This window comes from Silene latifolia, chromosome 4, assembly GCF_048544455.1.
Source record: "Silene latifolia isolate original U9 population chromosome 4, ASM4854445v1, whole genome shotgun sequence".
Lineage (NCBI taxonomy): Eukaryota > Viridiplantae > Streptophyta > Magnoliopsida > Caryophyllales > Caryophyllaceae > Silene > Silene latifolia.
Genome location: NC_133529.1, coordinates 19,618,428 through 19,690,516, shown reverse-complemented (window position 1 = coordinate 19,690,516; position 72,089 = coordinate 19,618,428). Strand labels below are relative to the sequence as shown.

General features: G+C 40.8%; 1 protein-coding gene and 2 non-coding genes across 3 annotated transcripts; 2 read left to right on the top strand and 1 right to left on the bottom strand.

Annotated features, from left to right (window-relative positions):
* Positions 1 to 36,664: 36,664 nt before the first annotated feature.
* On the bottom strand, positions 36,665 to 40,789 carry LOC141651193 (uncharacterized). The gene is made up of 3 exons (XM_074458914.1): positions 40,140 to 40,789; positions 37,950 to 38,087; positions 36,665 to 37,301 (listed from the first exon to the last, which is right to left on the bottom strand). The coding sequence occupies exons 1-3, from the start codon at positions 40,787 to 40,789 to the stop codon at positions 36,665 to 36,667; spliced, it is 1,425 nt and encodes a 474-aa protein (XP_074315015.1).
* Positions 40,790 to 41,663: 874 nt separating this feature from the next.
* Positions 41,664 to 41,770, top strand: LOC141654458 (small nucleolar RNA R71). The gene has a single exon (XR_012548017.1). It is a non-coding gene; the product is annotated as a small nucleolar RNA R71 (small nucleolar RNA).
* A 13,451-nt stretch (positions 41,771 to 55,221) lies between these two features.
* LOC141654457 (small nucleolar RNA R71) lies at positions 55,222 to 55,328 on the top strand. The gene has a single exon (XR_012548016.1). It is a non-coding gene; the product is annotated as a small nucleolar RNA R71 (small nucleolar RNA).
* The last annotated feature ends 16,761 nt before the right edge of the window (positions 55,329 to 72,089 follow it).

The window sequence follows — 72,089 nt, the reverse complement described above, 5'->3', positions numbered from 1 at the left end:
AGGTAGAGTTTTACATATCCAATGTTGTACTGTAGTTTGCTTAGAGTTATACTCCAAAACGAAAACATTATCTCTTATTTCAATTATTTATCTATTACTTATTTAATAATTAAAGTGGTTTGTAAGTATTGGACTCTCTGTAATCGCTCGAAAAAAGCTTCCTTTATTAATATAGATAGATAGATAGATATATATTGATTGATGATTGATGATTGATTGATTGATTACTCCATTCATCTCAATCATATATATTGACGGAGATAGTATATCAATAATTTAATACAATACGAGTTATGAGAAATAGGAAACAAAGGTCAATCATGGCGGCGGACATGAGAGAAGATCGACTGAGTTCCCTCCCCGACACCATTCTTATCGAAATCATCTCCCTCCTTCCTCTCAAATCCGCCATTATAACCGACGCTTTATCGCGAAGATGGCGTCATCTCTGGACCCACTCAATCTCCATCTACGTGGACAATCTCACCGTTGGTTTGTTAACCACTTTTGATGAAATCATGGACAAATTTGACTCACCATTCATTCATACTTTCACTCTTCAAGTTCGGGGATGTTTTAATGCTTCACTACTCGATCGCTTGTTTCGCCAAATTTGTGAACGAAACATTCGTCACCTTAATTTAGAGTTTCCCAATTGTTTTAATCCCCCTACAAACAGTACGGTGGCTTGTATTTTTCAAACGACTTCGTTGGTGTCGATCAAATTGAGGGATGAGTTTTATATTGTTGGAGATCGTATTGAGCTTCCAAATTTGAAGAAGTTGGACATATATATAGTTCCATCGCAATGCGAATGGTTTAGTAAATTGATTAAGGTTTGTCCATTGCTCGAGGAATTATCTTTCATGGTTAGGTTTGCTAAGTATGAAACCGTTTTTGTTAATTGTTGGAGCCCTAATTTGAAACGATTGTCGGTGGATTTAGCTTCATCTAATAATCCTAGTAATAAAGTAGTTATTGATGCCCCGAGGTTAGAGTACTTGTTTGCTCGTGCTCCAAAGTCATCCACATTTTCCTTTTGTGGTAAACCGGTTAGCTTACAAGAAGCCAATATTGAATTTCAGGATCCTTTCAAAGCGTACATCGGAAACTAGGTTGGGACGTGTTAAGAGGATTGAGATAGACGCAAGCCACTACCTCTATTGCCTTGACGATGATTTCCAAGGAAATGGACAAGATTTCCAAAAAAAAAAATGCAGGAATTTAGAAAAACTTGCGGAATTTAGGACCGATTTCGGCTCGATTTAGAAAACTAATTAAGTTTTTATGTTTGCATCTGACTATCCTTCATACATATTCTGCGTTTTATCCTTAACATTATTTTTTTTTATTTAATTCTGGATTTCTAGTTATGGTGTTTTTTTTACTTATTTCAGAACATTGCCCACTGTGGTTTGTTGGTTGGTTGAAGAAAGTAATTATTTCAGAACACTGCCCACGGTTAGCCTTGTTTGGTACGGTATACAAGGTAGTATAACAAATAGTCTGCTGAATCCTATATCTAAATATTCTTACGAGTCTTATACGCAACTGAAATTGTATGTTGAGCTCTACACAAAACTGAAATTGTCTAGCGAGTTCTATATGCTTCGACGTTGTCTCTAGCGGAGGCGAGAAGGGTGATAAGATCACAACCAAATCGTGATTTTCTATCTTTTTTTTTTGATTGGCAGTATATTCATCTTGTGTATCCCGTTGTTAGTCAGCTTAATTAGGCTCTAACCCTTGTGTAAATAATTGAAAATGTTGATGTGGTAATAGTATATACTAGTGTAACTCCCGTGCTATAGCACAGTTTTTCTAGATGGAAATGTGAGAAAAATTAATAATTAAACTATTGGTATTTTTCTATTTTTAATTATACAACATATATTTATTGTGTACAAAATCAGAATATCATTAAAATGAATTAGGGGAGTAGTTAATTAGAGAAATATACTAAGTACTGTAAGTAGTAGTTAGCAATGTATGCGGAAAAAATTTGAGATTTGTTATTTTTTTTTAGTAAAAAGGGGATGTCAAATGATTCTCTAAAATAATAATTATTACATTATTGAAAAATTTAACAACTTTTAATTTATAATTTAATACTAACTTTATTTAATTTTAATGAAAAAAATAATAATTATGAATTTAATAAAAAGATTAGAGTTATAATTATTAAAACATATTTATTGAAAAGATAATTTTATGATACTTATTTCCTAATTTAGGTAGATGCTTTTTGGAGGGAAAACTAAGAGAATTTTTATTCTCTTAGGGTGTGTTTGGATAGCAAAAGTGGATGGAAAAGGAGGGGAGGGGGAAGGAGGGAAGGGAAAGGGAGAGAAGGGAAGGGGAGGGGGAATGGAGTGTGGTTGTTTGGATACATTTTCCCTCCAAATCTTGCCTATTGTGAAAAGATTTTGATTAGGCTTGTAGAAGGGATAATGGATCCCTCCAAATCTCTCCACCTCCATTTCCCTCCAATCTTATTTACTATCCAAACAAAGGATTTTAAATTCCCTACCCTCCCTCCTTTTCTTTTCCCTCCAAATCACTCAATCCAAACACACCCTTAGTAGTAGGGGGGATGGTTAGTCAGTAGTCACTAGTTGACTTTCAAATAGGCCGGGTCGTGTTTCGGCCTAAATTAACCGATTAATTAAATCTCTGGCTAAGATTAAGGAGTTTTGACCTTGGAAAAATGGGTCGGGTTTACAAATCAGGTCAAGTTATGATGCGTCTAACCGAAATAATTAATGCCAAGGACACGACGCCTTAATTGCTGCAGATTTTAGTGTATTATGTACCATATAATAATGTGATTATTAGACCTCACAAAATAAACTCGAATTAGAAAACCAACCGAAATATATGAATAGCAGAATAAATAACCGATCGAACACCCACTATGAGTAACCTAAATAGTACTTGAAACCCGACTTAGTCTGAATCGAACCGAATGCAATAATAACGGATGATACCGAACCTAAATATAATTAAGAACTGAACCGAGCAACCTGAATTGAAGATATTTCTTTTCTCTTAAAAACAAACATATTTTAGGTGTTTTTTGTCATTAATTCTTTTCTTATCAATGATATTATGAATTACTTCCTCCTATTCTCAATAACTCTCCCTATTCATGGAGGGCACGAGATTAAGGGAGGGAGTATTATATGGTAAAGTATTGTAGTGTGGGTAGAAGATTGGAGAAAGAGAAGATATTGTGTGATTAAAATAAAGTATTGTTGAGGGTAAAGTGATTAAAATAAGTATTGTTGTTGGGGGTAAGGTCATTAAGATAAGATAAAGTGGTAATTTAGCCCTATTACTTTGGCTAATCGTGAGATCAAACCCCTTAAGTTTAGATTGTAATAATTAGGCCCCATAAGTTATGCCAAAGGTGAAATTAAACCCCTTACTCAAAATCTCATGAGAAAATTCAATTTCTCATACCACAAAAACTCAATTAGATTATATTTTGTTCAAAGAAAAGTGCAATTTTTTTTTTTAAAATGTAAACAAAGACAATTAATTTAAAATTCTGGAAAAATAAAAACTTTTGTTTTATTTTACTTTTTCGAGAAATCGTCATTTTTATTAAAAATATATCTCTATTACCAAAAACAATTATGCACGTATATCTTTTGTATTTCTCATATTTTCGAAAAACAAATTCTAAAAAAAATATTAAATATATATATTTTATTTCGTAAATAATTGTTAACAAATTTAAGAAAAATATTTAGTTGTTTAATAAAACATAAATATTTTTATTTATATGAAATAATTTAAAATCTTCTCAAATTGATGCTAATACATTTTAAATTTTAATATCATTGTTAAGTTTTATTTTGTTTGTATATATTGTAAAAAAGTGTAATCAATTTCACTTATGGAATATGATATATTGAATTTATCTTGAGATTTTGGGCAAGGGGATTAATTTCACCTTTTGCATAACTTATGAGGCCTAATTGCTACATTCTAAACTTAAGGAGTTTGATCTCACGATTAGTCAAAGTAAAGGGGCTAAATTGCCACTTTCGCGTTAAAATAAGTATAAAAGTTTGCCAAATAAGGAATAAGAAGAGTATTGTGAATAGACGAAGAAGGAAATAGGAAGAGTTATTGAGAATATGAGGAGGAAAAATTCTTGCGTCCACCGGGAGGACCGTGCTCCTTCACTTATTCCCTTTATAATATTACTAGTTTAGCTCTCGTGCCATGTATGCACGGTATATATAGAGTTTTACTTTTTTTAGTGTATTATATTTATGAAATTTAAATTAACTAATCTTTTTTTTTACATTTCTCATCGTTATATTTTGATTTGAAAAGTCAAAGTAAAAATCGTATTAATCATGAAATGAGTATTTCAATGAAAGTTTTTCATATTGCTGAGAGAGATTAATCGTGTTATTTTATAAAATTTTACTGATAATATTTTTTTAGACGTAAATTTTTATCACACAAAATCAATGAATTTTTTTCATATGATTCTTTAAACAAAAAAAGAATTCTTTTTTATATCATAAAAAGATTGGAGATAATTTTGTATAGAATGTAAAATACTAAATGACATAAATATATAAATCTGAAAGATTATGTGTATTATAGGCTTATAGCCCCCATACTTATAGAATATGCTAAAAATAACTAAATTTATTTTAGGAAATATGTTTAGGCGGGAAAAATTGGAGGGTCGCCTATTCATTTAGTAAATAGGGGATGTTGGGTAGACTCAATTTAGTTGAAGGAGTACAGTCCTCCCGGAGGACCCAGAAATCTTTCATATGAGGAGTACTACATTCAAATTAAAAGGTAGAATTTAGATTTAATCTAATTTTTTTAACTTTAGCCCAAGAAAATTACGAGCCAAATCTCAAGATATTGACCCCATCCTAACTGAAACAGTACCCGACCCAAAATAGCAGAAACCGATTAAAATGGCACACCGAAATGAACTTGATCGAAATAGAACTGAAACCGAAACTAACGTCACCCAATTAAATTAAATTGATTTAATCTACTCCAAAATCGAACCGAATGACTCATTCCCGGGTCTAGACCGATCATTATCTTTGGAAAATAACAATAGAATATAGTTTTATACGGAGTACAAGATATTAGGAAAGGAATATCTATCTATACTAAATAATAAAACAAAAACCTCTAATACATTTTTTTCCCGCTCATTTCCTCATCTACCTATTATGGCCCACCTAAAACATTATTATAATTGTTCCCTAACTAGTGTAGCTACCCGTGCAAATGCACGGTATTTTAGCTACAGATATTAGAGACTTTGATAATCGATCAAACTAATGCATAGTTTACCTCTATTTTGAAAAGGGTGGAAAATTTGCGTATATAATTCAAATGAGATATTTTATTAGCCTTATTTATATAAGTTAAATAATGATTGATCTTATACAGTTAAATAGGAGATAAATATTATTCAGTAGTAGTAAATATAGATAGTCAACACTAATTAATTAGGAAACAAATATTGTCTATTAGAATATCACTTAGGCGGGAAATTTAAGCGGGAAAATTTGGAGATGTGTTAATTTATATATATATATATATATATATATATATATATATATATAGATTCGGGATCCTATGAGAACCGCTAATATAATGAGAACCTTGAGAACTAGTCAATGAACTGAAGGGCTGAGATTAAGTCAACAAAACTTACCCCTTAAACCTTGTTACCCCGTCATTTTACAAATTTCCCAATCTCACTCCTCTTTTTTCTCACACCGACATCATTCTCTTTCTCTCCTTTCGATCTTCACATTCCCGACGCTTCTGAATGTCCGATTGAACTCCTTCATCAAAATTCGACAGCCAACAATTTCGCTCCTCATAATCGCTTCAATCGCCATAACCGAGTCTTATTCCTGCAAATTCAGGTAATATTCTTATCAAATTAATAACAATTATAGTCCATTTTCCCTCTAATTTGTCCATGGTTGTAATTATTTCGGATATATTGTGCGCTTAACCCTAATTTGTAATAGTTTTTTTAATTTAAGATAATTGATTGTTAAATCCAGTATGTGGAGGGTTTTACTGATTCCTTGTTATGTTGTTGTGTATGTGCCAAAGAATCAAGACAGACTTCGTTTTTGAGTATAACTACCTTGAAGATGAGTTGATTGTATAAATGTACGGTCACGTCATTTAATACTGATTTTAGACTTAATGTCAAAATATGTTGTCGTAATAACTTTGTCTGGTACCGTCTCAAATCCCATTGCTGTAGACTTCAGAACCTTGAATATTTGATCACAAAATGTTTTTTCTGCTTATATTTAATAGCAGCAGCAGCAATGTTTTTGATAACCAGGTACAAAATGCTATGGAAGTACTTAATGTATGTTTGCTTTAGTTTGTTCAGTCAAAAGAATTGAACTCTCTTATTTGTTCTTAAGCTGTATCAATTGGGATATGATCCTGTTTTGATCAGGTCAATTCCGAATATTCAATCATGTTCGACTGTTTGTTAAGCTTATTAGTGACAACTATTTCAATGCTGTAGGGACTGAAGCATTATTTGCTGATGTTAGACACTTTTCTGTAAGGTCTATCCAAATAAGTATGTCCTCAGTCGTATACCCTGCGCTTATGCTAACTTACTCCGGACAAATGTTTTTCCTCTGGTTGCACCAATATGACGTCGCCAATACTTTTTACAAGGCTATACCAGGTTGATACTAGCTAGATACTGTTGTCCTGTTTTCTATCTGCTCAAAATGCATTTTTGTGGTTTACTCCATGCTCAATCGACTCTTGTTTCTACAGGTCCATTATACCGGCTGATGTTTGTGATAGTAGTTCTCGCAGCAATTATAGCGAGCCAAGCTATGATTTCTGGTACTTTCTCCATCATTCAACAGTCACTGGCACTCGGATGCTTCCCTCGGGTCAGTATCGTCCACACTTCAGTCAATTTTGAAGGCCAGGTTTATATCCCGGAAGTGAACTAAGTCATCATCATTGCTAGTGTTCTCGTCAGTCTGCCTTTTAGAACTACAGAATAGATGGTAAAAGCATACTCTAAGCTCCTTGATTCCACTTCACAAGCAGGATCTTTTCAGCCATAAAAAAGGCCCAGCTGCAATTTCAATGCAACCGATTTTGAATCCTGGTCACGGGTCAGTATGTTCTTCCAAATCAATTTGATGAATCAATTTGATAGGATTGCTAGTTTATAGGATTAGGGGACACGGGCCACCTAGTCCAACCCCGAACCCTTTCCCGTCCTAAAAGAATGGCAAAAAGTTTGGGTGCAATAGCCTTATCAGTGCATGAAGTAGCCTTGTAGATGCATGAAAAAGCAATATACGTGCATTAAATAACCTTGTACATGCATGAAATAAGGATGAAATATGCAATATATGTTCATTTACAACTTTGGCTTTATTTAATCACAATTATCTCCAAATTTACAATTAACCGGATTCCCCCTTGTATGATCCATTCCCTTTGGAAAAGGTTGCACTATGCCCCTCTAGGGTGACTTTTGGTCTTGAGGCGTTCGAATGACTTTTCCGTAAAAGGGTTTAGGGTAGGATTAGGCTAATCCTACCCTAATCCAACCCTAAATCTTTTCCCGTCCTAAAAGAATGGCAAGAATTTTGAGTGCAATAGCCTTATCAATGCATGCATGAAGTAGCCTTGTAGATGCATGAAAAGACAATATATGTGCATTAAACAACCGTGTAAATGCATGAAATAAGGTTCTATGTGCATGAAATAAGTGTTAAATGTGCATAAAATAAGGTTCTATGTGCATGAAATAAGGTTCTATGTGCATTAAAAAGTTCTTCAGTTGCATCAGTTGGTTATATTATGATACTAATTATTGTTGGCTAAGGACACGTTAATTTTATATGTGCATGAAATAAGATTATATGTGCATGAAATAAAGTTCTACGTGCATGAAATAAGGTTCTATGTGCATGAAATAAGGGAAATGATTGCGGAGGAGATTTAATGTATTTACCGATCTTTTTATATAACTAAAAGACATTTTAGTGTATTTATTACGTATCTTACTAATATGAAACATTTCAGTGTACATATATCAGTTATTTCGTACTCCTATTTGTTTAGCATAGTTTAAAGGCTATTAGCTCAATGGTAGAGCAATGTGCAAATTTTGCACAAAGGTATGGGTTCGAGTCCCATATAGCTTATTAAATCGCAATATCTCATGATAGGAACGTGTCATGAACTCATGATGCGAGCAATATAATACAACTATGATTAAGGAAGCCATAATCATATTCGGGCAATGACGTGCAGACCATGATAAGACTCAAGCGAGAAGCACCAAAAAGAATGATGAGCGAGTATAATAGCTTAATTAGCTTCGCAGCGATCCGAAGTTCAAGACAAGCATACAAGCATTTAACAGACTAGCATATGTACCAAAACTATTATCATACATGTCATACTTGAAATAGGATTACCAATTACATACGAGAATGGTGTATTTCATAGCCAATATGGGAGTCGAACCCACATTTTGTGCATAGCACAATGCTCTCCCATTTGAGCTAATTGGCTTTCGAACAAGTAAAATGTATATATTCGTAATGTTTAAACGGTAATGACTATATCAAAGATATTATAAACGGTTATGTAGCTTCTACCCAAAACCATATACCGACAAGTACCACATATTAACTTCATCAATCAGAGCTTGCAATTATAGCAACCATTGATTACAGTGGCTGGTAGTTAAACTACCGCCATCAAGAGTCCAAGATACACTATAGGTCTTGAATAAAAAAAAGGTAGAAATTTAGCACCTGGCATAAGGGTTCACTTCTAGCATTGTGTAAAGAGTCGCACAAGAAAGGTCAAAGCAAAATATATAGCAGGATGCAGGAGATGGAAAAGAGGCATATTTTAGCCGGAAAACGTATAGTTCACACATAAGATGATTCCAGTAATCAAGATGTCCTAAAGAACATGTGCTTCGGCTACTTTCTCCAGAATTTCTTCTAGCCAGTTATTTCTCACTGATACTATATAACCCTTGCCAGTTATTTCTCCAGAAATATAAATGCGCCAATTATTTTGGGATGGATAAAAAAGGAAATGAGGACAAACATGGGATGGAGAGGGAGTATAGCATGACTGTTTAATTGAAGGGTCTTTACACTTACGCTAGTGTAAGATCTATGTACTATTAATATGGTAGAACTAGTTAGCTTTGTGCTTTACTTCTGCCATCTTTGGTTTGTGATTGAAGAATCTTTTAGGTGATTGGCACTGAATTACAACATGTTTCCATGTAGTGGTACAGTTTATGGGAATGATGGGCATGAACAACAATGAAGGAAAATTCTATGACTTCTATCAAAAGCTTGGTGACAATTCCAATATGTCCATTGATAGCTATGCAAGCTTGCAGGCTAGTAATGGCGGGGGTTCTGTTACAATGTCTGTGGATAACAGTAGTGTGGGGTCAAATGATTCACACACTCGAATGTTAGATCACCAAGGATTGAAACGTGTCAATATTAACTATTCGGTTGTTGCGTGTGTTAATCATAATAGGGGCAGAGTCACACATGCTCTAAGTGACGATGCACTTATACAAGCTCTTATGGATCCTAATTTCCCAACTGAAATTTAGCACCTGGCATAAGGGTTCATTATAAAAGAAGAACACCCAACTATCTAATTCATTCACAGAAAACAAAAACATAGCAAAATATTTCTAATACGAGTATCAACAATGAACAAAAAATTGTGCTTAGTCCAATCCATTCTCGTTCTCGTCCTAACTTGGACTCGTCCGAGCTACAGCCGCTCCAGCTCGAGAATCCCAATATAATCTGAATTCCACTATGAATACTGGCTAATTGTACTCTTATTATACATAAAGCAGGTATCTACCAAAGTCCCATCCTTTTGACAAGCACTGATCATCATTTTCGACAACTACATTATATATAAATACTAATTAAAAGATGAATCAATGGAGCGGAAATTATAACTCATGACAAAGAAGATCTTGAAAATCCAGTCATGACAAGCCTAGAAGTTGAATCACAAACCATAGAATCTCCCACAGAATCTTGAGAATCATCCATTGTACAATCTTTACCTTGCTCAATTGAAATGAGTTCTTCTGTCGAAGCCGGTGGATTACTCTGAATCTGATCATTCTTCCCCAAATCAAAAACCCCAGAACCTGAACTACCCAGAATTAGGGTTTCTGTGATTTGGGGAAAATCGTTATTGAACTCCATGCAAGAATGAACCCTAATTTCACTAAAATAAAAATCAATTTTAAGTATTTACCTCGACGAATCCAAGTACAACTTCCATTGATGAAGAAAGCATGACGAAGATTAATCCACAAAATCTGGAATGTGATCGAAGAGAGAAAGGGAAATATTCATAGCTACGCGAAGTCGGAAATTGATGTTCGAGCATAGAATAAAATATGTACTGTTGAGAGAGAAAGAGAGAAGAAATAGTGGGAATGAAAACTGACGGGGTTTGGATTTGTTTGTGGGAATTGGTTGATCTATCGGTTGTAAATTAAGTGGTTCTCATAGTTCTCATTATACTAGTGGTTCTCACCGGATCCGACCCTATATATATATATATATATATATATATATATATATATATATATATATATATATATATATATATATATATATATATATATATATATATATATATATATATATATATATATACAAGAGAGTTTTTTCGAGCGATTTGAGAGCGTCCACATCATCAAAAATCAATTTAGGAAAGTATAATTTTTGATGAAAAAATAAAGTAGAGAATCTTTTAATTATTATAATATGTATATTTCCTAAATTATATTCAAGTGATATTTCTAATTTTTATATCAAACTTTTACATTTCATTTGCCAAAAAAAATATCGTTAAAAAAATTATGAAAATAATATAATTAGCTTTGTGGTAAAAAATGCTATCATTAGAGTATAAATTTCATATTATTTGCACATATTAAAGATGGTGTACTTATTAATATGTAAAATTGTGTACTTTTTAGTATGTTTTGTCCCACATTGGAAAATAAGTAGGTGTGGTGAATATACTACATATAAATAGTAGAATTGTCACACATCGAAAGATTAGTATAAGGTAGCGTGATCCTATGATTATAAATAGGAGATATATTTGGAACTTATGTATCAACCCAAAATTTTTTGAGTCTCATAAATATTGTTTTAAAGAGCTCTCTTAAGATTTTCTATTATTATCTCTATGATATGATATAAAAAATAAAGTGGAGATTGATGATAATTACTCGGGAAAGAGTTAAGAACATGAACAAGAGAAGCAAAAATCACTTAATGTTGGTGTCACATAGGCAACCTATAATGAACAACATTACAACATACACAAAGTTAAAGGCTTAAAGCACAATACAAAACCAAGAGTTTTACTAATGGTTGTCTCCTAACACAGTAAAAAATTAAAGATTTTACTAATGGTTGTCTCCCAGAGCGTTAATGTGTCGTTATATGTACGATATAGAGATCCCTATCTAATGATCGTCGATCCAGACTAAGTGGTTTTACCTTCAAAGAAAAATAATACGTATACAATAATAGTTTTTTTAAGAAGAGATATCTATAAATATTATTAAAAGGCTAGACATTAAACGCCACGTAGACAAATGTGACATGGCAACAATTAATTGTGACGTGGCAAAATATAGTCCACGTGGAATTACTAGCATAGTAGTACCCATGAAAAAAAAAATTATCAATTCCACATTTAAAAGTTACTCTCGTAATTAATGGTAAAAAACTAAATTTAGATAATTTTAATTTCATAGGATAATTTTTAAATCACTCTCATGCAAAGTGGATTTAATAATAATAATAATATATAAATATAGCTAAAAAGTAAGCCAAACTATCAACCATCAACTATATGTCTTATTTTAATTTCATAAGATAATTTATAAACCACTTTCATGCAAACCTTTTACATTACATTTCTCCTTACTCCATATTTATGTATGTAAAATCAATAACTCTATAATCTAAATACAAAATCTATATATCTAACTTAAAAGCATGCTAAATTAACTATCATAATCTACATGTCATATTTATACAATAATATAAAAAGGTTACCTTGAGCATATGTGCACTAACGATTATTTTTATGGTCTTAAGCATGATGCTCCTTTTCTTGCTGACGAGTGGAGTACGGTGGTTCTATTTGAAATCTCTCATGGGCAATTTGATAAGATTAATCCTTTCTTGCCTTTGATCTGTCATACTTATATCTTATCAATTGCTTACATATGCTTGTGTGTTGCTCATGCACAGGTATATGATTTACTTCTAAGGGCATTGACGTGATTTTTAAAGGACGATGGAGGATCCATTAGAAAAAAAAATAGTTTGTTTTTATTTCACTTTTTACGCAATTTCATGTTTTATTAGAATTAGGAATAAATTTTAGACTAATTAGCTATTTTGAGTTGTGACTTTTAGGTGTTTGAAGAGGAGAAGAGGCGTTTTGAAGGATAGCATACTACCCCATGTTGTAACCCCGTTCGGGGTCGTAACATTACGTTTTTTTTCAAAAAAAAAAAAACTTTTGTTTTTAAAAAAAGTCAACGGTCAACGCCGATCGGGGTTGACCACCCCGATTGGGGTCGTGACTTTCTTCCTTATTGCGCGTTTTAATAAAAAACGGGATATGCTAATCTTTTCCATATGTTTCAAAAGCAAATGACGATACTTCTTATCTCTATTTTTTCTTCATTTTTCAATCAAATCACCTCCGAAAACCTCTATTAGTATCAAGGACAAAGTACCCACCGGAATTTTGACCCATTTTTTTGATGAGATGCTAAATGGAGGAATCCCCCAATGTTTATGCTAGCTTGGGGGAGGCTCGTTAGTCTAGTACGTTTTCTTTGTTTTGCACTTTAGTTTATTTCTCGCAACCCATTAAATATGACCTCTTGTCCTTCTTGTTTATGTGTTTTGTGCTATTTTTATGGTTTAGTTGGGTAATTTAATTGTTGGCACATTGAGGACAATGTTGTGTTTAGCTTGGGGGGAGATTGCATTTGCATATTAGTTAGTTTGCATTTAGTTAGTGTAGATTTAGTGAGAATTTTTGAAAAATTTGTGTGAATTTTTGCTTCTAATTCTTTGGTTGTCCTAGTTATGCCCTCTTGTTTGTCCCATTTTTGGCTTGATAGCTCTTGATTCGCTACTTTTGACGGGATATAGCATGCATGAGGATGTCTTGACATAGTAGGTGGAAGATGGAAATTAAACCAAGTAGGCTTGATCTTGACTTTTGGCAAGCTACAAAATTGGTAAGGTAGAACCTCCTTAAAGGCCATTTCATCTTTATTTGGTCTCACTTAGGTGAGTGGTAGGTCTCCTTATGGTGTGTGCTACATCAAAACCCACAAGTATGGTCTTTAATTCATCTCTTTAAGCATTACTTTCATTTTGCTATGCATTTTTGAAACCTTCACTTTGATAAATTAGCCCGTTTCTAGCCTCTTTCACATATTCTTTTTCCCTAGCTACATATAAATAGCGTACCCTTGTAAAGCTAGTAGCTAAGTTCTTTTGGTGATGGGATGCTCAAAATTGGGATGATCTTTAAAATCTATATCATTGTGAAATTGGTTTGCCGGATATGTCATTGTTTTCCGGAGTTATGAAAGAAAGAATTGTAGCAAGAAAAAAAAAAAAGAATCCGAAAAGAATAAAAAGAAGAAAAAAAGAGAAAAAGAAAAAAAATGAAAAAGAATAAAGTGATGTGATTTGGAAGAAAGGAAGAAGAGGTTGTGTTATTAAGAGTTCTTATGTGTTTATCAATATCTTATGGAGAATTTCTCATGATTAGTAATATAAGAAGTCATTTGTCAATTTGATTTCTATTTGGGTTATTTGGGTTGGATTAAGCATCCTATTATGGTTGTTGTTAGCTTAACCTTAGCTCCACATACCATAATTCTTTTGTTCCTCCTTATTTCCCATGTCACAAAAAGCCTTCTTCTTACCCTTTGGCTTCACATTTTGCTTGCATTTGATTATTTTGGCTTATGATTTGATTGTTTACCATATTAGATTGCGGGCACATTCTCATGAGTCGATGATAGTTTGCGTGATTAATCACAAAATGCCCTTTACAAAAAATTGAGTTATGAGTGGATCGTGAGAGTCCGAAAGTCAAAAGATCATGCAAGAGCCGAAAAGTTTACTTGAAGTCATCCATGCTACGCCGCCATGTAAATCTCATCCATGATTTTGCTTATCCTTATGCCCATGTTGTTTCGGGATTTGAATCAATTGCTTGTTAGCTACTTGGGATTTGCAATGTTGGGATGATCTTTCTTGAGGACAAGCAAGGACTTAGCTTGGGGGAGTTTGATAAGTGCATATTTTATACATTTTAACCCCTTATATTAGTTTGATTTTACATATCATTTATCACTTATCAAAGTGTTTTTTAAACTAATATTGTGTTTCTAGTGCAATTGTGTGTTCAAGTGTGTTTTGTAGAAAAATGAGCTAAATGAGCTAAAGTACTATAAAATGTGCCAACACTAGAAGCAAGGCTAAGTATGAGAGCAAGATTGGACTAAGTGTTGAAGTGCATGGATTTTGCATGAAGAAAGTGTTGGATCAAAATGAAAATGCATGCAAAGTCAATATGCAAATCAAGCCCAAATTCAAAGTCCAAATTATGGTGGAAAATATTGGATGCTAAGAAGCTTTGAATGCTAATATCACATTTAACCATGCGTTAAAGAGACATTAAGAATTTGCATGAGATTCCTTTTGGCAATTACTCAAGAATTGAAGGAAAATTAAGAGTGGGCTTAGGATGCCATTTTGGGATTCTTCTACAAAGTTTACTCCCTTATTTCCTATATAAGGGGTGCTAATCTCACACACCATGTACACCATTCACATATATTTTAATTCCAAAAATTCTCTCTAAATATTAGTAGTTTAGTTTAGTTTAGTTTAGCTTGTATTAGTTTGTTACAACATTTCTATTATCAAGTTCAAGATTTATTCCAAGTTATTTCCATTTGTAATTGTTCTTCTATTTTTATTCAAGGCAATTTTATCTTTATTTTAATTATGTTATTTATCATTTCATTTAGCATTAGTTTAGTTTATATTTACGCAATGTTAGAATAATTTACCTTTGTCTAAGGAATAAAGGAAGCCATGCATGATTAAGTAATTTGTAAATGTCAAAATAAGGATAAGTTAATATTGCATAATTGTTTCTATCACATGTTTGCACCATAATGTTTAATCTATGTTTAAAGGCCTTATTCATCGATTAAGTTTGTTCATTCGTTCTAAAGTCGAGAGGCACGGAATTGAATTAGACTAAGCATGTGTAGTAGGACGACCTAGTCATGGACGAGAGTTTCTCTAGGACCCGGTCTATGGTTGATACTAATGCCGTAAGGTGGGTATCTCTAAGCCTAAACATTTACCGCAAAATCAACTTCCTAACTTGACATGAGCAATTACATAATTAGCATGTGTGACCCGACCTCCCTAGACATTTTATTTATTATTGTTTTATCACTTCAACTCAAACCAATTCAAACGTAATCGAACAAGGTAAAATTCAATCCATAACAATTAATTAATAACTCCCGTCTCCTTTGGGTTCGACCTCTAAGTACTACATTAATTTGTTGTCTAAGGTATGAATATTATCTTTGCATAGGTGTGCGATAGCCTATCAGTAACGATCCGCCTTAATATGAGGATTTCTCCCGAAACCATGCTGAAAACTGATGAGTTCAGTGGACTAGATTTCTCCGGAACATGCTAGAAGCTCCTAGAATAATTCGGAATGTTCTAGAAGAATCTAGGTCCTTCAAGAATTTTCTAGGACATCCTAGATAAATCATGTACATACTAGATTAATCTAGAATCATCATGTAAATATAGGAAACTTGTGCATATTCTAGAAGAGTCTAGAATAGTCCCGAGACTTCTAGGACACTTTAAGGTTCTAGATGACTCCTTAGGAGCTCTATAAATAGGAGGGAATGACTTCATTTGCCATCCATCCAAGAACATTCACACAAACTCACTTTGTAAACATTCTTGTAATCTTCAAGCTTTCTTAATAAAAGCAATCTATTTCCAACACCAAGTGTTATTAGCCTTCTTGTTCTAAGTTCCTACTTCACTTGTTAAGTGTCTAAGGCATAGCCTAGCACATCTTGAGGGTCTTGCTTGACTTGGCTTGCAACGGGATCGCAAGTTGAGTAGCACACGAGTTTGATTCAAGGGGTAAAGTAGTCATCTCGTGACACGTGGTATCAGAGCAGGTTCGCCTGCTAGGACCATAAAGGCAAAGATGTCGGGTGATGCAAGTGTTGTTGTAAACGTGCCGGCTGGTGGGAAGCCGACCAACACTCAAGAAGGGAAAAAGGAGTCCACTGCAACACGTCTAGCTCGTTTGGAGCTAGCCATCGGGATTAACAAGACTCTTTGTCGACTTTGGAGGTCAACGTGGGTACCCTCCAAGAACAAGTTAAGGTGTTGGAGCAAGGTGAGGAAGACCTCAAGGGGGAGGTCCAAGTAGCGGTAAACGAGCTTGCAGGCTCGTTGCGCGAGGACTTACTACGCTTGGTTCGTGAGGAAGTGGCCAAGCAGGTCCAGGCATTAAATGATAAGATGGATGAGTTCAAGGCGGAACTTGTCGTATGCCGAGCTGCTGTTGCGGGAGGTGCCATAGCGCGTGAGGCACTCAAGATTAAAGTACCCGAGCCGCCAAAGTTCAATGGCAAGAGGGATGCCAAGGAGCTAGACAACTTCCTATGGAGTGTGGAGCGCTATTTCAGCGCCCTACAAATCCAAGACGACGCAGAAAAGATCACCACCGCCACCATGTATTTATCGGACGATGCCATCCTTTGGTGGAGGAGACGAGAGGCTGATGAGAACAAGGGAACTTTCCATATTAGTACATGGGAGGAATTCAAGGCCGACTTCAAGAAGCAATTCTACCCCGATAATGCCGAGGAGATAGCTTTGAAGAAACTTCGAGCTTTGAAGCATACCGGGTCAATTCATGAGTACATCAAGCAATACTCATCACTCTTGTTGAAAATCGAGGACATGCCCGATAACGTTTCCTTCCTCTAATTTATGGATAGGTTACAAAGATGGGCTGAACAGGAACTTAAGCGACGCAATGTAAAGCCATTGGCTGAAGCAATAGCCGTGGCGGAGTCCTTGTATGAAATAAGGAGCGAGCCAGGGAAGGAGAGACACATAAACAAAGGCGGAAAAAAGGAAAAAGGTGGGGTAGCAACGCCCCAAAGTAGCAACTCGACGGGGAAGTTTAACAGGGACAAAGACAAGGGTAAAACCAAGTCTTTCTCAGAGAGCAAGATGAAGAGTCGTGATTGCTTCTTGTGTGGAGGGCCACACTTTGTTCGGGAATGCCCACAACGACAAAAGTTGAATGCCATGGTGTCGGCATTTGATGAAAAGTCCGGGTCCGATGATGAAGCTAAGTTGGGGTCTCTTCGCCTGCTCAACAAGATCGTTAAGGAGTCTGAGGCCATAGGTAAGCCCACAAAACTCGAAGTTTATCCTCGTTCCAATGGCCTGTTGTTTGTAGAGGCGATCGTTAATGGGAAGTGCACCAAGTCATTGTTCGATTGTGGTGCCACCCCCAACTTCGTGACCAAGGCTGAAGCCACGAGGTTGGGGTTAAAATACCATAAGGAGATAAGGTCAATGAAGGCGGTAAACTCTTCATTGATGCCTATTCATGGAGTGGCCCGAGGCGTTTTCCTTCGTTTAGGTGAATGGGAGGGGAAAGTCGACTTCACGGTGGTGACTATGGATGACTTTGCAATGGTACTTGGTCTTGAATTTATCGACTCGGTAAGGCCCATAGTGTTTGAGGAAGATGGGTCATTAACGATAAAAAGCCAAGGTAATGCCCGAGTGGTACCCGTCACACGGGAGGAGGTTGAAGCAAAGGCGTTGTCCGCACTCCAACTTAAGAAAGGTCTTAAGCATCACGAGGCGACATATCTAGTGGCATTAGTCAGGAAGGAAGCATCAATGCTAACCAGGGTACCAAGGGAGGTGCAAAAAGTCTTGAAGGAGTATCAAGACGTTATGCCACCTGAATTACCTAAGAGACTTCCACCTAGAAGGGAGGTGGATCATGAGATCGAGTTGGAGCCAAGAGCCAAGCCGCCTGCCATGGGTCCTTATCGCATGGCACCACCAGAATTAGAAGAGTTAAGAAGGCAACTCAAAGAACTCTTAGATGCCGGGTTCATTAGGCCGTCAAAGGCCCCTTTTGGTGCTCCGATTTTGTTCCAAAAGAAGCATGATGGGTCACTACGGATGTGTATCGATTATCGAGCTCTTAACAAGGTGACCGTTAAGAATAAATACCCAATCCCATTAGTAGCTGATCTTTTTGATCGTCTGGGAAAGGCAAGGTACTTCTCTAAACTCGATCTTCGTTCGGGGTATTGGCAAGTGAGGATTGCCGATGGGGATGAACCAAAGACTACTTGTGTGACTTGTTATGGGTCATATGAGTTCTTAGTAATGCCCATCGGCCTTATCAATGCCCCAACCACATTTTGTACTTTAATGAACAAGATATTCCACCCGTTCCTCGACAAGTTCGTGGTGGTATATCTAGACGACATTGTGGTGTATAGCGACACCTTGCAGGACCATGTGGATCATCTTCAACAAGTATTCCAAGTCTTGTGAGAGAATGAACTATATGTAAAGCTAGATAAGTGCTCATTTGCTCAAGATGAGGTGTCTTTATTAGGACACCGGGTTCGGGATGGTCCATTATGATGGAGCATGATAAGGTCAAGGCGATCAATGAATGGGAGGTGCCCAAAAATGTGCCTGAACTGCGATCCTTCCTTGGCCTATCAAACTATTACCGGCAATTCATCCAAGGCTATTCGGCCAAGGCGGCGCCCTTGACCGACCTGTTAAAGAAAAAGGTCTCATGGAGATGGGACGGGAAATGCAACCATGCCTTTGAGGAGGTTAAAAAGGCAATAATGAAGGAGCCAGTGTTGGCCTTGCCAAACTATGAGAAGCCTTTTGAAGTCCATTCTGATGCATCCGACTATGCCATTGGCGGAGTGCTCGTTCAAGATGGACACCCTGTGGCATTCGAGTCTCGCAAGCTCAATGATACCGAACGATGATACCCAGTACATGATAAGGAGATGACCGCTATCATTCATTGCTTACGGATATGGAGGCATTACTTGCTCGGGAGTCGATTCGTGATAAAGACTGACAAGGTTGCCACAAGCTACTTCCAAAATCAAAAGAAGCTCACTCCCAAGCAGGCAAGGTGGCAAGACTTTTTGGCCGAATTTGACTACGTCATGGAGTACAAGCCAGGCAAGACCAACACAGTTGCTGATGCATTAAGCCGTAAGGCTGCGCTAGTGAACATTAGTAGAGTTGCTAGCAATCTGATCGGTCGAGTCAAGGAGGGCCTTGATAAAGATCCCTTAGCCACGAACTTGATGACATTGGCTAAGGAGGGAAAGACTCTGAGGTTTTGGGTAGAAGATGATGTTCTCTATACCGTGGGACATCGAGTCTATGTACCAAAATGGGGAAGTTTGCGAAGGGAAGTCATGACTCGATGTGGGCGGATCATCCAGGAATCCAGAGGACTATCGCCCTCATAGAGCAATCATTCCATTGGCCTCAAATGCGGGATGATGTTGAAGCCTATGTAAAGATATGCCTTGTGTGCCAACAAGACAAGATTGAACAACAAGTTCCAGCGGGTCTCTTACAACCCTTACCGATTCCAGACAAGCCATAGGAGAGCATTTCCATGGACTTTATTTCGGCTTTACCCAAGTCTGATGGGTGTGGCTCGATCTTGGTGGTGGTTGATAGATTCTCCAAGTATGGGACGTTCATACCAGCGACAAAGGATTGTACGACCGAGGAAGCAGCAAGGTTGTTATTTAAGAATGTTGTGAAGTATTGGGGACTATCGAAGATCATTGTAAGTGACCGAGATCTCCGCTTCACAGCACGTTTTTGGACTGAGTTGTTCAAACTAATGGGGTCGAGTCTACATTTCTCTACAAGCTTCCATCCTCAAACCGATAGGTAGACCGAGAGAGTCAATGCCTTACTCGAACTTTATCTTAGGCACTTTGTAAGTGCCAATCAAAAGAATTGGGCTAAGTTGATGGATGTTGCTTAATTCTCTTATAATCTTCAAAGGTTGGAGTCTACTGGTCAAAGTCCGTTCGAAATTGTCACAGGACACCAACCTTTGACACCCCAAGCCATAGCGTCTGGATATTCGGGCCAAAGTCCAGCAGCATTCCGCGTGGCAAGGAGATGGAATGAGCAACTCGATATTGCCAAAGCATACTTGGATAAAGCCTCGAAGAAAATGAAGAAATGGGCAGACAAGCGTCATCGAGACTTGGAGTTCCAAGTAGGTGACTTATTCATGGTAAAGCTACTCCCGCAACAATTTAAAGTGTTTAGGCAAGTACACAAGGGATTAGTGTGGAAGTATGAGGGACCATTTCCCGTCATCAAGAAAATAGGAAAGGTCTCATACAAGGTCGAGTTGCCACCTAAGCTGAGGATTCACCCTGTGTTCCATGTTAGCATGTTGAAGCCATACCATGGGGACGCGGAGGATCTAAGTCGTGGGGAGTCATGAAGAGCTCCCACCGCAGTAGTGACTTCCTTTGAAAGGGAAGTTGAACAAGTTCTGGCCGGCCGAGTTATTAGAAAACGAGGAGTCCCAAGGACTAGAGAGTTCTTAATCCGATGGAAGGGGCTACCTGAAAGCGAGGAGTCATGGGAGAGAGAAGAAGATCTTTGGCAATTCAAAGATGTGATAAGACGTTTCGACGAGCAACCGTGACGAGGTCGTCAACGGCTTTGGTGGGGGAGAATGTAACGATCCGCCTTAATATGAGGATTTCTCCCGAAACCATGCTGAAAACTGAGTTCAGTGGACTAGATTTCTTCGGAACATGCTAGAAGCTCCTAGAAGAATCCGGAATGTTCTAGAAGAATCTAGGTCCTTCAAGAATTTTCTAGGACATCCTAGATAAATCATGTACATATTAGATTAATATAGAATCATCATGTAAATATAGGAAACTTGTGCATATTCTAGAAGAGTCTAGAATAGTCCCGAGACTTCTAGGACACTTTAAGGTTCTAGATGACTCCTTAGGAGCTCTATAAATAGGAGGGCATGACTTCATTTGCCATCCATCCAAGAACATTCACACAAACTCACTTTGTAAACATTCTTGTAATCTTCAAGCTTTCTTAATAAAAGCAATCTATTTCCAACACCAAGTGTTATTAGCCTTCTTGTTCTAAGTTCCTACTTCAGTTGTTAAGTGTCTAAGGCATAGCCTAGCACATCTTAAGGATCTTGCTTGACTTGGCTTGCAACGGGATCGCAAGTCGAGTAGCACACGAGTTTGATTCAAGGGGTAAAGTAGTCATCTCGTGACATCGGGGTGGCTTGTTTTAATCCATATAGAGCTTTCTTGAGACGATATACTTTATTTTCATCACCTTCAATTGTGTACCCTTGTGGTTGTTCCACATAAACTTCTTCTTCTAGTTCTCTATTTAGGAATGCAGATTTGACATCGAGTTGAAATACTTGTAATTGAAGTTGAGCAGCGAGAGCTAAAACTAACCTTATTGTCTCCATGCGGGCAACAGGTGCAAATGTCTCATTGAAGTCGATGCCTGGTTGTTGTGAATATCTATTACCAACGAGATGTGCTTTGTATTTTTGGATAGAACCATCTTCTTGTCCTTTATTTTATAGTCCCATTTAAGCCCAATAACTTCTTTGTCATTTGGTTTGTCCACGAGCTCCCATGTTTCATTCTTCTCGATCATCTTAATCTCTTCATTCATTGCTTCAACCCATTTTTCACTTCTTGCTGCTTCTTGGAAACTTGACGGCTCACTTTCTATGAGCGCCATGATAGCTTGGCCACATTGATAGTCTTTTTGCCAGGATGGAGGTCGTCTTTCTCGGTTAGATGTACGAATTGGTGGTACTGGAGTAGGACTTGGTGATCTTTGATGAGTTGATTGTTGGGCTGAATTTTGTGGAGTTAGTTGTTTTGAGTATGTGGAGTTCTTGGTGAGGATGGAGGTGTAATGTTTTCTATAGTTGGTTCATTTGTGGTTTGTGGGATTAGTGGTAGATTGTTTGAATTTTGTGATATTGTTTGTTGAGTGTCTTCTTGCCACTTCCATTCGGCCGTCTCATTGAATATTACATCTCTTGAGATAATAAGTTTCTTGGATTCGGGCTCGTATAGGGGATATCCTTTGGATTCATCACTGTATCCTATGAAGATACATTTTTCACCCTTTTCATCAAATTTTTCCCGATTTTCTTTCGGGATGTGAACATAGGCAATGCTCCCAAATATTTTGAGATGCTCTATAATTGGCTTTCTTTGATGCCAGAGTTCATAGGGCGTCTTACCAAATATGGCTGATGTGGGAGATCTATTTAGTAGATAGATTGTTGTGTGAACAGCTTCCGCCCAGAAAGTTTTAGGCGATTTTTAGCTTTGCATCATGCTCAGGGCCATTTCGCAATTGTTCTATTTTTTCGTTCAGCTACCCCGTTTTGTTGTGGGGTGTGCCTAACTGTTAATTTTCTTTTTATTCCATGATTTTTGCAGAATTGGTGAAATTCACTACTTGTAAACTCTCCCCCACGATCAGTTCTTAAAATTTTTATATTATGTCCACTTTGATTTTCAGTGAGGGCTTAAAATTTTTAAAATAAGAGAACGCTTCTGATTTGCGTCTCAGAAAATATACCCACATCATGCGAGTATAATCATCAACAAATAGGAGAAAATACCTTTTACCGCCAAGAGATCGATTTCTAGTCGGTCCCGGATGTCACTTGAACTATCTCAAAGGGGCTTTAGCTCTCAAGTTTATTTTTGAATGGAAATCTATGCATTTTTCCATATATACAACCCTCACAAATTTTCTTTTCGATGTTGATTTTAGGGAGACCAATTACCATTTCTTTTTGTTTTAATAGTTTAAGACTGTAAAAGTTTAAATGCCCGAATCTCATATGCGACAAGGCCGACTCATCAGTTACTGAACTAAGAGCCATTTTTCGTTGTAATGTCATTTTTAGAGGAAATATTTTATTTTGGGCCATTTGAATAGATGCAATTAGTTGGCCATTTTTATTTTCATAGATGAGACATTTGTTATTTTCAAATTTCAATGTATAACCTCTTTGAATTAAATGACCAACACTTAATAAATTTTGAGCAAGACCAAGGACGTATAGGAAATCATGTATAAATTTAGAAGAGCCGTCTTTTGTTCTAATGGCTATCGTCCATTTGCCTGCGACCTCTTGGCTTCTTCCGTCACCAAGAGTTATTTAGGATTTCACATCCTCGTTAAGACTAACAAAAGATTTTTTATCGCCAGTCATGTGATTAGAACATCCACTGTCTAAATACCAGATATCAGTTGAATCTTGTTGGGCGTTTAAACAAGAATAAAATAATTGATCAGTGGAGTCATTGTTTACAATGAAATTAGCCTCATCCTTTTTTGCGCCAACAATCTTTTTCAAATGAGTGTGTCTCGTGCACCTCTTACATTTATAGTGACAGTCGTTAGTATAATGACCATTTTTTTTACACAAGTTACAATATGGCCCTGCTTGATTATTTATACGGTTCTGATTATTGTAAAAAACTCTCCCTCTACCACGGTTACTCGAATTGTTTTTCCGTTGTTGAAATTTTTTATCATGATGGTTATTGTTATTGTTATTATTGTTGCCGTTAAATTTTAATTTAGCTTGGAAAGCTTGTTCTAGTGGTTCATCGGAGAATCTTTTCATTGTTTCCTCATGAGCTTGGAGAGAGCTCATTAACTCGGATATTGTTAACTGAGTTAAATATTTTGATTCTTCGATTGCGGCCACTATATGTTCAAACTTTCGCGGAAGACTTCTTAATATTTTGGGGATAATTTTTACTTCTTCAATTGTATCTCCATATGAACGAATTTGATTAATTATATTGGAGGCACGATTAAAGAATACTTCAATTGTTTCATCTTCCATCATTTGTAAATTTTCAAAATCTTTCCAAAGAGTTTGATGTTTTATTGTTATTACCTTTCCAGTGCCCTTGTATGAGTTTTGCAAGATCGTCCAAGCCTCCATTGACGATATCGCGGATATTACACGCGGTAGTACAGCTTCGTCGAGTGCTCGATAAATCAAAGAAAGGGCATAGTGATCCCTCTTTTTATTTTCGATATATAAATTTTTCTTGGTGGCGTCCCACGATGCATTTTTGGGTTTTTCATAATACCCAATTTGGACTAAGTCCCATAGTCCTTGTGAGATGAATATTGATTCATTTGGGTACACCAAAGGTCATATTTCTCACCTTTAAATGTAGGTACCCAATTTACTTGTATTGTGTTGGCCATGTTTTAAAAGTGTAACTTTATTTGGGACTAATTTAAATTTGCGAGTGTGTTGTTTTCGGAGTACTTGGCTAGAATGGCTCTGATGCCACTGTTAGATTTTTTATGTGAATTGATTATGTATTTGTTGAAATGTTGTTGTGTTTTACGTGTATTGGTAGAGGAAGATGCAAGTGGATGTTTGTGTTGGATATAATGCTTATTATTGTATTTCTTCAAGTGCATACTTACAAAGCAACTAGCATGCCTATTTATAGGCCTTTAATGTCGGTTTACAAGCATTCCACCGACTTACAAAGATAATTCTAGACTAAACTACATTATGTTTGCTTAATTAACAATATCTAGAATTTTACAAGTTGGCTTCTCCACTATCTAGATTATTCTAAGCCTAGATTTTTCTGATTAATATTATTAACACTTCCCCTTAATCTGAAAAATCTTGAATCCCAAGTTGTAATCTGAATTTGTTGAACTTTTCGCTTGGGAGTGGTTTTGTAAATATGTCTGCTAATTGTTCACGTGTCTTGCAAAATTGTACTTCGATTTCTCGTTTTTCCACAAGCTCTCTGATAAAGTGATGTCGTATCTCAATGTGCTTCGAACGACTATGGAAAACTGGGTTCTTTGTCATCGCTACGGCAGACATGTTGTCACAATAAATAGTTGTCGGGATAATTAAATTTTGTTGTAGGTCGCCTAAGACTCTTCTTAGCCATATCGCTTCGCACGCTTCACTTGTTGCTGCTACGTACTCTGCTTCAGTTGATGACAGAGCAACTGTAGCTTGCTTCTTCGACGACCATGAGATAGCCTTTGATCCAAGTTGGAACATTTTCATTTTACAGTAAATGACCTATACCGTGATCTGGAATATTTGTTATGTGATTCGATCTATAATTGTCGGGCTTCAAGAAAGTGTGAGGTTCTATTTACAGGGAAACGTTTCATAAAGTCTCGAAAGGCCGGTGCCAGGCGTGCCTTCTTTATACGTCACGGTTAGTTTTCTTTGTTATTCAAGGTTCTAACAAATATGGAGTTATCTGTCTGGCCCTATACGCAACCTAAATGATCTAGCGAGTATTACACGCAACTTCAATTTCCTAAGAACCGGTTAAAACATCTTTTACGTCGAGCAATACGTGGAATAACTGGGAATAGGTTTTGCATTAAATGGGAAAGGTGAAAAGAACCCTATTTAGGGAGTGCCAACAGGCACATTATCTCTTTGACTTCCTTGTTATCAATCATAGTATTTTTTTTTTTGACTTGCTTGCTTTAATTTATACAAAGGTCACATTTTATTTACATTGCTTATCTTTATGAGTTTGCAACTTCCTTGTTACTTTTCTAGGAAAATAAATTAAGAATAATGAGATGGCTCACCGGGTGGTACTCAATTTCAGTACCACCCGGGGTATAAATGTAAATTTATTAAGAGCACCCATAATAGAGAGGAGGTTACCTTCCTCTTATTTTTTTCATTCACTCTCTATTTTTATAACACCACAATTTCTTTTTCATTTACCTTATTTTTCATTATATCATCATCTTCCTCTATTTCTTCTAATTTTTTTTATCACAATAGAGAGGATCCTCTTTAGTTAACAATCTTATTTTAAATAATCTCATACTTACTAAACAATTAAATTATTAAACACATATCAAATAATGGTTGGTTAGTGGGCACTAGAGCCAATTTTTATTGTGGACATACTAGTATGCATCCTCTTAGCAAGAGGAAGATAACTCCTTCCTCTAATTTTAGAGGAAAACTAATCTTGGCCCTTGTGCCAACCCACTAGTTAACATGTTACATGTGGATATCATTTTTATTTTTTATCTTTTATAAAATTTGTAAATGACGTTATATGTTTTCATTTTGTATGTTTTATTTTTATCTTTTACTGTATATGTTTCATTTTGTAGACAGTGGTGTACATTGTTGGTGAATTCATTTTGTGCAATATTGTTTAGTTGCACTGTTATTTTGTTAAGAAAATAATTTTGGTGACTTAAATCATCTATTAATGTTAGTGGATTGTTGGTGAGAATTAATGTTCTGTTAAATTAGATATGCATGCAATGTAATCCGTTAAAATGTTGGTGAGTGAAGTTGAGGTAATGTAGAGCAGTTGACTTTTAATTCATTCTACCTTTAATTAATTCTACCCAATATTGTTCATATATTTACGGAACATTAATACCATAGCTAGTATAGCTACATATATTGTTTCAATTGTATAAAAGTGACTTTTAATTCATTCTACCTGTTGGACCTTTAGTCCTAATTAGTTGTTTTGATAATGACAGTAATGATTTGTATGTGGACTTAATATTATAAACATATGCGTGTAATTTGTGCTCAAGTCTTAATATAGAAAGGAACAATTACAATGACGCAAGCTTGAAGTTTAGCCCAAGGAGGTATAACTTCAAAAGAAGCAAGCTTGAAATTTGGACCAAGGAGGTACTGTTTAGGTATTTTTTACCCAAGTCGATTAATTAGGGTTAATGCAGTCTTATTCGTTGGTTGGTTGTATGTTTACTTGTATGTCAATAGTAAATAGAAAAATAAAGAGCGTAATGTAAGTTGACACGTAGGATTTGGTGACGCGGAAAACCCGATGTGGGAACAACCGCGGGAGGGACGGTACCCTGCCAAGTATTTCACTATATGAATAGGAGGATGATTACAATTGCGGCATAAAGTTAATCGTGCTGGCCCTAGGTGTCAGGCCTGCAAGATCTTGGATGAACGTATATTATATGTCGAGATGTGATCTTGAGTGTTGATGTGTGAATACGGGTGTGTTGAATGAATCCCTTCTTGATTTGATCCTTTGGCTATTTATAGGGTAAGAACCCTAGATATGTCCTACCTCAAATATGGAAAGGGAATATAATTTCCATAAGGACTCTTTCCAAACCCGGACTCCCTTCCCAATTCTCCCTGATCTCCCTAACGTCTCCCTGATATCTCTTTCCTTAATCCGGATGCCTTCTACGATGGGCTCCTAATCTTCTTTGAGCCCGTTTCCCCCTCCTCTAACCGCGGGCTTCCTTCCTCCTTATCACTCCGTCCATAGCTTTTATTTTATTAAGTGGGCCTCCTTTGTTGTGCTATTTTTAGCCCAAACAGTTTGCCCCAAATTTCTTGTGAAGTACGCTTTCAAGTATCGAGCAAGGAATTTACGTAACCAAATGCTAAAAACCCTAAGCCGTCTTTTACACTCCTTCCCATGCAATCCATCATTTCAGCCGCCCTATTCCTCTTTTCTCGCACCCAACTCCCTCTCTCCTCTTTATAACTCCAACGTTCATCCTCCACTTTCATTAATCCTAAATCATTTCAAAAAATACTCCTCTCTCTTAAACCCTCAACCTTCCCTTTCCTTCGTTCTTTGTCGGCTTCACTGTTCCTGTTCCTTCGTCTCCTTCATCAGGTAATTCTTCCTCCTTTTCTTCTTTAATTTTCATTTTCTCTCTCCACCATGGGTAAAACTCGACAATCTTCATCAACCTCCACACCCTCCGACCGTAATCTTGACCCAACCTTTCCTTCTCGGGGACTTTTTAAGCATCCTCACGACTGTGACTCTGCTTTAACTCCGGCCGACATTCCCACGATCAAGAATCTGTTTGGTCTTGGTGACGGGGTGGATATCGCCATCCCTGAACCGGGGCAAAAAGCTGACGCCCTCCGTCCAGGGTGGGTTAGTTTTTACCTGTACCCATTTAGATATGGCCTCTGTTTTCCTTTCCCTAAACTCGTTCAAGACTTCATTTTCACCAACAACTTTGCCATGACGCAATTTTCTGCTGCCATTTGGAGAGTTCTTCTCTATTCTCTGGCCGCCGGTCAGAGCACTGGTAAATATGTCACTCTGGGTGATCTAGCCCATATGTACAGCATTAGATACCTGGGCAGGGGTCAGTTCTCATTCCGGGGCCATGGAGAGGCTCCCTTCAAACACGCGTCAAAATCCCGCGATGAGAAATGGTTTGAGGACTTCTTTTACGTGAGGAAGGACTCCATCCAGCCTCCTGCTGATTATATTTTCGAGAAATGGGTTCTGACTCTGAGTAAGTAGCCTTCCTGTCACCTGATTTATTTTATCTTGCTGCTTACTAGCTTACTTCATCGTCTTCGTGCAGGCCCCTGTGACCTTACCCGTATTGGTGCCAAGATCCCTGCCTGTAGCAAACTGTTCAGCATCTCCGAATCTGAGAGGAAGTTTCCAGATCTGCTTCCTGGTTTTTCACCTGCTTCCTCCTCCAATCCTCCTCAATCAGCTCACAGCATGTCTTCTGGTAAGGCTTTTGATGGTATCAAGCTATACCTCGCAAGTGCACGATTTTATCGTTGTACACTATTAAGGGTCGATCCCACAAGGAGTTGAGAAGATTACTAATTGTTCTAATCCTATCGTTTAGCTAAGTCAACAATAAAAGATGATGGTTGTTATACTAATGCTCCCTAAAACAAAATGCAATGCAAACTTAACAAAAGCAAGGAAAAAAAGCAAGAACGAAGGATAAATTGTAATTCAAATGGTTAACGGCCTAAGACTCGGTTCTTCCCAAACAATTCGCAATTCCACATAGTTAAATCTCTAGGCTAATCACAAGGGTAGTTAGGTGAGGAGGTGACGACTCTAATTCGCCTAAGACCCCCCTCTCGGGTTCGAAATAGGACACTAGTGCTACCCACCAACCCCCCTCTCGGGTTCGAAGGTCGGAATCCCTAACTCAATACCCGACTACCCCAAAAACATGCATTATTCCCAAGGTAGTCTAATATTTGCTAAGGTCATTAAGCCCCGTCAATTCCCGGGTCATCCCACTCCCTCTCTCGAGGGTCGATTTCAAACGCTAGATTAGAGGTGTCCTACCCCGGTTCTCCCTTTCGGTCTCAACCAAGGTCAACAATAGGGTCAAATCAAGGGTATCCAAATCACAACCTAACCAACTCTCGTTGGTGGTCAAGGGTCGAAAGTCGACACTACCCAAAAGTCAACCCATAAACCAAGTCAATCCTCTAATCTACCCTCACCAATTTCCCCAAATAATTAGCCTTTATGAAATTCAACTAGTGAAATTACTCATGTTGGGTCAAACCGAGCCCTAGTGGAAGACTACTCACTAATCATGGTCCTAATTGCAAAATAAACAATAAAGATGGAAACTTTGGTCACAAACATGGTGAGAAGATGAAATTCACTACTAAACATGCAACAATCTAGCAATTGGTGTAAGGAAAGATGATTTAATCTAATAATGAGAGTGATTAAACCTAAAGACACAATCTTTAACCAAATCAACTCAAAGATTAAGTCTTTGAGGACAACTACCCAAGGATGAACAAAAGAAAGAAAGACAAAGGAAAGATCAACAATAAAAAGATGAACAATGATGAAATTAACAACAACAAACAAACAACACCAACAATCTTAACATAAACAATCAAACAAACATAAAAGAAGAACAAAATGTAAACAAATGAAAATAGGGAGAGAATTAATACCAACAAAATAGTGAAAGAGGAATTTGGATAGAAATAATAAAGAAGGAAATCCTTCAATCTTCTTACAAACCCAAATTCAATCACTAATTGATTGAAGAACTTCTCTAATTAAGGAAAGATTAACAAAGAGATTAAGAAAGTTTAAAGCTTGAAAGGGTAAAATTCTGGATCTAGGGTTGTGTGTACAAAAGGGTTTAAGAGGGGGTATTTATAGGCTTGTACAAGATTAGGAAGAAAAAGGAAGAAAAGCCCAAATCCCGTCTTTCTTTGTGTTTTTCTTAGGTCCACCGCAGCCAAGTGGTCTTACCGGTAAAACCGTGCAAGATTAAAAAATAGCTGGCATTTGTGTTTTGCCGGTGGGCCGGTTGCCGGCCTGCCGGCAAAACACCTTCTTCAGGACTTCTTCTTTTTCTTCAAGGTGCGTAATGCCGGTTGACCGGCTACCGGTGCTCCTACCGGCAGCGAGGCCAAGCTCGTTTTTCCTTCAATTCTTCTTTTAATTCCACTTGTTGTGCTTTACCGGTGGGCCGGTTGCCGGCCTGCCGGCAAAGCACCTTCTTCAGCTTTTCTTCAAATTTCTTGAGTGATTCTCTGGGGTGTGTTTTGTTTTGCGGCTGGACTAGACTGCCGGTCTCTTGGCAAAAAACACACGATCTTCATTTCTTCACCTCTTCTTCATGTAAAGGCAATGGGGTGCCTTTCTTGCCCCAATTCCTCCATACTTGGGCCGTTTCCTACAAAAGGACACGCAAGGTGACAAGTACGGGTGTTGGGCACAAAATGCAAGGAAAAACACCGAAACCGAGGCTCGTACGAGTCGGTATGCATAAAAGAAAGAGGGAATTGGAAGTAAAATAATCGTATATCAAACCTCCCCACACTTAAACCTTACTCGTCCCCGAGTAAGTCCTTAAACAAAATGTACAAAACATTATTATGATGGATATGGAGAGTGGATGCACAATATAAGCATCACCCAACTAAACTACTACTAAAGCCGATCGAGTATTAGCGCACTCAACGCCCCTTCAACTCACAATTTGACACCCATGAGGGGAGAGTGCCCTATTGCAAGGCAAGTCGGGTCTTGCTACAAAACTTTTGACACATTCATCATGAAAGCACGTAATCAACAAATAGAATGCATCTAACAAAATGACCCACTTTCCTCATCTAAGTGGTCGGATTTTTCAAACAACAAAACATGGTCTCGGTCGGGAGTACCGTCTCAGGAGTGCCAATTGAGGTGCCAACCCCCTAAATGTGACAAAAGCAACCCTTGTGTGACCAATGCTCAAGAAACAAATTCAAGAGCGGGGAAAGGGAAGAAAGGCGAGTCCGCCGAGAATTACAAAACCGACACAAGATTCAACCAAAGGACCCATGACTAAGGAGACCAAGGCAACGACATCCTCACGGTTTTCACTCGTCACTCAATGAAAGAACAAGGTGATTTTTGTGACAAAAAGTAACCAAAATCACTCAACTAACTCGACTAGCGAAAACGTGCCCGCAATCTAATGTGTACCACCGTCCTATGTCCAATGAAATGCAAACAAAGGGAAAAATGCACAAAACATGAAGCAAGGGTTACAATGGGGTTAAGGAGAAGGTTGAAACGGGATTGGTGCAAGCACCGTTTGGACATGTGGGGTTCAAATCAAGAATCGTCGACACATCACATCCCATCTCTTATTGCAACACATGAGACACGTCTATGCCCTAACATAGCATTGATGACCAAAACCATGCAAAAATTGCATAAACCCAACTCAAGTAGGAAAAATTTGATAAAACTCCTTTTATTTCAACAAATGGTAACGTCTACACCGTAACAACGACTCGGTTTCCCAAGTTATGCAAAAATTGTGTAAACCCGACTCATTTTGGAAAAACATCAATTTGCCCCTTTTTATTTAGCAACGGCTTTTTCTACCCCTTTAAATGATGAGTAGGGGTGTTGCTTGCCTTTTTCTTTTTCTTGACAACAAACAAATATATACAACACAACTAACTCATTTTTTTGGATTTTTCATGACTTTTTTTTTCACTTTTCTATTTTGTTTTTCATTCCTTTTTCAAAACCTCTTATTTATATAAAATGCCAAATCATACCAAATTCCGACCCAAACGGAGATGTATACTATCCGCCATTATGACCCAATCACCTCCTAAAACTCTACTACAAAACCGACCAATTCTTGATTAAGGAAGGGTGGTTATGGAATGTAGCTATTTTAGTGGGTTTGCCAATGAAAAGGCTAAGGCTCAAAGGGGTGAATCAAAAGGGAGATAATGTAGGGAATAAAACAAGGCTATTTGGCTATGTGAGGTTCATATAAACTGATTTTTGCTTCAAATCATATGCACAAAAATGTAATGCAATTTCATGATCTAAGGACGATGCGACACACTTGTGCGTAGTGATGTGACACGCCTCGCGAGGAGGCCTACTCTCAAACCTAGATGAGGGCGGGGTATGGATGTACCCACCCTAGGAGGCTCTACCCTTACCTTTGAGTAGCTAAGTCGAGCCAAAGGTCTAGTCTACGCCCCTAGGTCTCACAAGGTTGGTCTAAACTCTTTGGTCAAGCCCTCCTTCCTCGGCTAACTAAGAGGCCACGGGTGCGAGTCACGAGGAGGGGAAAGGCACAATTGGGCACATTAGTTCATCATGGGGGTACTTGGTTCCCTTCCTTTGACCATGTTCTTCCTTAAAAGCTTATTTACAAACTCAATGCAAAAGAAAGAAATGCAACAAGTATTTACATGTGAACAAATGCATGCGGAAATTCAAACAAACATGAAATGAAACGTGCAACAAATTGGCTAAACCTAGCAGCACATCAACACCAAAATTCCAAACGGTCTCCCAAGGAGACACCCAAAGCAACAAAATTCCCATCCTCCTTCAAAATATCAAAGATACCAAAAAGAAAGAATAGTAAAAGGAGCAAGGGATAGGAAGGATTATACCAAGCGGTCTTCTAGCTCCTTTTGCCCCAAGTGGTCAATGTGCCAAGCCAAAAGGTTAGACAAAACATATATATACAATGCAATTTTTTTGAATTTTTCAGAAATTTTTCGATTTTTAGGCATTTTCTCTAATTTATAAACATTTACAAATATAAACAAATATGCACAAGAGTGGATATTTCCCTCCCCACACTTGAGATGTACATTGTCCTCAATGGACAAAAGCATAGGGAGTGAATAAGGAAAAGAAATGAACATATTTTTTGATTTTTGATTTTTCAAAGGGAAAATAACAAATTTTTGTGATTTTTGGTTTTGAATAATTAAAAAGACATATTTTTGGTTTTTTTTTTTTTGATATGAGAACTCCCTCCCCACACTTATTTATTTACATTACTTCCAAATGGAAATAAATGTGTGGAGGGAATTCAAATTAAAAGCATGTTTTTTTTTTTTTTTTTTAAGGCCCTCCCCACACTTATTTATAGACATGGGAGGGCATATTAGTGAAATAAATTAACATGTTTTTGGTTTTTTTTGGTCATTTTTTCAATTTTTAGTTGGTTTTTATTTTGAAAATGCAATGCATGCTCTATTCTATATGCTAAATTGAAATGACAATGCAAATTATGCTAAGTGAATGCAATTACTAAATGTGACAATATAGTACAAAATTGAAATCTAATGCAATCCTATATGATGCAACTAAATGACTTATCAACGAAATGCATGCGAAAAATTTAAACATGAATGAGAAATTTGGATAAAAGGGAGAAATCATACTTGTCATTTGGAGTGATTGGGAGGATAGAAAGCCATCAATTCGGGGACTAAGACCCCATCTCATCATCAAAATCTTCATCATTGATATCATCTCCGGTGTTTAAATCGGAGCCTTGAATCAAATCATCGGGGTTGAAGGTGAAATTACCTCCACTACCGCCGTCACCCGGAAAACCACCCGTGAAATCACCACTCATATTCATCACGCCGCTATCTCCTCCCGTGAAACCACCACCGGATCCCGACGCACCCGCATCACTAGCAAAATAGGGCCGAACTCCCCCAAACCATTGGGCCTCATGGCCCTCCGGTCTAGACTCGGGCATAGGCGGGAAAACGGGTCGCGCAAAGTAGTCCGGTTGGAGGTTAAGACCTCCGCGGACCATCCTCCCATCCTCTCTCGAGTAGTTCCCATCGGGCCAAGTGAAGTAGGAGGGGTGAGGGTGCTCATAACCCACGTAATCCCGTCGACAAAAATCATCATAGATGGGATAAGTACCGGTAGCTTGATCATAATATATCCGGTCCAACTTTCTCCCCAAAACGTCCCTCTCACTAGCGGCTTTTGCCGTGGCAATGTCCATCCTCTCCATCCACTCGGTGAGGGAAGGTGGCAAGGGAGGAGGGGTCGAGGAGGACGCCTCACCTTGTTGAAAGTGCCATGGTGGAGGTTGATGAGTTTGAGGTGCGGCGTATCGTAGGGAGGAGGGAGTGTCGCGTCTACGGTCCCTAGAATAAACCCGTGGAATATTGGGAGGAGGTTGGTCGGCGGGAGGGTCTTCTTCAATATCAAGGAGATAAGACTCCTTGTCCTTTTCAATTTTTACCGCGGTAACATTTGGAAGCCGGATGGAGTTCTTGTGATTGATTTGCCAATATTCAAGGCCGTCGTTGGGGTTCTCTTTGAGCCACTCAAGCTTTGTAGTCAAGTAGTGCTTTGTCAAGTAAGTGTCCCCGGGTATCCAATTCATCGTGGAAAGGTAAACCGGACGGTCCATGTTGCGGGCAATTCGGGTGATCATGCCACCCACATGTATCGGGGTTTTATGCCCCGGAGAACTAGCAATCTTGGATAGATTAAGGGCTAGGTAGTGAGCCACATTAATTCGGAAGGGGGTGGGTTTCGTGAACAAGTGGGACCCCAAAATTTCAAGCTCGTGGGTCCTAAACACCCATGGCTCATCTACCGCAAGAACGGTGCACCCCATACATCTATGCCACACCCGAATGACGGGATTGTGGCAACTCATCGCGGGCCTTTTTACCCCGGGTTGATCATCAATGCCCGAAATTGCCTTCCACACACGGGAATAGTGAAAATCAGCGGGCGGGGTATGCGACGTCGCATTTTCCAGCCCAAAAATTTGAGCCAACCGACCCAAAGTGATGTTATGTTCCCGGTTCATTAGTCTAAAACTAAGAGTGGCCACCATCCCCGTTTGCCGGTGCTTGGTAATCTTAAGACTACTCAAAAATTCCCATGTAATCCGGGGGTAAGTGTATTCATGCATGAAAAATATGCCCCTCATACCACACCCCGTAAACAAAGCTTCCGTCTCCCCAGCAATCCCAAGGGTGCACAAAGACGGATGATGAAGAAATTTAGTAGGGGTGAGGGGACGATTTTTAAAGAGAATAAACTTACCCTTCTGCGTAGGTGTGGTAAACTCGACAGTGGGAAAGTCCGGATCGGGGTATGTATCGGTTGCGGCCCGAGCAATCAATGCCTCTTGGTCCCTTGCTATGTCGGCTCTTGTCCTTCTTCCCGACATCTTGATGATTGGAGTAGATTGGTGAAGGTTTGAGGGAGTTTGATTGAGTTTTAATGGAGTTAGGGTTGAAAAGGGGGAAAAATAATGGAGGATTGAAGAAGGAAGAAAGAAGAAATGAAATGAGAAAAGGGGTTTCACGGGTTTTAATTTTGCGTCTGATGATGCGTTTTTAGGTTGGCGAACGTGAAAGAACCGTCTGCCGCAGAAACGCACTCCCCCTTTTTTCTATTTTTCGATTTTCTCCTTCAAGATTTTTGTCCTCGCTGCCGGTGGACCAACCGGCTGCCGGTCCACCGGCAAAACACTCTCCTCAATTAAATCTCCCATATACCAGGTGTGTTATGCCGGTGAGCCGGTTGCCGGCCTACCGGCAAAACACACTCCTCAGTCAAAAATCCAACTTCCCAGCTTAAAGTATGAGTGTTTTACCGGTGGGCGGTTCGGCCTGCCGGCAAAACACTCCTCTTCACCAATTCTTCAAATTTTTTTCAAGTCACAGGTGTGTTATGCCGGTGAGCGGCTGCCGACCAACCGGTATAACACACTCTCAATCATCAATTCTTCTTGTTTTCTGCCTGCCAGGTGTGTTGTGCCGGTGAGCTTGCCGCCTACCGGCAAAACACACCACTTCTTTAATTTCAAAAAACTTGTTTGGTCTCTGCCGGTGGACCAACCGCTGCTGCCGGTCCACCGGCAAAACACAACACACAGCTATTTTTTCGTTGTGTTCTTCAAATTTGCTCAATTTTTCTTCAACTCAACTTTGAGCTTTTTCATTGACCCCGGGATTCTTGTTTTCCGCAACTACTTCGACGCATGATGCCGGGATTTCGGGTCAACAAAAATAAATACTTGTGTTCTTCAAAAGTGACCTCCGTCACCAATCCAAATAGACAAAATACGATTCCAAGTTTCTCACTACTAGTCTAGGATGCAAATTATATACAAAGATGCATGGGTTGCCTCCCATGAAGCGCCCTTGTTTTATGTCGTAGGCTCGACGGAGTTATGAATGACAATCAATAATTTTGAAGGTAGGTAGCAATGGAGCTCACACTCTTGATGATAGGGGTTCCGGCAATGTAGTGCTTTAGCCGTTGTCCATTTACCTTGAATGTTTGGTCTCCATCGGATACCTCAACCGACCCATAGGGAAAAGCTCGGACCACGGTGAAAGGCCCCGACCACTTTGACTTTAGTTTTCCCGAAAATAGCTTGAACCTTGAGTTAAAGAGGAGAACCAAGTCCCCCTCCTTGAATTCCCTCCTTATAATAGCTTTGTCATGGAATCGCTTGGTCTTTTCCTTGTACAACCTAGAGCTCTCATAAGCCTCTAGTCGAAATTCTTCAAGCTCGTTGAGGTCAAGTAGCCGCTTCTCTCCGGCGCTCTTCAAGTCAAAGTTAAGTAGTCGGATGGCCCAATGTGCCTTGTGCTCCAACTCAACCGGCAAATGGCAAGGCTTCCCATACACCAACCGGAATGGTGAAGTTCCTATTGGTGTTTTGAAAGCGGTCCGGTAAGCCCACAATGCATCATTAAGCTTGGTAGACCAATCTTTCCTTGACCGACTCACGGTCTTTTCAAGGATCATCTTGATTTCACGGTTAGAGATTTCGGCTTGGCCGTTAGCTTGTGGGTGATAGGCAAGGCTCCGCCTATGTTGCACCCCATGCTTCTTGAGTAAAGCATCAAGAGTCCTCTCCCGGAAATGAGTTCCACGGTCACTTATCACAATTCGTGGAACTCCAAACCGTGGGAATATGATTGTCTCCATTAGTTTGGTCACTGATTTTGCGTCACAAGTCTTTGTTGGAATTGCTTCAACCCATTTGCTCACGTAGTCCACCGCAACAAGAATATACTCATTCCCATTTGATGAGGGAAAAGGGCCTTGATAGTCAATGCCCCATACATCGAATAACTCCACCTCAAGTATGTAGTTCATTGGCATTTCATGCCTCTTTGAAATGTTACCACTTCTTTGACACTTGTCACACTTCTTGACGTAGGTGGCCACATCGTGAAATAGGGAAGGCCAAAAGAATCCACATTGGAGCACCCTCGCGGCGGTTTTTCGTGAACTACCATGCCCTCCACTCGGCATGTCATGGCAATGAGAGATTATGGGTTGGACTTCTTCATTGGGGATGCATCTTCTAATTATCCCGTCGGCACAAGCTTTGTAGAGGCACGGTTCTTCCCAAAAATATTGCTTAAGGTCATGGAAGAATTTCTTTCTCTTATGGGAGTCATAACCGTGCGGGATGACCCCGGATACCAAATAATTTACATAGTCCGCGTACCAAGGGACATCCATCAAAGCAAGTGCGAATAGTTGATCATCCGGCAAGGAATCGTCAATTGGCAATCCATCCTTCCCCTTGACATGGAGTAGCCGAGAAAGATGATCGGCTACCACATTTTCCACACCCTTCTTGTCTCTAATTTCAATATCAAACTCTTGTAGCAAAAGTATCCACCGAATCAAGCGTGGTTTTGATTCCTTCTTGATTAGCAAGTGCCTCAATGCCGTGTGATCGGTGTGTACAATTACCTTAGAGCCCACCAAATAAGAACGAAACTTGTTCATGGCATATATGACCGCCAAAAGCTCCTTTTCGGTGGTAGTGTAATGTGATTGAGCTTCATCCAAAGTCTTGCTTGCATAATATATGGCATGGAGTTTACCATTCTTCTTTTGTCCTAGCACCGCTCCCACCGCCACATCACTAGCATCGCACATCAACTCAAAAGGTTCTCCCCAAGTGGGAGGTTGCATGATTGGAGCGGTGATGAGAGCTTCCTTCAACCTATTGAATGCATCCAAATACTCATTAGTAAATTCAAATGGCACATCTTTTCCAAGCAACAAAGTTAAAGGACGGGCAATCAAAGAAAAATCCTTAATGAATCTCCGGTAAAAACCGGCATGCCCAAGAAAACTCCTAATTCCTTTTACATTAGTGGGAGGGGGTAGTGTTTTGATCACTTCAATCTTGGCTTGATCAACTTCCAAGCCCTTACTTGACACTACATGACCCAAAACAACCCCGGATGTCACCATGAAATGACATTTCTCCCAATTCAAGACTAGACCACTCTCTTGACATCTTTTCAAGACCTTACCCAAATTAGCTAGACATCCATCAAATGAGGTGCCTACGACCGAGAAGTCGTCCATAAACACCTCCATGATATTCTCAACATATTCAGAAAATATAGCTAGCATGCATCTTTGAAATGTGGCCGGCGCATTGCAAAGCCCAAAGGGCATGCGCCTATAAGCAAAGGTGCCGAATGGGCACGTGAATGTGGTCTTTTCTTGGTCATTAGGGTGAATCGGGATTTGGAAAAACCCCGAAAACCCATCAAGGTAGCAAAAGTGAGAATGTTGGGCAAGTCTTTCCAACATTTGGTCAAGGAAAGGGAGGGGGAAATGGTCTTTCCTAGTTGCCTTGTTGAGGCGCCTATAGTCTATACACATTCTCCACCCGGTAGTGACTCTTGTTGGAATTAGTTCATTCTTATCATTGGTGACTACCGTGACCCCGCCCTTCTTTGGCACAACATGCACCGGGCTCACCCATGCACTATCGGAGATAGGGTAAATTATGCTTGCATCATAGAGCTTCAACACCTCCTTCCTAACCACTTCTTTCATAGCGGGGTTAAGGCGGCGTTGAGGCTCAATGGAAGATGCACTCTCATCCTCCAAATGAATGCGATGGGTGCAAAAAGAAGGGCTAATCCCCTTGATATCATCAATTGAGTACCCGATGACATCTTTGTATTTTCTCACAACATCAAGTAATTTTTGAAGTTCGGTGTCATTGAGTGCACTATTGACAATAATAGGGTAAGTATCATTAGGGCCAAGGAAAGCATGTTTAAGAGTAGAAGGAAGAGGTTTCAACTCCACTTGAGGAGGCGTAGATCTCTCCTCCTTTTTACCATCTCCTCTCAAGCTTTCAAATTCTTTGTCCGGGTCTTCTTCAATTGTTGCTTCCATAGCTAAAGCATACTCCCGGTGCTCCTTGCAATCCTTTACCTTGCCCTCAAGGAACCCTTGCAAACCCTTGTCTTCATCAAATTTCTTCATATCAACCCATTCTTCTACCACATCAATCATATAACAAGACTTTTCTTCCGAAGGCTCTTTCATAGCCTTGTTCAAGGAGAATTCAACCTTATCTTCACCCACTTGCAAAGAAAGCTTCCCATTCTTCACATCAATCATAGCACCCCCCGTAGCAAGGCAAGGGCGCCCCAATATGATGGGAATATTTGAGTCTTCGGGGATGTCCATTACATAGAAATCACATGGAAATACAAGTTTCCCCACCTTGAGTGGGACATCCTCCACAAGACCAATAGGGTATCTTACCGACCTATCCGCAAGTTGGAGAGAAACCCTTGTTGGTGAAAGCTCATAACCTTTCAACTTCTTAAAAATTTTGAGGGGCATAAGACTAATGCTAGCCCCCAAATCACACAAAGCCCTCTCAATGTGCACGGTCCCAATCTTACAAGGAATGGAGAAACTCCCCGGGTCTTCAAGCTTTTGAGGAGCCTCATTCATGAGAATTGCACTACACTCCTTGGATAAGTTCACCGTGGTTGTCGGGCTCAAGGAGTTTTTGTTAGAGATGAGCTCCTTCAAGAACTTGCCATAGCTTGGAATCTCCTTTACGGCATCAATGAAAGGCATAGTAATGTTGATACCCTTCATCATATCCATGAACTTCCCATACTTTTGTTCAAGTTTGGCTCTTGCCAACCTTTGTGGAAAGGGAACCGGTGGTACATAAGTTCTTACCACTTGTTGTTGAGGCTCTTCGACTACCCTTGTTGGTTCATCAATCACTTTTGGAGTTTCCACAACAATTTCCACGAGTTCCTCTTCTCCCTCCTTTTCTTCAATTACCTTAGGAGGTTCAACCACAACTTGAGGTTCAATGACATTACCCGGTCTACTACTCTTCCTTTTCTTGACAAATTCCCGGTCTTCCAAATCCCTACCACTCCTCAAGTGGATAGCATTCATAGTTTTCGGATTTTCCTCGGTTTTACCCGGGAACTTCCCTTGGGAGGCTTGAAGTTGGCTCATTTGAGTAGCCAATTGGGAGATTTGGTTGTCCGTCATCCGTTGAGAAGCTTGCATTTGGGTCCTAAGTTGGTTGATGGATGAGGTTGTCTCGTCATGTTTTTGAGTGGAATGGTTGATGAATTGTGTTTGAGTATTGGCAAGTTGGTTTTGTGAAGTCATCAATTGTTCCATCATGAGTTCCAAACTTGACTTTGGTTGGGTGGTTTGTTGGAAAGGTTGGGTGGTTTGTTGGAAAGGTTGGGTGTTTTGTTGAAAAGGTGGGTTGGTTGGTGGGTTGAGTGGTTGAAATTGTTGTTGCCTTGGTTGGAAGGTTCTCCCTTGGAAACCCGGTGGACCTTGGTTGAATGTAGTGTTTTGTTTTTGAGTTTGGAAGTTTGGTTGTTGTGATTTTTGTTGGAAGGTTGGGTTTTGGACATTTTGAGAGCCATAGGAGAAGTTTGGGTGGGCTCTCAATCCCGGGTGATATTGGTTGTTGTTAAATGCTTGCTTGGTAGGACTAGACTCCCATATCCCGTTCACTTGCTCCATACAACTTCCATCTCCAACCACCAAAGGACACTCATTGGGTGGGTGTCCTTGGTCTCCACAAAGCTCACAACTATAGACTTGGTTCCTCATAGAAGAATTGCTAGATGTTTTGCTTGAGCTCATCAAGGCAACTTGTTGCTTAAGCTCTTCTATCATCTCTTTCACTTCCACATTGTTGGCCGATTCGACCGTTGACTTCCCTTTCCTTTTGTGCCTATCATTGTTCCAATGAAAGGTACGAGAAGCCATTTCTTCAATAAGTTCTTTTGCCGTCTTGTGATCTATCTTATCCAAAGCTCCCTTCCCCGAGCCGGAATCAAGGTTCATCTTCATATCATTGTTTAACCCTTCATAGAAATTGTTGATGAGCTCATCATCTCCAATACCGTGGTGAGGACATAGCCTTTGGAGGCCCTTGTACCTCTCCCATGCTTCATAAAGGGTCTCATCTTCTTGTTGGGTGAACCCTTGGAGCTCACTCTTAATTCTTGCGGTTCGTTGGGGTGGGAAATACTTGTTGAGAAAAGCCTTAGAGACATCGTCCCAAGTCCGAAGAGAGTCGGGTTCACAACTTTTAAGCCATTCCTTGGCACTTCCCCTCAAAGAGTAAGGGAAAAGCCTAAGGCGTACGGCATCTTCCGTGACTCCATTGGCCTTGAACATGTCACAACTATCCAAGAACTCGTTGAGATGCTCGTTGGGGTTTTCGGTGGCTCCCCCTCCGAATTGATTCCCTTGGACAAGTTGTAGCAAGGTGGCTTTCACATCAAAATTGTTGGCTTGAATAGGTGGCTTCACAATACTCGGATTCACCACCTTTTTCGGAGCCAAGTTATCTCTCATAGGGACCGCGGCCATTGTTACTTCCGTTTCCGGTGTTGCAAAAGGATTTTCGAAAGTTTCAAAGACCCGTGGTCCTTCTTGAAGGTTCTCAATTACTGGATTTTCTTGAGGAATCGGTGTTTCTATAAGCCCTCTTCTACGGAGTGAATTTAGTCTTCTCGCGGTTGCTTCGATCTCGTGGTCAATCGGTCTAATTGGTTGACCTCTTCGATTTCTTCTTCTCATGCAAGAAGTCCTACACACTCAAGAGAGAGATTAGTAACAAAAGACTTAGTCTAAACAAGAATGAAAACAATTAATATCTAGCCGAACTCCCCGGCAACGGCGCCAAAAACTTGATGGTATCAAGCTATACCTCGCAAGTGCACGATTTTATCGTTGTACACTATTAAGGGTCGATCCCACAAGGAGTTGAGAAGATTACTAATTGTTCTAATCCTATCGTTTAGCTAAGTCAACAATAAAAGATGATGGTTGTTATACTAATGCTCCCTAAAACAAAATGCAATGCAAACTTAACAAAAGCAAGGAAAAAAAGCAAGAACGAAGGATAAATTGTAATTCAAATGGTTAACGGCCTAAGACTCGGTTCTTCCCAAACAATTCGCAATTCCACATAGTTAAATCTCTAGGCTAATCACAAGGGTAGTTAGGTGAGGAGGTGACGACTCTAATTCGCCTAAGACCCCCCTCTCGGGTTCGAAATAGGACACTAGTGCTACCCACCAACCCCCCTCTCGGGTTCGAAGGTCGGAATCCCTAACTCAATACCCGACTACCCCAAAACATGCATTATTCCCAAGGTAGTCCAATATTTGCTAAGGTCATTAAGCCCCGTCAATTCCCGGGTCATCCCACTCCCTCTCTCGAGGGTCGATTTCAAACGCTAGATTAGAGGTGTCCTACCCCGGTTCTCCCTTTCGGTCTCAACCAAGGTCAACAATAGGGTCAAATCAAGGGTATCCAAATCACAACCTAACCAACTCTCGTTGGTGGTCAAGGGTCGTAAGTCGACACTACCCAAAAGTCAACCCATAAACCAAGTCAATCCTCTAATCTACCCTCACCAATTTCCCCAAATAATTAGCCTTTATGAAATTCAACTAGTGAAATTACTCATGTTGGGTCAAACCGAGCCCTAGTGGAAGACTACTCACTAATCATGGTCCTAATTGCAAAATAAACAATAAAGATGGAAACTTTGGTCACAAACATGGTGAGAAGATGAAATTCACTACTAAACATGCAACAATCTAGCAATTGGTGTAAGGAAAGATGATTTAATCTAATAATGAGAGTGATTAAACCTAAAGACACAATCTTTAACCAAATCAACTCAAAGATTAAGTCTTTGAGGACAACTACCCAAGGATGAACAAAAGAAAGAAAGACAAAGGAAAGATCAACAATAAAAAGATGAACAATGATGAAATTAACAACAACAAACAAACAACACCAACAATCTTAACATAAACAATCAAACAAACATAAAAGAAGAACAAAATGTAAACAAATGAAAATAGGGAGAGAATTAATACCAACAAAATAGTGAAAGAGGAATTTGGATAGAAATAATAAAGAAGGAAATCCTTCAATCTTCTTACAAACCCAAATTCAATCACTAATTGATTGAAGAACTTCTCTAATTAAGGAAAGATTAACAAAGAGATTAAGAAAGTTTAAAGCTTGAAAGGGTAAAATTCTGGATCTAGGGTTGTGTGTACAAAAGGGTTTAAGAGGGGGTATTTATAGGCTTGTACAAGATTAGGAAGAAAAAGGAAGAAAAGCCCAAATCCCGTGCTGCTGTGTTTTGCCGGTCCACCGGCAGCCGGTGGTCTTACCGGTAAAACCGTGCAAGATTAAAAAATAGCTGGCATTTGTGTTTTGCCGGTGGGCCGGTTGCCGGCCTGCCGGCAAAACACCTTCTTCAGGACTTCTTCTTTTTCTTCAAGGTGCGTAATGCCGGTTGACCGGCTACCGGTGCTCCTACCGGCAGCGAGGCCAAGCTCGTTTTTCCTTCAATTCTTCTTTTAATTCCACTTGTTGTGCTTTACCGGTGGGCCGGTTGCCGGCCTGCCGGCAAAGCACCTTCTTCAGCTTTTCTTCAAATTTCTTGAGTGATTCTCTGGGGTGTGTTTTGCCGGCGGCTAGACCGGCTGCCGGTCTGCCGGCAAAACACACAGTCTTCATTTCTTCACCTCTTCTTCATGTAAAGGCAATGGGGTGCCTTTCTTGCCCCAATTCCTCCATACTTGGGCCGTTTCCTACAAAAGGACACGCAAGGTGACAAGTACGGGTGTTGGGCACAAAATGCAAGGAAAAACACCCGAAACCGACTCGATACGAGTCGGTATGCATAAAAGAAAGAGGGAATTGGAAGTAAAATAATCGTATATCAAACCTCCCCACACTTAAACCTTACTCGTCCCCGAGTAAGTCCTTAAACAAAATGTACAAAACATTATTATGATGGATATGGAGAGTGGATGCACAATATAAGCATCACCCAACTAAACTACTACTAAAGCCGATCGAGTATTAGCGCACTCAACGCCCCTTCAACTCACAATTTGACACCCATGAGGGGAGAGTGCCCTATTGCAAGGCAAGTCGGGTCTTGCTACAAAACTTTTGACACATTCATCATGAAAGCACGTAATCAACAAATAGAATGCATCTAACAAAATGACCCACTTTCCTCATCTAAGTGGTCGGATTTTTCAAACAACAAAACATGGTCTCGGTCGGGAGTACTGTCTCGGGAGTGCCAATTGAGGTGCCAACCCCTAAATGTGACAAAAGCAACCCTTGTGTGACCAATGCTCAAGAAACAAATTCAAGAGCGGGGAAAGGGAAGAGAGGCGAGTCCGCCGAGAATTACAAAACCGACACAAGATTCAACCAAAGGACCCATGACTAAGGAGACCAAGGCAACGACATCCTCACGGTTTTCACTCGTCACTCAATGAAAGAACAAGGTGATTTTTGTGACAAAAAGTAACCAAAATCACTCAACTAACTCGACTAGCGAAAACGTGCCCGCAATCTAATGTGTACCACCGTCCTATGTCCAATGAAATGCAAACAAAGGGAAAAATGCACAAAACATGAAGCAAGGGTTACAATGGGGCTAAGGAGAAGGTTGAAACGGGATTGGTGCAAGCACCGTTTGGACATGTGGGGTTCAAATCAAGAATCGTCGACACATCACATCCCATCTCTTATTGCAACACATGAGACACGTCTATGCCCTAACATAGCATTGATGACCAAAACCATGCAAAAATTGCATAAACCCAACTCAAGTAGGAAAAATTTGATAAAACTCCTTTTATTTCAACAAATGGTAACGTCTACACCGTAACAACGACTCGGTTTCCCAAGTTATGCAAAAATTGTGTAAACCCGACTCATTTTGGAAAAACATCAATTTGCCCCTTTTTATTTAGCAACGGCTTTTTCTACCCCTTTAAATGATGAGTAGGGGTGTTGCTTGCCTTTTTCTTTTTCTTGACAACAAACAAATATATACAACACAACTAACTCATTTTTTTTGGATTTTTCATGACTTTTTTTTTTTTCACTTTTCTATTTTGTTTTTCATTCCTTGTTCAAAACCTCTTATTTATATAAAATGCCAAATCATACCAAATTCCGACCCAAACGGAGATGTATACTATCCGCCATTATGACCCAATCACCTCCTAAAACTCTACTACAAAACCGACCAATTCTTGATTAAGGAAGGGTGGTTATGGAATGTAGCTATTTTAGTGGGTTTGCCAATGAAAAGGCTAAGGCTCAAAGGGGGTGAATCAAAAAGGGAGATAATGTAGGGAATAAAACAAGGCTATTTGGCTATGTGAGGTTCATATAAACTGATTTTTGCTTCAAATCATATGCACAAAAATGTAATGCAATTTCATGATCTAAGGACGATGCGACACACTTGTGCGTAGTGATGTGACACGCCTCGCGAGGAGGCCTACTCTCAAACCTAGATGAGGGCGGGGTATGGATGTACCCACCCTAGGAGGCTCTACCCTTACCTTTGAGTAGCTAAGTCGAGCCAAAGGTCTAGTCTACGGCCCTAGGTCTCACAAGGTTGGTCTAAACTCTTTGGTCAAGCCCTCCTTCCTCGGCTAACTAAGAGGCCACGGGTGCGAGTCACGAGGAGGGGAAAGGCACAATTGGGCACATTAGTTCATCATGGGGGTACTTGGTTCCCTTCCTTTGACCATGTTCTTCCTTAAAAGCTTATTTACAAACTCAATGCAAAAGAAAGAAATGCAACAAGTATTTACATGTGAACAAATGCATGCGGAAATTCAAACAAACATGAAATGAAACGTGCAACAAATTGGCTAAACCTAGCAGCACATCAACACCAAAATTCCAAACGGTCTCCCAAGGAGACACCCAAAGCAACAAAATTCCCATCCTCCTTCAAAATATCAAAGATACCAAAAAGAAAGAATAGTAAAAGGAGCAAGGGATAGGAAGGATTATACCAAGCGGTCTTCTAGCTCCTTTTGCCCCAAGTGGTCAATGTGCCAAGCCAAAAGGTTAGACAAAACATATATATACAATGCAATTTTTTTGAATTTTTCAGAAATTTTTCGATTTTTAGGCATTTTCTCTAATTTATAAACATTTACAAATATAAACAAATATGCACAAGAGTGGATATTTCCCTCCCCACACTTGAGATGTACATTGTCCTCAATGGACAAAAGCATAGGGAGTGAATAAGGAAAAGAAATGAACATATTTTTTGATTTTTGATTTTTCAAAGGGAAAATAACAAATTTTTGTGATTTTTGGTTTTGAATAATTAAAAAGACATATTTTTGGTTTTTTTTTTTTTTGATATGAGAACTCCCTCCCCACACTTATTTATTTACATTACTTCCAAATGGAAATAAATGTGTGGAGGGAATTCAAATTAAAAGCATGTTTTTGTTTTTTTTTTTTAGGCCCTCCCCACACTTATTTATAGACATGGGAGGGCATATTAGTGAAATAAATTAACATGTTTTTGGTTTTTTTGGTCATTTTTTCAATTTTTAGTTGGTTTTTATTTTGAAAATGCAATGCATGCTCTATTCTATATGCTAAATTGAAATGACAATGCAAATTATGCTAAGTGAATGCAATTACTAAATGTGACAATATAGTACAAAATTGAAATCTAATGCAATCCTATATGATGCAACTAAATGATTTATCAACGAAATGCATGCGAAAAATTTAAACATGAATGAGAAATTTGGATAAAAGGGAGAAATCATACTTGTCATTTGGAGTGATTGGGAGGATAGAAAGCCATCAATTCGGGGACTAAGACCCCATCTCATCATCAAAATCTTCATCATTGATATCATCTCCGGTGTTTAAATCGGAGCCTTGAATCAAATCATCGGGGTTGAAGGTGAAATTACCTCCACTACCGCCGTCACCCGGAAAACCACCCGTGAAATCACCACTCATATTCATCACGCCGCTATCTCCTCCCGTGAAACCACCACCGGATCCCGACGCACCCGCATCACTAGCAAAATAGGGCCGAACTCCCCCAAACCATTGGGCCTCATGGCCCTCCGGTCTAGACTCGGGCATAGGCGGGAAAACGGGTCGCGCAAAGTAGTCCGGTTGGAGGTTAAGACCTCCGCGGACCATCCTCCCATCCTCTCTCGAGTAGTTCCCATCGGGCCAAGTGAAGTAGGAGGGGTGAGGGTGCTCATAACCCACGTAATCCCGTCGACAAAAATCATCATAGATGGGATAAGTACCGGTAGCTTGATCATAATATATCCGGTCCAACTTTCTCCCCAAAACGTCCCTCTCACTAGCGGCTTTTGCCGTGGCAATGTCCATCCTCTCCATCCACTCGGTGAGGGAAGGTGGCAAGGGAGGAGGGGTCGAGGAGGACGCCTCACCTTGTTGAAAGTGCCATGGTGGAGGTTGATGAGTTTGAGGTGCGGCGTATCGTAGGGAGGAGGGAGTGTCGCGTCTACGGTCCCTAGAATAAACCCGTGGAATATTGGGAGGAGGTTGGTCGGCGGGAGGGTCTTCTTCAATATCAAGGAGATAAGACTCCTTGTCCTTTTCAATTTTTACCGCGGTAACATTTGGAAGCCGGATGGAGTTCTTGTGATTGATTTGCCAATATTCAAGGCCGTCGTTGGGGTTCTCTTTGAGCCACTCAAGCTTTGTAGTCAAGTAGTGCTTTGTCAAGTAAGTGTCCCCGGGTATCCAATTCATCGTGGAAAGGTCAACCGGACGGTCCATGTTGCGGGCAATTCGGGTGATCATGCCACCCACATGTATCGGGGTTTTATGCCCCGGAGAACTAGCAATCTTGGATAGATTAAGGGCTAGGTAGTGAGCCACATTAATTCGGAAGGGGGTGGGTTTCGTGAACAAGTGGGACCCCAAAATTTCAAGCTCGTGGGTCCTAAACACCCATGGCTCATCTACCGCAAGAACGGTGCACCCCATACATCTATGCCACACCCGAATGACGGGATTGTGGCAACTCATCGCGGGCCTTTTTACCCCGGGTTGATCATCAATGCCCGAAATTGCCTTCCACACACGGGAATAGTGAAAATCAGCGGGCGGGGTATGCGACGTCGCATTTTCCAGCCCAAAAATTTGAGCCAACCGACCCAAAGTGATGTTATGTTCCCGGTTCATTAGTCTAAAACTAAGAGTGGCCACCATCCCCGTTTGCCGGTGCTTGGTAATCTTAAGACTACTCAAAAATTCCCATGTAATCCGGGGGTAAGTGTATTCATGCATGAAAAATATGCCCCTCATACCACACCCCGTAAACAAAGCTTCCGTCTCCCCAAAGAATCCCAAGGGTGCACAAAGACGGATGATGAAGAAATTTAGTAGGGGTGAGGGGACGATTTTTAAAGAGAATAAACTTACCCTTCTGCGTAGGTGTGGTAAACTCGACAGTGGGAAAGTCCGGATCGGGGTATGTATCGGTTGCGGCCCGAGCAATCAATGCCTCTTGGTCCCTTGCTATGTCGGCTCTTGTCCTTCTTCCCGACATCTTGATGATTGGAGTAGATTGGTGAAGGTTTGAGGGAGTTTGATTGAGTTTTAATGGAGTTAGGGTTGAAAAGGGGGAAAAATAATGGAGGATTGAAGAAGGAAGAAAGAAGAAATGAAATGAGAAAAGGGGTTTCACGGGTTTTAATTTTGCGTCTGATGATGCGTTTTTTGCGGTTGGTTTAACCAAGCAACCGGTCTGCCGGTAAAACGCACTCCCCCTTTTTTCTATTTTTCGATTTTCTCCTTCAAGATTTTTGTCCTCGCTGCCGGTGGACCAACCGGCTGCCGGTCCACCGGCAAAACACTCTCCTCAATTAAATCTCCCATATACCAGGTGTGTTATGCCGGTGAGCCGGTTGCCGGCCTACCGGCAAAACACACTCCTCAGTCAAAAATCCAACTTCCCAGCTTAAAGTATGAGTGTTTTACCGGTGGGCCGGTTGCCGGCCTGCCGGCAAAACACTCCTCTTCACCAATTCTTCAAATTTTTTTTTCAAGTCACAGGTGTGTTATGCCGGTGAGCCGGCTGCCGACCAACCGGTATAACACACTCTCAATCATCAATTCTTCTTGTTTTCTGCCTGCCAGGTGTGTTGTGCCGGTGAGCCGGCTGCCGGCCTACCGGCAAAACACACCACTTCTTTAATTTCCAAAAAACTTGTTTGGTCTCGCTGCCGGTGGACCAACCGGCTGCCGGTCCACCGGCAAAACACAACACACAGCTATTTTTTCGTTGTGTTCTTCAAATTTGCTCAATTTTTCTTCAACTCAACTTTGAGCTTTTTCATTGACCCCGGGATTCTTGTTTTCCGCAACTACTCCGACGCATGATGCCGGGATTTCGGGTCAACAAAAATAAATACTTGTGCTCTTCAAAAGTGACCTCCGTCACCAATCCAAATAGACAAAATACGATTCCAAGTTTCTCACTACTAGTCTAGGATGCAAATTATATACAAAGATGCATGGGTTGCCTCCCATGAAGCGCCCTTGTTTTATGTCGTATGCTCGACGGAGTTATGAATGACAATCAATAATTTTGAAGGTAGGTAGCAATGGAGCTCACACTCTTGATGATAGGGGTTCCGGCAATGTAGTGCTTTAGCCGTTGTCCATTTACCTTGAATGTTTGGTCTCCATCGGATACCTCAACCGACCCATAGGGGAAAGCTCGGACCACCGTGAAAGGCCCCGACCACTTTGACTTTAGTTTTCCCGAAAATAGCTTGAACCTTGAGTTAAAGAGGAGAACCAAGTCCCCCTCCTTGAATTCCCTCCTTATAATAGCTTTGTCATGGAATCGCTTGGTCTTTTCCTTGTACAACCTAGAGCTCTCATAAGCCTCTAGTCAAAATTCTTCAAGCTCGTTGAGGTCAAGTAGCCGCTTCTCTCCGGCGCTCTTCAAGTCAAAGTTAAGTAGTCGGATGGCCCAATGTGCCTTGTGCTCCAACTCAACCGGCAAATGGCAAGGCTTCCCATACACCAACCGGAATGGTGAAGTTCCTATTGGTGTTTTGAAAGCGGTCCGGTAAGCCCACAATGCATCATTAAGCTTGGTAGACCAATCTTTCCTTGACCGACTCACGGTCTTTTCAAGGATCATCTTGATTTCACGGTTAGAGATTTCGGCTTGGCCGTTAGCTTGTGGGTGATAGGCAAGGCTCCGCCTATGTTGCACCCCATGCTTCTTGAGTAAAGCATCAAGAGTCCTCTCCCGGAAATGAGTTCCACGGTCACTTATCACAATTCGTGGAACTCCAAACCGTGGGAATATGATTGTCTCCATTAGTTTGGTCACTGATTTTGCGTCACAAGTCTTTGTTGGAATTGCTTCAACCCATTTGCTCACGTAGTCCACCGCAACAAGAATATACTCATTCCCATTTGATGAGGGAAAAGGGCCTTGATAGTCAATGCCCCATACATCGAATAACTCCACCTCAAGTATGTAGTTCATTGGCATTTCATGCCTCTTTGAAATGTTACCACTTCTTTGACACTTGTCACACTTCTTGACGTAGGTGGCCACATCGTGAAATAGGGAAGGCCAAAAGAATCCACATTGGAGCACCCTCGCGGCGGTTTTTCGTGAACTACCATGCCCTCCACTCGGCATGTCATGGCAATGAGAGATTATGGGTTGGACTTCTTCATTGGGGATGCATCTTCTAATTATCCCGTCGGCACAAGCTTTGTAGAGGCACGGTTCTTCCCAAAAATATTGCTTAAGGTCATGGAAGAATTTCTTTCTCTTATGGGAGTCATAACCGTGCGGGATGACCCCGGATACCAAATAATTTACATAGTCCGCGTACCAAGGGACATCCATCAAAGCAAGTGCGAATAGTTGATCATCCGGCAAGGAATCGTCAATTGGCAATCCATCCTTCCCCTTGACATGGAGTAGCCGAGAAAGATGATCGGCTACCACATTTTCCACACCCTTCTTGTCTCTAATTTCAATATCAAACTCTTGTAGCAAATGTATCCACCGAATCAAGCGTGGTTTTGATTCCTTCTTGATTAGCAAGTGCCTCAATGCCGTGTGATCGGTGTGTACAATTACCTTAGAGCCCACCAAATAAGAACGAAACTTGTTCATGGCATATATGACAGCCAAAAGCTCCTTTTCGGTGGTAGTGTAATGTGATTGAGCTTCATCCAAAGTCTTGCTTGCATAATATATGGCATGGAGTTTACCATTCTTCTTTTGTCCTAGCACCGCTCCCACCGCCACATCACTAGCATCGCACATCAACTCAAAAGGTTCTCCCCAAGTGGGAGGTTGCATGATTGGAGCGGTGATGAGAGCTTCCTTCAACCTATTGAATGCATCCAAATACTCATTAGTAAATTCAAATGGCACATCTTTTCCAAGCAACAAAGTTAAAGGACGGGCAATCAAAGAAAAATCCTTAATGAATCTCCGGTAAAAACCGGCATGCCCAAGAAAACTCCTAATTCCTTTTACATTAGTGGGAGGGGGTAGTGTTTTGATTACTTCAATCTTGGCTTGATCAACTTCCAAGCCCTTACTTGACACTACATGACCCAAAACAACCCCGGATGTCACCATGAAATGACATTTCTCCCAATTCAAGACTAGACCACTCTCTTGACATCTTTTCAAGACCTTACCCAAATTAGCTAGACATCCATCAAATGAGGTGCCTACGACCGAGAAGTCGTCCATAAACACCTCCATGATATTCTCAACATATTCGGAAAATATAGCTAGCATGCATCTTTGAAATGTGGCCGGCGCATTGCAAAGCCCAAAGGGCATGCGCCTATAAGCAAAGGTGCCGAATGGGCACGTGAATGTGGTCTTTTCTTGGTAATTAGGGTGAATCGGGATTTGGAAAAACCCCGAAAACCCATCAAGGTAGAAAAAGTGAGAATGTTGGGCAAGTCTTTCCAACATTTGGTCAAGGAAAGGGAGGGGGAAATGGTCTTTCCTAGTTGCCTTGTTGAGGCACCTATAGTCTATACACATTCTCCACCCGGTAGTGACTCTTGTTGGAATTAGTTCATTCTTATCATTGGTGACTACCGTGACCCCGCCCTTCTTTGGCACAACATGCACCGGGCTCACCCATGCACTATCGGAGATAGGGTAAATTATGCTTGCATCATAGAGCTTCAACACCTCCTTCCTAACCACTTCTTTCATAGCGGGGTTAAGGCGGCGTTGAGGCTCAATGGAAGATGCACTCTCATCCTCCAAATGAATGCGATGGGTGCAAAAAGAAGGGCTAATCCCCTTGATATCATCAATTGAGTACCCGATGACATCTTTGTATTTTCTCACAACATCAAGTAATTTTTGAAGTTCGGTGTCATTGAGTGCACTATTGACAATAATAGGGTAAGTATCATTAGGGCCAAGGAAAGCATGTTTAAGAGTAGAAGGAAGAGGTTTCAACTCCACTTGAGGAGGCGTAGATCTCTCCTCCTTTTTACCATCTCCTCTCAAGCTTTCAAATTCTTTGTCCGGGTCTTCTTCAATTGTTGCTTCCATAGCTAAAGCATACTCCCGGTGCTCCTTGCAATCCTTTACCTTGCCCTCAAGGAACCCTTGCAAACCCTTGTCTTCATCAAATTTCTTCATATCAACCCATTCTTCTACCACATCAATCATATAACAAGACTTTTCTTCCGAAGGCTCTTTCATAGCCTTGTTCAAGGAGAATTCAACCTTATCTTCACCCACTTGCAAAGAAAGCTTCCCATTCTTCACATCAATCATAGCACCCCCCGTAGCAAGGCAAGGGCGCCCCAATATGATGGGAATATTTGAGTCTTCGGGGATGTCCATTACATAGAAATCACATGGAAATGCAAGTTTCCCCACCTTGAGTGGGACATCCTCCACAAGACCAATAGGGTATCTTACCGACCTATCCGCAAGTTGGAGAGAAACCCTTGTTGGTGAAAGCTCATAACCTTTCAACTTCTTAAAAATTTTGAGGGGCATAAGACTAATGCTAGCCCCCAAATCACACAAAGCCCTCTCAATGTGCACGGTCCCAATCTTACAAGGAATGGAGAAACTCCCTGGGTCTTCAAGCTTTTGAGGAGCCTCATTCATGAGAATTGCACTACACTCCTTGGATAAGTTCACCGTGGTTGTCGGGCTCAAGGAGTTTTTGTTAGAGATGAGCTCCTTCAAGAACTTGCCATAGCTTGGAATCTCCTTTACGGCATCAATGAAAGGCATAGTAATGTTGATACCCTTCATCATATCCATGAACTTCCCATACTTTTGTTCAAGTTTGGCTCTTGCCAACCTTTGTGGAAAGGGAACCGGTGGTACATAAGTTCTTACCACTTGTTGTTGAGGCTCTTCGACTACCCTTGTTGGTTCATCAATCACTTTTGGAGTTTCCACAACAATTTCCACGAGTTCCTCTTCTCCCTCCTTTTCTTCAATTACCTTAGGAGGTTCAACCACAACTTGAGGTTCAATGACATTACCCGGTCTACTACTCTTCCTTTTCTTGACAAATTCCCGGTCTTCCAAATCCCTACCACTCCTCAAGTGGATAGCATTCATAGTTTTCGGATTTTCCTCGGTTTTACCCGGGAATTTCCCTTGGGAGGCTTGAAGTTGGCTCATTTGAGTAGCCAATTGGGAGATTTGGTTGTCCGTCATCCGTTGAGAAGCTTGCATTTGGGTCCTAAGTTGGTTGATGGATGAGGTTGTCTCGTCATGTTTTTGAGTGGAATGGTTGATGAATTGTGTTTGAGTATTGACAAGTTGGTTTTGTGAAGTCATCAATTGTTCCATCATGAGTTCCAAACTTGACTTTGGTTGGGTGGTTTGTTGGAAAGGTTGGGTGGTTTGTTGGAAAGGTTGGGTGTTTTGTTGAAAAGGTGGGTTGGTTGGTGGGTTGAGTGGTTGAAATTGTTGTTGCCTTGGTTGGAAGGTTCTACCTTGGAAACCCGGTGGACCTTGGTTGAATGTAGTGTTTTGTTTTTGAGTTTGGAAGTTTGGTTGTTGTGATTTTTGTTGGAAGGTTGGGTTTTGGACATTTTGAGAGCCATAGGAGAAGTTTGGGTGGGCTCTCAATCCCGGGTGATATTGGTTGTTGTTAAATGCTTGCTTGGCCGGACTAGACTCCCATATCCCGTTCACTTGCTCCATACAACTTCCATCTCCAACCACCAAGGGACACTCATTGGGTGGGTGTCCTTGGTCTCCACAAAGCTCACAACTATAGACTTGGTTCCTCATAGAAGAATTGCTAGATGTTTTGCTTGAGCTCATCAAGGCAACTTGTTGCTTAAGCTCTTCTATCATCTCTTTCACTTCCACATTGTTGGCCGATTCGACCGTTGACTTCCCTTTCCTTTTGTGCCTATCATTGTTCCAATGAAAGGTACGAGAAGCCATTTCTTCAATAAGTTCTTTTGCCGTCTTGTGATCTATCTTATCCAAAGCTCCCTTCCCCGAGCCGGAATCAAGGTTCATCTTCATATCATTGTTTAACCCTTCATAGAAATTGTTGATGAGCTCATCATCTCCAATACCGTGGTGAGGACATAGCCTTTGGAGGCCCTTGTACCTCTCCCATGCTTCATAAAGGGTCTCATCTTCTTGTTGGGTGAACCCTTGGAGCTCACTCTTAATTCTTGCGGTTCGTTGGGGTGGGAAATACTTGTTGAGAAAAGCCTTAGAGACATCGTCCCAAGTCCGAAGAGAGTCGGGTTCACAACTTTTAAGCCATTCCTTGGCACTTCCCCTCAAAGAGTAAGGGAAAAGCCTAAGGCGTACGGCATCTTCCGTGACTCCATTGGCCTTGAACATGTCACAACTATCCAAGAACTCGTTGAGATGCTCGTTGGGGTTTTCGGTGGCTCCCCCTCCGAATTGATTCCCTTGGACAAGTTGTAGCAAGGTGGCTTTCACATCAAAATTGTTGGCTTGAATAGGTGGCTTCACAATACTCGGATTCACCACCTTTTTCGGAGCCAAGTTATCTCTCATAGGGACCGCGGCCATTGTTACTTCCGTTTCCGGTGTTGCAAAAGGATTTTCGAAAGTTTCAAAGACCCGTGGTCCTTCTTGAAGGTTCTCAATTACTGGATTTTCTTGAGGAATCGGTGTTTCTATAAGCCCTCTTCTACGGAGTGAATTTAGTCTTCTCGCGGTTGCTTCGATCTCGTGGTCAATCGGTCTAATTGGTTGACCTCTTCGATTTCTTCTTCTCATGCAAGAAGTCCTACACACTCAAGAGAGAGATTAGTAACAAAAGACTTAGTCTAAACAAGAATGAAAACAATTAATATCTAGCCGAACTCCCCGGCAACGGCGCCAAAAACTTGATGGTATCAAGCTATACCTCGCAAGTGCACGATTTTATCGTTGTACACTATTAAGGGTCGATCCCACAAGGAGTTGAGAAGATTACTAATTGTTCTAATCCTATCGTTTAGCTAAGTCAACAATAAAAGATGATGGTTGTTATACTAATGCTCCCTAAAACAAAATGCAATGCAAACTTAACAAAAGCAAGGAAAAAAAGCAAGAACGAAGGATAAATTGTAATTCAAATGGTTAACGGCCTAAGACTCGGTTCTTCCCAAACAATTCGCAATTCCACATAGTTAAATCTCTAGGCTAATCACAAGGGTAGTTAGGTGAGGAGGTGACGACTCTAATTCGCCTAAGACCCCCCTCTCGGGTTCGAAATAGGACACTAGTGCTACCCACCAACCCCCCTCTCGGGTTCGAAGGTCGGAATCCCTAACTCAATACCCGACTACCCCAAAAACATGCATTATTCCCAAGGTAGTCTAATATTTGCTAAGGTCATTAAGCCCCGTCAATTCCCGGGTCATCCCACTCCCTCTCTCGAGGGTCGATTTCAAACGCTAGATTAGAGGTGTCCTACCCCGGTTCTCCCTTTCGGTCTCAACCAAGGTCAACAATAGGGTCAAATCAAGGGTATCCAAATCACAACCTAACCAACTCTCGTTGGTGGTCAAGGGTCGTAAGTCGACACTACCCAAAAGTCAACCCATAAACCAAGTCAATCCTCTAATCTACCCTCACCAATTTCCCCAAATAATTAGCCTTTATGAAATTCAACTAGTGAAATTACTCATGTTGGGTCAAACCGAGCCCTAGTGGAAGACTACTCACTAATCATGGTCCTAATTGCAAAATAAACAATAAAGATGGAAACTTTGGTCACAAACATGGTGAGAAGATGAAATTCACTACTAAACATGCAACAATCTAGCAATTGGTGTAAGGAAAGATGATTTAATCTAATAATGAGAGTGAATAAACCTAAAGACACAATCTTTAACCAAATCAACTCAAAGATTAAGTCTTTGAGGACAACTACCCAAGGATGAACAAAAGAAAGAAAGACAAAGGAAAGATCAACAATAAAAAGATGAACAATGATGAAATTAACAACAACAAACAAACAACACCAACAATCTTAACATAAACAATCAAACAAACATAAAAGAAGAACAAAATGTAAACAAATGAAAATAGGGAGAGAATTAATACCAACAAAATAGTGAAAGAGGAATTTGGATAGAAATAATAAAGAAGGAAATCCTTCAATCTTCTTACAAACCCAAATTCAATCACTAATTGATTGAAGAACTTCTCTAATTAAGGAAAGATTAACAAAGAGATTAAGAAAGTTTAAAGCTTGAAAGGATAAAATTCTGGATCTAGGGTTGTGTGTACAAAAGGGTTTAAGAGGGGGTATTTATAGGCTTGTACAAGATTAGGAAGAAAAAGGAAGAAAAGCCCAAATCCCGTGCTGCTGTGTTTTGCCGGTCCACCGGCAGCCGGTGGTCTTACCGGTAAAACCGTGCAAGATTAAAAAATAGCTGGCATTTGTGTTTTGCCGGTGGGCCGGTTGCCGGCCTGCCGGCAAAACACCTTCTTCAGGACTTCTTCTTTTTCTTCAAGGTGCGTAATGCCGGTTGACCGGCTACCGGTGCTCCTACCGGCAGCGAGGCCAAGCTCGTTTTTCCTTCAATTCTTCTTTTAATTCCACTTGTTGTGCTTTACCGGTGGGCCGGTTGCCGGCCTGCCGGCAAAGCACCTTCTTCAGCTTTTCTTCAAATTTCTTGAGTGATTCTCTGGGGTGTGTTTTGCCGGCGGCTAGACCGGCTGCCGGTCTGCCGGCAAAACACACAGTCTTCATTTCTTCACCTCTTCTTCATGTAAAGGCAATGGGGTGCCTTTCTTGCCCCAATTCCTCCATACTTGGGCCGTTTCCTACAAAAGGACACGCAAGGTGACAAGTACGGGTGTTGGGCACAAAATGCAAGGAAAAACACCCGAAACCGACTCGATACGAGTCGGTATGCATAAAAGAAAGAGGGAATTGGAAGTAAAATAATCGTATATCAGCTTCTATAACCACTTTCATTTGCATGCTGTTTTTGCTGATGTTTTAAGCATTCTGTCGTCTGAGGCTATATATGCTTGCAGGTTCAAAAGTTGATCAGTTGGAAATCATCCTCCAAAGTGCCAAAAGAAAGAGACCTTCCGCTAGCCCTGATGTGGCCTCTGCCTCCAAGAGGAGCGCTCTTGCTGCCTCCTTCCAGACTCCTCCCACAGTTTCCAGTTCTGCTGTACGTGAACCCTTGGAGGTCAACCCGTTATCTCGCCATCCGCCTACTCCTCCTGCCAGTCCTCGTGCTTCGTCTAGTGGAGGCATCATTGCTCATTTCCCAGAGGGTTTCGGGAATGTGGACAAGGTGCCGTATTGGCCGGAGATTGACCAGCTGCTCTTCCCTCCTGTTGAAGAGACGTTCTCAGAGTTCTCCCCAGAGGAGATGGCTGAGAATGACGTGCACAATGCCTTCATGGTAAATATTCTTCATCCTCCACCCATTTGTCTTTCCTTGTTTAGATTTTATCTCTCGACTTCCTTGCGACTTCGAATTTTCCCCCCCTGGACTCTTGATCGCACTCTACAATAGGAAGATGATCAACATAGTGCAGACCACCAGCCGTGCTACCAGCGCCAAGAACCAGGAGCTGAAGAGGACTATTGCTGATCTGGCGCGGCAGCGGGCTGATCTGAAGGAGCGTGTGGTGGAGATGAAGACTAAGCTTGCTGTCACCAAGAAGAAGCTGAAGGAGGGGGATGATCAGCTGGCGTGCACTCAGGCGGTGTGCAACACTTTCTCTGACTCCCTCAAGCGCTCTGATGAGAAGATCAGTGAGCTGATCTCCCTGGCCACCAATGTTGTTGCCTATGCTACCTGGCGGGGAAAGATCAGCGGGATGCGTGCTTCCCTCGCGGAGGCTCCTACCCAGCAGGCTATAGAGGAAGAGGAGAAGCAGCTGGAGATGCTCTACCCCACCCAACCTGATCTGAGTGTAATGATGCCTGAAGTTGGGGAGGTGAATTCTCCTGCACTGGCTAAGCAAGCTACTGGGGATGGAGCTGGGATGTCCTAGGATGCTGCTGATGGAGCTCAGGAAGCTATGGCAGCTGAGGATGTGCACGCTGGTGCGGTACCTGAAACGGGGGGTCAGTAGGCAGAGGTGATGCCAGAGGTGGAGGTCATTAATGTGACCGATAATTAAATATTTTTATGTTTTGATGAATTTTTTGGCAGTCTGGCCCAGAGGTGGCAGACTTCGTAAGTTTTAAAACTCTCTCTGTGGTTGCTCCGCCAAGGTGGCGGTTAAACTTTGGGCCGTACTTTGGCCATATTTTGAAATGCCCCTGGTCATAGTTTGGCAAGGCTTTAGCTTACATATCGTATGCCCGTTATTTATTTTCCTTATTTTAGAAAATTTGCCATGTCAGCCTGTTTGACTGATTTAGGCGAGTCCTGTCATCCTGTGAAGGCTGACGTTCTGACTCAGCTAGCTGCCGTGTCAGCCTGATGGCTGATTTAGGCATGTGCCGCAATGTAAGGAGGACTGGCCGTGTCAACCTAGGAGGCTGATTTAGACCGGCTGGTCACCTGAAAAGGCCGATCCGGACTAAGCTAGCTGCCGTGTCGACCGGATGGTCGATTTAGGCGTATCCGTGATTTTGGACTACTTAACCTTGTTCATGACGCAAGGTGTGTTCATCTCGTTTAAAGCCAACAGGGGCGTCATTGAGGCAAGTTTATCGTCATTCTAGGACCGATGGGACGCCGCAGATTCTCAGTAGCGCGAGATATCCCTACGTTCCATGTTCGTGTGCATGCATGCTGGGGCCCTGATTAATTGCGATTAGTGCGAGCTACGTCCAGGGGGTGGTATCAGGGGTAGGTGGATAAGCGTATTCAGCTGTCAACCAGGCTCCATTTCGTATGTTCCACAGTCCGCCTGGTGAGGGTGCTCCTTGTGGAGAAAATAGGTTAGGCATGTTGGAGTGCCATGTGCCTTGTCACCCCGCGTTGGCAGTTGACGGTCCTGCTAGACATCCTTTCAAAGTACCATAGATACCAGAATTCAAAGTGGTGTACTTAGAGAAGCCTGAAAATAAGAAAATCTATTAAAATGATGTGAAGTACATCGCCATCTCATGGGGTACTGGAGCAATTATGGTCCCAGTGACGCCGCCAGACCACACCATTTAATAGTAGTTTAAAGTCTTAAAAATAACTAGAGACACCAGAAATAAAAGTGAAATTGGCAGTATGCCTACTACCGGATTTTTATTTTAATTTTTAAAAGGTGGTTTGACTTTTCATAGTACATCATTCTGAAAGATAGAGTCTACTTATTATTAAAAGTAATATCTCTTCAGGTGATGTATGTTCCATGGGCGTTGTATGATTTGACTGTCCATAGTCATTAGTCTGTATGCACCATGGCCAACAAATCCTTCTACCTGGTATGGTCCTTCCCATTTGTAGGCGAATTTGCCTGCTTTTCGATTCTTGGTGTTCTGAAACACCTCTCGGAGAACCAGGTCTCCTACCTCCAGGAGCCTGACTTTCACATTCTTGTTATAACTCCTGGCCACAGACTGTTTGTAGGCAGCCAGACGGATTTTTGCGCTTGCTCGTAGCTCGTCAATTGTGTCCAGGCTTCTGGTCATCTATGCATTGTTCAGTTCCCCTGTCATATTTTCATACCTGTGAGTGGGAACTAGAACTTCTGACGGAATGACTGCTTCTGCGCCAAACACCAGGCTGAAGGGTGTTTGACCTGTTGCTATCTTTGGTGTCGTTCCGTCTGACCATAACACTAGTGGCAATTCATCTGCCCACTTTCCTCATAACTCCTGTAACCTCCTTCTCAGATTGTCCATGATGATTTTGTTGCTGGATTCAGCTTGCCCGTTGGACTTTGGAGTCCTAGGTGCTGACTTTTTTAAGGTGATATTCCACCTGGCACAGTATCCCTCGGTATCGTTTGAGATGAATTGTGAGCCATTGTCACATATGATTTCTGATGGGATACCAAATCTGCAAATGATGTTTCGTTTTATGAACGAAATGACCTGTTTATCTGTTACCTCCGTGAATGCTTCTGCCTCTATCCACTTGGAGAAGTAATCTCTCATTGCTAGCATCCAGGTTCTATTTCCTGTGGCCCGTGGTAAAGGTCCTACTATATCCATGCCCCACGCCATGAATGGCCAAGGAGAAATAATAGGGTGTAGGGGCTCTGCTGGCCGATGGATCATTGGTGCTGAGCGCTGGCAGGCGTCACATTTTCGTGCGTATTCTGCTGCATCTGCCTTTATTGTAGGCCAATATTATCCCTGTCTGAGGGCTTTATTTGCCAGACTCCTGCCCCCTGCATGGTTTCCACATTCGCCACTATGGAGAGCATGCAACACAGTCTGTGCTTCTTCCTTGTCCAGCGATTTTCTGAACAATATATCATCAATAAGTATGAATCTGGAGGCCTTCACCCTGAAAGCTCTCACTTCCTTCTTGTCATTTGGTAGCCTGTTATGGCGCAGCCAGTCTAGGTAAGGTGTGCGACAGTCGCCTGCTTGATCGGCTATTTGGTCAGGCGTCTGCCTGTTTGGCTGGGAGTTCTCACATTCCTCTGTAACTGCCTAGATTTCTTTCTCGCTTCGTGGATCCTCCAGTTCACCTCTGTCTATTTCGTCTGCCTTCTGGATAGAAGGCTCCAGCATGTGTGCTATTGGAATGCTGGATAACTCTGTTGGTTTAAATGTTGCCCCCAGGGTTGCTAGGGCGTCTGCTTCCACGTTCTGATCTCTGAGGATCTGTTTAAGTTTGCAAGTTTCAAATTTCTGTTTTAACTCCTTTGCTACTTTTAGGTATGCGATCATCTTCGAATCTCTGGCTGTAAACTCATCATTCACGTGGTTGACTATTAATAGAGGGTCACTGGATATGAGCAGGTGCCTGACCCCTAACTCCAAAGCTAGCTTCATTCCTAATATCAAGGCCTCATACTCTATTTCAATGTTGGTTGCCTTGAATTCACATCTTACTGCTTGCGCTATCAGGTCTCCCTGTGGTGACCGCAGGATTAATCCTACGCCTGCCCCCCCTTTGGTTGGAGGCTCCGTCAATATGCATATGCCAGACTTCTGTCTCCTTGCTTCCTTCTAAGGTGAGGATCTCTGTATCTGCCAGATTCTGGATGGCTTGGCTGAAGTCTGATACGAAGTCGGCCAGTGCTTGTGATTTGATTGCTGTTCTGGGGTCATATTGGATATCGTACCCACTGAGGTGTACAGACCATTTTGACATTCTGCCTGACAGTTTAGGCTTCCTCATGATAGCTTTTAGCGGGTAGTTGGTCCCGACATGTATGATGTGGGACTCAAAATAGGGGCGCAGTTTGCGAGATGCTACTACCAATGCTAGTACTAACTTTTCAAGAGATGTGTATCTGGTCTCTGCTGGCAGCAGAGACTTGCTCACGTAGTATACTGGCTTCTGCTCCTTTTGTTGCTCTCTGACCAGGACAGCACTCACTGCCACTTCTGTGATGGCTAGGTATAGGAATAATGGTTCTCCTGGCTTTGGTTTCGACAGCAGCGGCGGGCTGCTAAGGTAGTGCTTCAGCTCTCTGAAGGCTTTCTCGTGCTCGGAGGTCCATTCAAACTTCTGGCTTTTCCTTAGTATATCGTAAAACAGCCTGCATTTATCTGAAGATCTTGAAATGAACCTGTTCAGGGCTGCTACCTTCCCAGCTAGTCTTTGAACATCCTTAGGCTTCTCAGGTGATTCCAGCTGTAAGATGGCTTTGATCTGCTCGATGCTAGCCTCTATTCCTCTTTGGGTTACTATATAGCCTAAGAATTTGCCAGAAGATACTCCAAAGGTGCACTTAGATGGATTTAGCTTCATTGTGTAATCTCTGAGGGTGTTGAATGTTTTTGCAGAATGCCGCATATGATCTTTGGCCTTTTCTGATTTCACCACCATGTCATAAATATACACCTCCATTGTTCTTCCTATCTGTTCTTTGAACATTCGGTTAACCAGCCTTTGATATGTGGAGCCTGCGTTCTTTAGGCCGAATGGCATGACGTTGTAGCAATATATTCCTCTTTCAGACATAAATGTCGTCTTCTCTTGATCTGCAGGATCCATCTTGATCTGATTGTATCCACTCCATGCGTCCAGGAATGTTAACATCTCATGTCCAGCTGTTGCGTCGACCATTGCATCAATATGAGGCAGCGAGAATGGATCTTTAGAGCATGCTTTGTTGAGATCGGTGAAGTCCACACATACTCTCCACTTCCCATTCTTCTTAGGCACCACCACTACGTTAGACAGCCATTCTGGATATTTTACTTCTCTTATTTTCTTCGCTGCCATCAGGCTATCTACTTCCTGGTTGATCACCTTATTTCTCTCCGCTGCAAACTTTCTTCTTCTCTGTTGGACGGGCTTACACTTTGGGTCCACACTAAGCTTATGTGTTATGATGGACAGATCTATTCCTATCATGTCATCGTGTGACCATGCAAAACAATCCATGTTATCCTGTAAGAACTTGACTAGTTGCTGTCTTAAGCTTCCTGTGCATCCTGCTCCAATGAGCATGGTTCGTTCTGGGTGCAGCTTGTCCTGGTTGGTTTGATCCAGCTCTTCTACTGGAGGTTCGATGTATTCGTCCTGGATAGGCCGCTTCTGTAATTGTTATGCGGGGGGGCTGGCAGTGCACTTGAGTGCCTTCTTATAGCAGCCTCTAGCTTCCTTCTGATCTCCTCTTATCGTTTCTACTCCCCATGGTGTGGGGAACTTTATGCACTGGTGGTATGTTGAGGGGACTGCCTTCATTTGGTGCAACCATGGTCTTCCCAAGATGACGTTGTAAGTAGAGGGGCCGTCTATAACCAGGTACCTGACTTGCTTGTTGACTCCTCCCACATAGGTTGGGATGACTATCTCGCCTAGTGAGCTAGCTGTTTCTCCGCTGAAGCCTACCAGAGGAATAGTCTTCTTCTGCAAATCCTTCTCGCTGAATCCCATGTTTTCTATAGTTTTCAGCATGATTAAGTTGACCGAGCTTCCTGTATCTACTAAGACCTTTCTAACTGTGCAATTGGTCATTGATAAGGTGATAATAAGTGCATCATGATGTTCTCGCTCATCGTATGTATCTTCTTCATCAAAGCGACCATTTGGCAGTCACTGTGAGAAATTCTGCACGAATTGGCTGGCCTATCTCCTTTGATCTCTGTAGCACGTCTCTTAGCTGCTGAATATGTCAGCCCGCTTAGGTTTGAGTCGCCTGTTATTACGTTTATGATTTTGGTGCATGTGGGTGGTGATACCGTCGTTTTAGTATCAAAAATAATATTTATAATTCCGAGCTAAACTAACAGAAGCTAGTGGTAGCACGAGTCGAACCACAGGGAGGAAGGGAATTTCAATTGTCTAAATCTGGTCTAAGGTAACAGTTGTGTGGGGGTTTGATCGATTTGGTCTATAACTAATAACAATAAAAGAAAAGTAAATTAATGAAATAACAAGAATAAAAGAGGTACTAGGATGGTCGGTTCGTTATAGTTTCGGCGGCAGCATACTAAACAGGTCTAAATCAAAACACATGAGGCGGGAAATAAAGAGGTCCTCTCGGTCCACTCTTAACAAATAGCATCTTTCGATCTCGCTATAAGTCCCTAATATCACTAATACGACTCTCGTCCTGAAAAGTGACTAATCATCTAAACTTTACCTATCCTTCGATCTCAGCATAGTTTAGTCATTTTAATTGGTGATCTAACAACTGTCCCTATCTCTCGATCTAATGGTTCAGTCATATCCTAAACATTCAACTGATCGAGTGCACTCGATTCGTCGAATAAAGAATTAAAACAATTAAAACGAAAGGAAAACCTCACGTGGTCAGTCGATCGACCACGAATAGCAGTCGATCGACTGACATACGATTCAGTCCGAATTTATTCTACGCCGCCTATACTATAATTCCCCTACATCCTAGCACAAACTAATTAGCTACTCATGACTATAGCAGAAATAACAACATTATAGACGGAATAAACTACTGGATTCATGTTTGCAATGATTAAATAAGCGAATAACATAAACGATAATTGGCTTTGGGAACTAACTAACGATTTCTGTACTAAAACAATAATAAGGCAAAGAAACTGAATGAAAACAGAGGAATACCGAAGTTTCGAAGGAATTGTAACGGAATGATTCAGAGCACGAACGAAAATTCGATGCAAGACAATATCCCGAACCCTAATTATTTTGGTATAGAACTCTATGTAAACTAGATGTAAAACTTGATGTAAAATTATCCCTAAAAGACTTGATAATAAAACAGAAAGTTGTGTTACGTTATATAGAAAATAAGCGCAACAACCCTTTCCTAAACCTAAACTTCACGGGCTTTGAGTTCTAAATCTCGTCTGGAATCGAAGTCTGGTCGATCGACTATTCAGACTGGTCGATCGACTGCTCCTCAGCAACAGTAGCTTCTGGGATCCGATAGGTGGTCGATCGACTGATGATACTGGTCGATCGACCGGATTAGCTGCTACTCGACTTCTTTAAACTCGTGGATTCGTCTTTCGGGCCTTGGATTGCGCACCAAGCTTGTTCCTTAAGCGGTTCCTTAACGTCATTTGCAATGCAGCTTACTCGGGGACGGATTCGGCTTGATTTCCCGCTAAATTCTCCACATTTCTGCAATAGAGTACAAAAGTACGAAAGTAGAGGAAAATAGAGAAATATGGGCATATATAGCACAGTTGAGCTCTGAAATGCGTGTAAAAAGAGATGTAAAACATCATATAAATGACACGCATCAAATCTCCCCAAACCAAACCTTGCTTGTCCCCAAGCAAGAACTAGACTCGATCCTAAAACCTAATGGAACGAGTTCAGTCTCAGAGCGAATTGCAATATGTAAAACCTAAACCAATTTAATGCATAAACCAACAATCAATTAGCAATGTGAATCATGCAAACGAATTATGAAGCCGTTAAAAACTGCTGAACCGTCAACCATAGAGACTTATCAAATTGGACTCTCACGGGTCGCTCAAATCACTCAAATAAGAACAAGGTGAATATATAAGAGGATAGAAAGAATTTATTTTGTAAAGACTCTCACCTAACTACGACCTATGAAGACATGCCAGCAATAAAATATGAAAATGATCTCTATGACCGTACATATGCATTCCAACCAACAAATGACCATGACACATGCCGAGGTATATATGGATATGTGAGGTAAAGGGTAAGAAGGGGCTAAAATGAATTTGGATATGAGGAGTAATAAGCCAAGCTAGTACTACAATCCAAACTATAAACGAATCCCAACTTCAAGCTCAATGTAAATGATACAATACGGTGCCAATTCAAGGCACAAAACTCACAATCTCCACAAAATTTGACTCCCCAAAGAATACAAATGATAATATGGGAGTGGAAATCACCAAATCATAACAATTGCAACATGTGATTTTTTCGAACTTTTCTTTCTCTCGGGATGCAGTCGATCGACCAATATGGTCAGTCGATCGACCGGATTCTACATTACTCGTCTCTTTTTTTTCTTCTTTTTCGAGTCATTTTTCTTCTCTTTTCTTTTCTTTTCAGTTCTATTCTTTTCTTTTTTTTTTTTTCTTTCCTTCCACCATTTCACCCAACATCTCGAAATGAGCATATAACCAAACCGCAAATAAACACATTCCCAAAACTAATACTACTAGCTTGACAAAGGCAGGCTAAATATAGGATGTAGTTAAGGGACAAAAAGGCTATTTTTGGCTATGAGGGGTTCATGGGTAAAATGAATAAAGGGAGACCTCTACCACATGTGTCAACAAACCACAAACCGAATGCATACAGGTATTAAGTAGATCAAGTTCATAATTATGCAAATTAAGGAAACATGTCTCATAAGGAGTACTACTCACATTCCTAGATAAACTGGTCATAGATGTCACCAGTTATAGGCTCTAATACTCAGAAATATGATGTAGCTTGCCAAAAATCCAAGTCAAGTCTCAAGTTCAGCAAGAATGTAACGAAAACTCGTAGATATGCATTTACGATTCTACTAATAACATGTAAGTCAAGCAAGGCTCAGGCAAAACAGATGCAAAGAGCAATATCATCCTTGAAATACTACCGTTCCGACTCGACCTAAATGCTAAAATAAACGTGCATTTTATGGAAATTTTGAAATTTTTCAATTTTTTTGAATTTTGTATATATATGAAATGAAATAAACAATGCAAAACAAAAGTAAACGTGAATGCAAAACAATGATATGCGACGCAAAACCCTTCCCCAAACCAAATCGCACAATGTCCCCATTGTGCAAAATCATGTAATGAAGAAAAGAGAAATGGGAATTTGCGATAAAAGAGAAATAAAAACACAATGACATAAAGTAAAGACTTGGGAACTCACAAGACTTTAAGTTAAAGCAAAGGAAACCTCCCCAAACCAGCGTGAGCTAGGAGGTTTCAGTAGCCAGCAGTGCTACCAGCAAGAGTGCCTGAAAGATAGAAAATACCACGCATAAGACCGAAGAAAACAATTTTAAAGCGGAAAAATTGTGCACAGGTGAGACAATAGAAGAAATAGAGAATTCGACGGAAAAATAAAGTGAAGTAGAAGACTCCCTTAAGTCCGCATATCAACCAAACACAGCAGGGGAGAGGTCGTGAACGAATATAGCAGCAGCAGTGGTCGATCGACCTAAAGAGGCATCGATCGACAGGTGTGGCATGAACAAAGAGCTCTGTAAAATCCGCAATTCAGTCGATCGACCATGATGGCAGTCGATCGATCGAATTCATCTAGCTGCAGCGTCTTATTTCTTCGTAATTGCTCAACGATTTGAGCTAACAAGCTCGAAATACCTGCAAATGCACAATAATACGCGCCCAAAATTGCGCAAAACCGTAACGAAGTCTAAAGTACTTAAAATCCTAAGCAAATAAAGTAAAAGCGAAGTTTTCGCGCACACAAAAGCAATAGAAAATAGTTCGAAAGCAATAAAATGAAGTTTATAACGAACTTGATCAACTAATAGTTGATCAAGAAGGACCAAGGTATGGCCCACTTCGTCGGCTTCTGGCTACATGAGGTAGCCTCAGCAGTGCTCATCTTCTCAGCTGCACTCTTCTCAGCCCCAACATCCGCAAAACTCAATGGATCAACTTGGTCATCTCCCCAATCAAGGATTTCCTTGGACTCGTCAGAATCCAAATCAGACTTCGTTGCTTTGACCGGCTCGTCATCCACTTCCTCATCAGTCCCATAGCTCAAGCAACCAAGACCACCCCTTGAAATGATTGGCTTCTTTGCAGCTGGAGCAACTTGCAGCTCACCCTTCCCCAAACCAGCTCCTGCATTATCTAAGACAACAAATTCTTCCTCCTTCTTGCTCCCAATCTGGGGCGGAGGGGTTAACACAGGAGTAGAAATAGAGACAGGTAATTCAGGAAGCACAAAGTACGATTTCTTTTCAGAAACCGTATTACAAGTAACCGGCCACATGGGGTCTTTCTTCTTAGCAGGCTGAGTAAAAACGATGGACTGTTTCCCCACTTTAAAGGTCAACGTCCCTGAGCCTACATCTATAATCGCACCAGCGGTGTGCGAAATGGTCTACCCAAAATAATAGGAATATGAGCATCCTCGGGTATATCAAGTACAACGAAGTCAATAGGGAAGAAAAACTTCCCTATTTGGACAGGAATGTCCTCTAAGACTCCTATTGGCTGGACCGCAGAACGATCAGCCATCTGTACTGTCATGCTAGTAACTGCAAACCTAGTCAATTTCAATTTCCTAGCTAGACTCAAGGGCATGACACTTATACTGGCTCCTAGGTCACACAATGCCCTCTCAATTGAGAAGGTACCTATGTTGCAAGGAACAGAGAAACTGCCTGGGTCCTTTAACTTAAGGGGCGCGTGTGCAGAGACAGATAGGAGCAAGACTCCTCGAAGTGCGACAAAGTGTGCATCGTTTCAAGTGACCGCTTTTTGGACAACAATTGTTTCATGAATTTCGTGTAAGCAGGCACTTGTTTAATTAATTCAAGAAAAGGAACTTGTACATTTAAGCTACGGATAACATTTTCGAACTTATTAAATGATACCTGTTCCTTGGTCGGCACTAACCTCTCCGGTAAGGGGTCAGTAAGAAGAACCTTAGCCCTCTCCTCTAAATCACGCGTGCCAAAGATCCTTGGACTTTGGCTGGAAGTCCGTCACCTTCTCTTTGTTGCAGCTTGACCCTTCTTCAGACCGTCTCAAATGTGAGCCATTAACCGTCATCGGATCGAACTTCGGAGCCGGGACTGACCCATCAGCACTCGGGTCTGCCCCCAATATTTTCGGGACCGTGGTACCCCGAAACAAGTGGTCTCTTAGATTAGTTGGCATTAAAGGACGAAATTCCTCATTATCAGCAGTGATCTTGGTCGATCGACCAACCTCCTCAGTCGATCGACTGGTCTGTACACTTCCAGAAGCTCCTGTGACCCGTGATTCAGTCGATCGACTGGGTACTTCAACGATCGATGAATTGCCTCGCGACATCTTTTTTTCTTTTTCAGACCCGTCTTTCGCCACAGTGGACCCGGCAATAGTAGACCCGCTCCTCAATGTTATGGCATTCAAAGTCTCCTTTTGCCCGGTCTCATCTTTATCAACAATATCAGCAGTAGGCGAGGTCGATTGACTTTCAAATGCAGCAATTCTACTCCTAACGCTATTCTTCTGCTCCGAGAGTTCAGCCTCTTCTCTTCCCAATTCATCTTTATTCGGGCTTACCCTTTCCATAGCAGGCTTTTCAGGGGTTGACCCATTATAGGCGCGCATAGCATGCACGGTCTCCAACTGTTGAAGAGAAGAAAGGTCGGCCATTCGGGAGTGAGTTGATTTAAACCATGCTGCAGTTTTGGCTGAAATCTCTTCTATCATAGCCTTGAGATCCGCTATCTCGTTAGAGGGAAGAGGGATTTGCGAAGGTGGTGCAAAAGAATATGAAGGCTCTTGAAAGCCTTGATGATAGTACGGATGTGGCGGCGTATAATGACCTTGTTTATATTGCCTGTAAGCATAAACTTGGTCCATAGTTGCTCGGCAGATAGCAGAATCATGCCCCTCGGCACCACATCTCTCACAAAATTCCACCTGCTGCTCCCAAGAACGGAACATGGTGAATCCTCCAAGAAATCGCGAATAGGACCGTAGGACCTATCGAAACAACACTAAAAAAGGAAGATAAGAAGCGCCTCAAGGTACTCGGTCTTCCCTTGAGGCTAAAGACAGACCAAAATGAAAACAACTAAAACTAGCGCTACCTCCCAAGAACGGCGCCAAAATTTGATACCGTCGTTTTAGTATCAAAAATAATATTTATAATTCCGAGCTAAACTAACAGAAGCTAGTGGTAGCACGAGTCGAACCACAGGGAGGAAGGGAATTTCAATTGTCTAAATCTGGTCTAAGGTAACAGTTGTGTGGGGGTTTGATCGATTTGGTCTATAACTAATAACAATAAAAGAAAAGTAAATTAATGAAATAACAAGAATAAAAGAGGTACTAGGATGGTCGGTTCGTTATAGTTTCGGCGGCAGCATACTAAACAGGTCTAAATCAAAACACATGAGGCGGGAAATAAAGAGGTCCTCTCGGTCCACTCTTAACAAATAGCATCTTTCGATCTCGCTATAAGTCCCTAATATCACTAATACGACTCTCGTCCTGAAAAGTGACTAATCATCTAAACTTTACCTATCCTTCGATCTCAGCATAGTTTAGTCATTTTAATTGGTGATCTAACAATCTGTCCCTATCTCTCGATCTAATGGTTGTCATATCCTAAACATTCAACTGATCGAGTGCACTCGATTCGTCGAATAAAGAATTAAAACAATTAAAACGAAAGGAAAACCTCACGTGGTCAGTCGATCGACCACGAATAGCAGTCGATCGACTGACATACGATTCAGTCCGAATTTATTCTACGCCGCCTATACTATAATTCCCCTACATCCTAGCACAAACTAATTAGCTACTCATGACTATAGCAGAAATAACAACATTATAGACGGAATAAACATCGGATTCATGTTTGCAATGATTAAATAAGCGAATAACATAAACGATAATTGGCTTTGGGAACTAACTAACGATTTCTGTACTAAAACAATAATAAGGCAAAGAAACTGAATGAAAACAGAGGAATACCAAGTTTGAAGGAATTGTAACGGAATGATTCAGAGCACGAACGAAAATTCGATGCAAGACAATATCCCGAACCCTAATTATTTTGGTATAGAACTCTATGTAAACTAGATGTAAAACTTGATGTAAAATTATCCCTAAAAGACTTGATAATAAAACAGAAAGTTGTGTTACGTTATATAGAAAATAAGCGCAACAACCCTTTCCTAAACCTAAACTTCACGGGCTTTGAGTTCTAAATCTCGCCCTGGAATCGAAGTCTGGTCGATCGACTATTCAGATCGGTCGATCGATCGCTCCTCAAGAATGTAGCTTCGGGATCCGATAGGTGGTCGATCGATCGATGATACTTGGTCGATCGACCGGATTAGCTGCTACTCGACTTCTTTAAACTCGTGGATTCGTCTTTCGGGCCTTGGATTGCGCACCAAGCTTGTTCCTTAAGCGGTTCCTTAACGTCATTTGCAATGCAGCTTACTCGGGGACGGATTCGGCTTGATTTCCCGCTAAATTCTCCACATTTCTGCAATAGAGTACAAAAGTACGAAAGTAGAGGAAAATAGAGAAATATGGGCATATATAGCACAGTTGAGCTCTGAAATGCGTGTAAAAAGAGATGTAAAACATCATATAAATGACACGCATCAGGTGGGTCTGCAAGCTTGGCGGAGCCTACCTTATTTTGCTGCTTGCCCCCACGTGGTAATAGGTGGCTCAACTTTCCTTGTTCGTACAGGCGCTCGATCTCTCTTCGTAATGTA

Coding starts and splice junctions, on each gene's coding strand:
- LOC141651193 (XM_074458914.1), bottom strand. CDS start 40,789: ATGACGGACAACCAAATCTCCCAATTGGCTACTCAAATGAGCCAACTT. Junction 38,088..40,139: donor GTGCACATTGAGAGGGCTTT/GTGTGATTTGGG, acceptor TATTGAAATTAG/AGACAAGAAGGGTGTGGAAA. Junction 37,302..37,949: donor GCTTTGATGGATGTCCCTTG/GTACGCGGACTA, acceptor GGTGCAACATAG/GCGGAGCCTTGCCTATCACC.